The following is a 72089-nucleotide window of genomic DNA, read 5'->3' as shown; positions in this document are numbered from 1 at the left end:
CGCTGGTGGCACAGGAGCCCAACCAATAGAGTCTAAAAGAGGTCTAACGTCGGGAATAGTTCGTGTAGACGGAAATTTTTGTACGGCGGTAGGGAGTCGGGGGAGGGTGGGGGGAGTGCCACGAGAAATCATGACTAAATACGGATGAGTGTGTGGCCGGAAGTCAGTTTCGGTTACTTCTATACGTTGTTCTTGAATAACTGAAGCCTCCTACGAAAATGTATCCCAGTACAAAATTTAACTACAATACATATCCTACGAAAAGGACCTGTTCTTGATTTTTCTGTGGGACTAACAGCGTGAAGCGAGCGACAGAACGTGAATATCTCACGCATTATTTTTGAAGGCCAGGTATAGAATTACAGGCTGCATAAAACCACATCGGTAGGCGCACATAAATCACCCTGTACGCGTGCGACTGCTACGGTCGCAGGTTCGAATCCTGCATCGGGCATGGATGTGTGTGATGTCTTTAGGTTAGTTAGGTTTAAGTAGTTCTAAGTTCTAGGGGACTGATGACCACAGCAGTTGAGTCCCATAGTGCTCAGAGCCATTTGAACCATCACCCTGTACTCTGCCGTAAAGCAGCGACTCGCTTAGTAGTAACTGAATAGAACATGTAACATTAGTCTTTCAGTATTGTTGGAGAATGAGAAAACTCCAACTATATTTATTTATTCGTAGTGAATATAAAACAAAAAGGCTATTTTTCCGAAAAACATATTGCTCCCACACCCAACATACCTTCCATATAATACAGATCAAGTTGATTAATTGCTTGGAACGTTCCTAAGTTTGAACGTCTTCTATTCTCGTATGCAGCTGATAGATGAATCTTGCTCCCCATAGGTGCATGTTACATCTTCATCCATATTCTCTACAGTATCATACCTATTAGGGATTATTTCCATCTTTCTTCAATCGTCTGTTCATTTTCTTTCCAGCGTCTCCATGACGCATTATCTTAGATAAAACAAACGTTTGAAAATTTGTACTGGTGACAATTTGTATCGGCCTCCATTGTAAACGTTCAGCATCCCATGTTAATCGTATTTGGTCCGAACATTAGTGTAATTTTTTGGTATGGGTGCATGAATGTGTGATTAGCGATCTCCTTTGTACAACTGCATTTTTCAGTTTCCCTCCAGTCATCTGAAGTGTGCCAGTGCTGTACCGATAACATAGCACAAGTGATCACTCCATTTCATATCACAACGAATGGTTACAGTCAGTGCTTGCAATGAATAGACTGAATTCAGTTGTGACTCACTGATATTGTAACCACTAGATACAACGTTTTTGAGCAATTTCAAATGTGAGCGTCTATCTGAGGATGAACCATAGTTCAAAAAAGGAACGATTCTATTTATCCACAACAAATAGCTTTACTACTTACAGATAACCGTTGTTTTTCCTTTTTTTGTAAGATTTTACCATTAAGGTCGGTGTACGAGTGACCTCAAGTCCAGAAGCAAAGTACACGACAATACTTCTTGATGCTCATGTTGTCCACATGGGACTTCAGGCTTCCGTGACCGATGTCAATGAACGTTAAGAGGACTTGCCAGTGCAAAACCAGGGGAAACCTTGAAAAAAATGTGAGTTTTTAAACACTGTAACTCAAAGAATAAGATTTGTAAGCCCATATGATGCTTACCGTCTTTTAAGACGTCTTTTGGGAACGTTTTTATGTGTGAACCATAGCTTTGGCTCTGCCACTTTTTTAAAATTGTATTTTTTTTGTTGCAAGTGAAATAAACTATGGTAATTATTTATATACATCATAGTTACACATTAATCAAATTACAAACATAGTAGAAAGTTTACTTCTTTCCTGTAAGTTCTTTAAAATACACTCCTGGAAATGAAAAAAGAACACATTGACACCGGTGTGTCTGACCCACCATACTTGCTCCGGACACTGCGAGAGGGCTGTACAAGCAATGATCACACGCACGGCACAGCGGACACCCCAGGAACCGCGGTGTTGGCCGTCGAATGGTGCTAGCTGCGCAGCATTTGTGCACCGCCGCCGTCAGTGTCAGCCAGTTTGCCGTGGCATACGGAGCTCCATCGCAGTCTTTAACACTGGTAGCATGCCGCGACAGCGTGGACGTGAACCGTATGTGCAGTTGACGGACTTTGAGCGAGGGCGTATAGTAGGCATGCGGGAGGCCGGGTGGACGTACCGCCGAATTGCTCAACACGTGGGGCGTGAGGTCTCCACTGTACATCGATGTTGTCGCCTGTGGTCGGCGGAAGGTGCACTTGCCCGTCGACCTGGGACCGGACCGCAGCGACGCACAGATGCACGCCAAGACCGTAGGATCCTACGCAGTGCCGTAGGGGACCGCACCGCCACTTCCCAGCAAATTAGGGACACTGTTGCTCCTGGGGTATCGGCGAGGACCATTCGCAACCGTCTCCATCAAGCTGGGCTACGGTCCCGCACACCGTTAGGCCGTCTTCCGCTCACGCCCCAACATCGTGCAGCCCGCCTCCAGTGGTGTCGCGACAGGCGTGAATGGAGGGACGAATGGAAACGTGTCGTCTTCAGCGACGAGAGTCGCTTCTGCCTTGGTGCCAATGATGGTCGTATGCGTGTTTGGTGCCGTGCAGGTGAGCGCCACAATCAGGACTGCATACGACCGAGGCACACAGGGCCAACACCCGGCATCATGGTGTGGGGAGCGATCTCCTACACTGGCCGTACACCTCTGGTGATCGTCGAGGGGACACTGAATAATGTACGGTTCATTGAAACCGTCATCGAACCCATCGTTCTACCATTCCTAGACCGGCAAGGGAACTTGCTGTTCCAACAGGACAATGCACTTCCGCATGTATCCCGTGCCACCCAACGTGCTCTAGAAGGTGTAAGTCAACTACCCTGGCCAGCAAGATCTCCGGATCTGTCCCCCATTGAGCATGTTTGGGACTGGATGAAGCGTCGTCTCACGCGGTCTGCACGTCCAGCACGAACGCTGGTCCAACTGAGGCGCCAGGTGGAAATGGCATGGCAAGCCGTTCCACAGGACTACATACAGCATCTCTACGATCGTCTCCATGGGAGAATAGCAGCCTGCATTGCTGCTAAAGGTGGATATACACTGTACTAGTGCCGACATTGTGCATGCTCTGTTGCCTGTGTCTATGTGCCTGTGGTTCTGTCAGTGTGATCATGTGATGTATCTGACCCCAGGAATGTGTCATATAAGTTTCCCCTTCCTGGGACAATGAATTCACGGTGTTCTTATTTCAATTTTCAGGAGTGTATTATTTTTTAAAGCAGACTATTGAAAAGATGATTATCAAAAAGATTGGAAATGAATTCATGGTTTTCTTAAAAAAAAAGCGTTTTATTTTCAAAATTAAATCACAGGGGTAGTCTACTTTTCAGTTAAGCATGTTTTAAGACAGTATACGATATTGCAGCTTTCTGTCTTTAATAGTTTTTGGGAAAAGTGTACTAGAACTAATTTCGTGGAAATTCAAGGTAACGTTAAAATTTGCTTTTTCTATTAAACTTGTATGGTACCAATGCATTCCAGGTCCATATTCATGTTTTCTACTTTCTTCCTTCTCCCTTCTCTTTTCCACACTCCTTCTTCTTTTTCTTGTTTCTGTGGTGGCCTCCAACACTGATTTTTCATCTTGAAAGAATCTCCTTCGTTCAATGGCGATCAGAGCTCTAAGCATATGTAGTCCTTCAGGCGCTCCCATTAGTTCTGTAACATTATACCTTGATACTACACCGTCATTGAAACATAGAACAGCTCCTAACACACCTATTTTCAAAGAATGTAATCCTACTAGAACAGTAGTTGGTAGTTGTTAACATACATAAGAGTTGAAACTTTGATTGGTATTTTGACTTGTGCTATGTAAAAAATTCTGTAACAATATTGTGTCACTAAGATCCCTTAAATATGTTTTATAACTTTCATTATAGCAAATGGCAAGGAATGTTTATAGGCGTAGGTTTCGCCTTGAGTAACAGCCCTCTGGCAGCCATACCATGAATCACTGGCAGGAGGGTAGAGTGCATGATATGGGTTGTCACCTGTGGAAAATTTATGAAAGAATGTATCCCATACTCCTTCCCTCAAGATCATTTCTATTTTATCTTATGCTTGTCCGTAATAATACTGCAACCTGTCTATTTGTTCTTCTGTAAGCCGACCTCCTTCATTAATGCACTTACCATCAGCTAAATTCTTTCCCTTCAAAATCAACTTGAATTCCTTCGATTCTTGTGCCTAACCTTTTATGTACATGTCCACCACACTTCATGTTTTTCAGTTTTTGTGTCAGAAAAAGGTCTGCATTCGCAAACGTTTTTGTACGTTTTTGTGTGTTCATCTCCCAGGTAAGATGTATACATCACACCATTCTTCTCCACTAACCTCTGAAATATCTTCACAACACCTTCAGATTCCATCCCTCCACTATAATCACTAAAATTAATCAAACATTTATTATTTTCAGTTCCACTGGCACAGCCATGACAGTACTTGATAATACATTCCACATCACTGACTTTACCATTGCCCTAGGAGGCAGCTGTCAACAGACCATTTAGGGAGGTATGGCCTCTTCGTTGCCAGGATGCATCCAGGGCTGCAGATATACATGTATAACTGCTGTTCATCTCTACACTTTCCTAAACAACGTTTTTCATACTATCATTTGGTACTTCTTCTAAAGCCTGTAGAATAATTTTATTGTATCTGTCAAATCTTGTATGGGGAGGTATGTCCATAAGACTAGGGAAAATTTGTGCACTTCTGCACCATTTGCCTGTACGCCTCACAGCATAAGCAAGTTTAATATTTATTTTGTACTCTATCTCTGCTTAGTTCCGCCACAAGTATAACCACATTCGGTTAAACCACAAACATTACAAAAGATTCTTAATTTTGTTGTACAAACTCTTCTAGAACGTATTTCCTCCTCTACCTTCACACCACTATTGCCACATTCCTTACACTGCAAAGCTTCATTTCTTAGATCAGATAGGGCAGAGAGTTCAACAACAATACAACCTGAATTAATCGTTGGCATCTCTATATTGCCAGCATTAATACTGTCAAGCCCATTGTCCAAATATTTAAGTTTAAGCTCCGAAGCACTTGGACTAGTTGAAGCTGATTCAAGTGTTGTACAAGTTGTATTTCAGTATTAGCAGATTTAATCCGTTAGGTGAACCGATTGTCATTAAATTTACGTTGTTTAACACCAAACTTCTTAATTCTTCCCATTGCTTTCAAGTGGAATAAGAAACTCACGCACACAATAAGATACGCACCCACATAATAAGAAAGTCAGGCACACAATTACTTTACTGTAAGCAAAGTATTCCCGCCAAAACAACAGTAAACAATGACTAAATTCCATGTATAAACAAAAGAAAAGGAAACTTCCTGGCAGATTAAAACTGTGTGCCCGACCGAGACTCGAACTCGGGACCTTTGCCTTTCGCGGGCAAGTGCTCTACCAACTGAGCTACCGAAGCACGACTCACGCCCGGTACTCACAGCTTTACTTCTGCCAGTATCCGTCTCCTACCTTCCAAACTTTACAGAAGCTCTTCTGGCAAACATGCAGAACTAGCACTCCTGAAAGAAAGGATACTGTGGAGACATGGCTTAGCCACAGCCTGGGGGATGTTTCCAGAATGAGATTTTCACTCTGCAGCGGAGTGTGCGCTGATATGAAACTTCCTGGCAGATTAAAACTGTGTGCCCGACCGAGACTCGAACTCGGGACCTTTGCCTTTCGCGGGCAAGTGCTCTACCAACTGAGCTACCGAAGCACGACTCACGCCCGGTACTCACAGCTTTACTTCTGCCAGTATCCGTCTCCTACCTTCCAAACTTTACAGAAGCTCTTCTGGCAAACATGCAGAACTAGCACTCCTGAAAGAAAGGATACTGTGGAGACATGGCTTAGCCACAGCCTGGGGGATGTTTCCAGAATGAGATTTTCACTCTGCAGCGGAGTGCGCGCTGATATGAAACTTCCTGGCAGATTAAAACTGTGTGCCCGACCGAGACTCGAACTCGGGACCTTTGCGTTTCGCGGGCAAGTGCTCTACCAACTGAGCTACCAAAGCACGACTCACGCCCGGTACTGACAGCTTTCGGTAGCTCAGTTGGTAGAGCACTTGCCCGCGAAAGGCAAAGGTCCCGAGTTCGAGTCTCGGTCGGGCACACAGTTTTAATCTGCCAGGAAGTTTCATATCAGCGCACACTCCGCTGCAGAGTGAAAATCTCATTCTGGAAACATCCCCCAGGCTGTGGCTAAGCCATGTCTCCACAGTATCCTTTCTTTCAGGAGTGCTAATTCTGCATGTTTGACAGAAGAGCTTCTGTAAAGTTTGGAAGGTAGGAGACGGATACTGGCAGAAGTAAAGCTGTGAGTACCGGGCGTGAGTCGTGCTTCAGTAGCTCAGTTGGACGCAGTCGCCTTTCGGCACGCTAGCGGCACGGACGTCTTGTTTACGTCCTCGCCGCGCAGCTCGCTCGCGGAGTTGTTTACGTGATTCTGCCGTCTTAGCGCGCTATATTTCATTCGACAGAGAATGGCTTATGCCCACCGAAAATCGACACTGAGGATTAGCTTTGCACCTGAATATGCCCGACCAAAAGCACTGGAAATCGAACAGTTTATCAGAGATGAAGTCAAGATTGACTGCAACGATCTTGTTGGCATCCACCTTTCTATAGTGAGCAGTGTGGTATACGTGAAATTGGTCAACGAAGACATATGTGAAAAAATTCTAGATGCAACTCGAAGTGGTCTTAAGTTCCGTCACTCTGATGGACACATTGGTGACGTAACTGTGGAACATGTGGGACTTGGACTGCGCACGATACGTGTTTTTGAACTCCCTTTCGAGGTGCCTTCAGAGGTAGTGGTATCTGCATTCCATCCATATGGTAAAGTGATTAGCCACACAGCTGAGAAGTGGGTTCAGTTCACTACATACCCGGTTCTCAATGGAGTACGGCAGATCCGCATAGAACTAACCAAACATGTGCCGTCCTACTTATATATTGGTGGCTGCCGTGCAATTATTATTTATGATGGACAGCCGAAGACATGCTCGGGATGTGGCAAAGAAGGACACCTCCGTTCCAGCTGTCTGCAGCGTAGAATCACACAGTTACCGCCTGGGGACCTGCCGGCCACGACCGCTCCGACGTCGCTACCGCTGACGTTTGTCGAAGCTCTCCATAGCGACCCCCGACCGCGAACACCACTGGCTCCTACTACTGGTACATCGTCGTCTCCGGTACTGCCTCAGGCTGTTGCGGACGGAACGACGCCCTTGCCTCCTCCTCCCGACGTGTGCAGTGGTGAGCAATCTCAAGGACAGGGGATGGCCCTTGACTCCATGATTGTGCCTACCGATGCTTTTGTGCCTGAACATCCGGATTCCCAGGCGTCTTCGGACACTGAAGATCACGTGCGCAAGCAACGGTCGCCGAAGAGACGTCGGAAACGGCGGATCGCCCCGTCTGACACCTGCAGGACGCAGTCTCAAGACGATGAAGATCAAAATTATCAAGTTGTTCCCCCGAAGGACGAATCCGTGGTGGAAGCACCAACTTGCACTCCGTCGGACGTACAACCATCCTTGCATGCACCAGGCGCTGTACCTATGGACGTTGAACAACAGCTGAGCCAGGACAACTCTTCCACCACCGACGTGACACTGCCTTCGGACTCTGCTGGTACTCCACTGGACGCACACCATCCACGCACCCTTGCGTGGTCTGACGATGTAGCCGACGAAACACCAACTAGTGAGACAGCCGCGAATGCCGCTGCTCCAGCCCACGACTCCTAATCGACAGGGTTACAGGATGGGGATGTGCAGCCTACTGGGACAACATTCTTGTTCGCTGCTGCTCTTCGTGCCTCCATGAGCGTCCCTGTAGTCCCAATTCTACGACAAGCTTACAGGATTGGCTCCATCAATGTCAACACCACTGGCACCCCTGTCAAACTACAATTGCTCCGTGATATGTTGAGGGCGTCGGACCTAGATGTTGCCCTTTTGCAGGAAGTTCGCCTGGCGACGTTTCCTAATGTCTATGGCTATGTTTCCTACCTCACGCCGTGTGCCGACGGTGGCAGTGGGACAGCTATTCTTTTAAAGGAAGGCATTGATGTAGATGACGTGATTTACCTACCATCAGCTAGGGGTCTTGCTGTGACTTTCCACGGTGTTCGAGTCATCAATGTTTACGCTCCCTCGGGCACGGCCAAGCGACGGGAGCGGTCGCGATTCTATTCAGAACAGATCGCTCCTTTGTTTGTCGGACGCTACGACCATATTGTTCTTGGCGGCGACTTCAATTGTGTGTTATCCCAAAAGGACCAACATCCCCATTTCACCACATGCCAGGAACTCAAGCTGCTTGTGCATGAACTGAAACTCACCGATACTTGGGACCGCGTGCATGGCGATCGGCCTGGGTATACGTACGTCACCAGCCATTCAGCAAGTCGTCTTGACCGTGTCTACGTGTCCCCAGGACTCGTAACTGCCACGCTTGACGCTGAGTTATGGCCTACCGCCTTTTCCGACCATATCGCCTACATTTGCACTGTTTCGCTCCAGAGGCAGAAGGTGTGGCGCGGTCGAGGCCTGTGGAAGCTGAATGTGGCCCATCTCAAGGATCCGGAATGTAGGCAGGTCGTAGAGACGACGTGGAACAACTGTGTGAGACGCCTTCCAGCGTATCCTTCAACACTTCGGTCGTGGATCGACTGCGCCAAGCCTGCTTTACGTCGTTCTATGATGAATTACGGTCGCGATAAAATGTTATGGCACCGACATACCATGGAATACTATTTCACAATTCTCCGGGAACTCTCAAACCTTGCCCCCTCAGTTCAACGACAGGTTGAAATTCAACGTATTAAGGCGAAGATAATTTCTCTTATGCGTCACCGCCTTGAAGGCACAGTAGTACGCGCAAGATGTCACGAATGTGTACCAGGAGAGCTCCCGTCCATGCATCATGTTATCCGAGAGAAGCAGCGGTGTCGTAGAAAGTTGATCAACGCCCTCGACATGCCAGATGGTCGTCGATTGACGTCCCAGAATGACATCGTAAGAGCCTTTGTGGATCAATACAACGAGCTCTATGCAGCAGAGGACCGGAACGTGGCGGTAATGTCTGATGTCCTCCGTTCCTTGACAGATACCCTGGACGAGTCTGCTGCGGAGATTCTCACGGCGACAATTACGGCTGATGACGTCGCCGATGCTCTTCATAAGGGTGCGGCAAACAAAGCCCCAGGTCCAGATGGGTTCCCGCTGGAGTTTTACCACACATTTCATGACATCATGGGCTCACGCTGGACTGCGATGTATGAAGAACTGATGAACCCTGACTTTCCTCTCCCACCCGAATTCGTAGAAGGCTTGCTTATCCCGGTCCCCAAGCCATCGGGAGGTCGAGGAGTGGAACATTATCGGCCGCTGACCATGTTAAATTGTGACTTCAAGATTTTTACCCGGATTCTTGGCGCTCGCATTAGGCGCGTCGTCCCTCAAGTTATCTCTCTGGATCAAACGTGCTTTGGAGGTGATAGTAACATTCAGACGGCACTCAGCGATTACCGTGACGTTATAGCCCTGACCATGACATGTCGCAGTCGTGGTGCCTTAGTGACAGTGGACTTCGACCACGCCTTTGATAGAGTGAGTCATGACTTTCTCGAAAACGTACTCCGACGGATGGCCTTTCCCCACAGGTTTATACACCTCGTCTTGCGGCTTCTCCGAGGTGCCACGTCGCGGGTGCTGGTCAATGGCCGTGTGGCGGGCCCTATTAACGTCATGCGGTCGGTCCGTCAAGGATGTCCGCTGTCGATGCTGCTTTTCGCCATTGCCCTTGAGCCACTATTACACGGTTTGAGGAGCCAGTTGACAGGCATAACAATGAGGGGGACTTCTTTCATCTGCCGCGCCTATGCAGATGACTTGGTGTTCTTGGTTCTATCGGAGGATGAAGTGCGAGAGGCACTGGCGTGGATCAACCAGTACGGGGCTGCTGCGGGCAGCCGTGTGAACCTGACGAAATCTAGTGCTATGTCCGTCGGTAGAGGCCTTCCAGCTGAGAGTGTGGCACCATTGCCATTAGTGGACAAGCTCAAATGTTTGGGGATCACCTTCACGCGTGATATACAGTGTACGATTTCATTTAACTACAAACGCCTGCTTCAAGCTATCCGCACGAACGTTCGTGGCAACCTCCTGAGAGCATTGGACATGTTACAAAGGGTGGATTTTGTTAACACTCATCTAGTCTCGCGACTACCCCATTTAGCACAGATTTTACCGATGCCAAAGGCAATGGCACACAGACTTCAGGCGGCGTTCGGCTACTTTGTTAGCGCGGGTCTTATCTTCAAAGTCCGCTACGACACGCTGACACTTCCTCCTCGAGATGGCGGCCTCGGCCTTGTCAACGTCCGAGCGAGAGCAGCTGCCCTTTATGTAAGTACGATGGTTAAATCGTGGATCCGCCGCCGAAACGGGTTATCGGGAAGCCTGATTGATGAAGTGGCCCCTCCCTCTCGAGTGGCACCCGTTGCAGTAGCCCATATTTCTTCCCCTCTCTCACATATCCGGACCTTTTTCATCGAATACAGTTATGTCCATGCCGACTTGCCTAGTACCAGACCCCCTATGGCACGTGATGTTTACCGAATCATGATGAGAAATCACACTCGGAATGTTGTGGAAAGGCGATATCCTACGATCGCATGGCCCGTGGTATGGCGTTCTGTACACCATATATACCTAGACACGAGCGCACGTGCGACCTGGTATTTGGTTGTTAATGGAAAATACATGACACAACTTCGTCTACATGCCATAAAAATGACAGATTCGCCGCTGTGTCCTCGCTGTCAAACGCTTGATACGGACGAACATCGACTATTGTGTGGATCTTCTGCAGAGGTGTGGCAGCTGATTCTGAAGATCCTTGCCTTTCTTCTACGTACGGCTCCCCATGCCATTACACCGAAATCTCTTCTGTTCCCAGATGAGACATACTTCCCAAGTACGAAGACCAACGCTGTGATCTGGATAAAAGGTATCTCGATCTCTTATTTGTTCCATGAAGGTGATAAGAGTGTTCTTGATTTTTGGACATTCCTGCAAGATCGCTTTACTTTTCTCATGCACCATCCGCGATACCGTCAGTACTATGCCAACTTTTTGGGTAGTGCCTTCTTCGATCCCCCCTGCAGCTGGGGTGTCCCAGGTATGAGAAGATGACTTCAATGAGAGTGTGTAATACCAGGACTCAGTCCCATGTACCGGAAAATGCAATATTCTTCGTGAAGACGTGCCTGGAACATGCCTGACTGCCTTGGGATTCGGTATGTGTCTACCCACATGTTGGCGGGACGCGGATGCTGCTTTGTCTGTTCTGCCAAGAGGGTGTTTTCTTTAATTCCTATAATTCCCTTTCTATTCTATATGTTACTGATGGTAATTCCACATAATTTTTTTTTCGCTTGGAGGGCGTCATATGTGATATGAACAAATATATGTAAAATAAATAAATTAATTCATAAAAAAAAAGTTGGTAGAGCACTTGCCCGCGAAAGGCAAAGGTCCCGAATTCGAGTCTCGGTCGGGCACACAGTTTTAATCTGCCAGGAAGTTTCATATCAGCGCACACTCCGCTGCAGAGTGAAAATCTCATTCTGGAAACATCCCCCAGGCTGTGGCTAAGCCATGTCTCCACAGTATCCTTTCTTTCAGGAGTGCTAGTTCTGCATGTTTGCCAGAAGAGCTTCTGTAAAGTTTGGAAGGTAGGAGACGGATACTGGCAGAAGTAAAGCTGTGAGTACCGGGCGTGAGTCGTGCTTCGGTAGCTCAGTTGGTAGAGCACTTGCCCGCGAAAGGCAAAGGTCCCGAGTTCGAGTCTCGGTCGGGCACACAGTTTTAATCTGCCAGGAAGTTTCATATCAGGGCGCACTCCGCTGCAGAGTGAAAATCTCATTCTGGAAACATCCCCCAGGCTGTGGCTAAGCCATGTCTCCACAGTATCCTTTCTTTCAGGAGTGCTAGTTCTGCATGTTTGCCAGAAGAGCTTCTGTAAAGTTTGGAAGGTAGGAGACGGATACTGGCAGAAGTAAAGCTGTGAGTACCGGGCGTGAGTCGTGCTTCGGTAGCTCAGTTGGTAGAGCACTTGCCCGCGAAAGGCAAAGGTCCCGAGTTCGAGTCTCGGTCGGGCACACAGTTTTAATCTGCCAGGAAGTTTCATATCAGCGCACACTCCGCTGCAGAGTGAAAATCTCATTCTGGAAACATCCCCCAGGCTGTGGCTAAGCGATGTCTCCACAGTATCCTTTCTTTCAGGAGTGCTAGTTCTGCATGTTTGCCAGAAGAGCTTCTGTAAAGTTTGGAAGGTAGGAGACGGATACTGGCAGAAGTAAAGCTGTGAGTACCGGGCGTGAGTCGTGCTTCGGTAGCTCAGTTGGTAGAGCACTTGCCCGCGAAAGGCAAAGGTCCCGAGTTCGAGTCTCGGTCGGGCACACAGTTTTAATCTGCCAGGAAGTTTCATATCAGCGCACACTCCGCTGCAGAGTGAAAATCTCATTCTGGAAACATCCCCCAGGCTGTGGCTAAGCGATGTCTCCACAGTATCCTTTCTTTCAGGAGTGCTAGTTCTGCATGTTTGCCAGAAGAGCTTCTGTAAAGTTTGGAAGGTAGGAGACGGATACTGGCAGAAGTAAAGCTGTGAGTACCGGGCGTGAGTCGTGCTTCGGTAGCTCAGTTGGTAGAGCACTTGCCCGCGAAAGGCAAAGGTCCCGAGTTCGAGTCTCGGTCGGGCACACAGTTTTAATCTGCCAGGAAGTTTCATATCAGCGCGCACTCCGCTGCAGAGTGAAAATCTCATTCTGGAAACATCCCCCAGGCTGTGGCTAAGCGATGTCTCCACAGTATCCTTTCTTTCAGGAGTGCTAGTTCTGCATGTTTGCCAGAATAGCTTCTGTAAAGTTTGGAAGGTAGGAGACGGATACTGGCAGAAGTAAAGCTGTGAGTACCGGGCGTGAGTCGTGCTTCGGTAGCTCAGTTGGTAGAGCACTTGCCCGCGAAAGGCAAAGGTCCCGAGTTCGAGTCTCGGTCGGGCACACAGTTTTAATCTGCCAGGAAGTTTCATATCAGCGCACACTCCGCTGCAGAGTGAAAATCTCATTCTGGAAACATCCCCCAGGCTGTGGCTAAGCCATGTCTCCACAGTATCCTTTCTTTCAGGAGTGCTAGTTCTGCATGTTTGCCAGAAGAGCTTCTGTAAAGTTTGGAAGGTAGGAGACGGATACTGGCAGAAGTAAAGCTGTGAGTACCGGGCGTGAGTCGTGCTTCGGTAGCTCAGTTGGTAGAGCACTTGCCCGCGAAAGGCAAAGGTCCCGAGTTCGAGTCTCGGTCGGGCACACAGTTTTAATCTGCCAGGAAGTTTCATATCAGCGCACACTCCGCTGCAGAGTGAAAATCTCATTCTGAAAAGAAAAGGAACTTTAAAGGAACTTTCCCAAATTAGTCAAATTAAGGTACATGAAAACGAAATAAATGAGAGCAAAACTTTATTTTTAACTGAACAGATTGTGTGCAATGGGGACGACGAGGTGCGTGCAGCCACGTTTAAATTCCTCTAATTTTGCCACTTTCTTTAGTCAACTTTCCTGGAAGTAAACTTTTTTGCTGTTCAGAAAACTTCAGAGAATTTTTTAAGACGAAATTTAAAAATCAGTTTTTTGACACTTTCTCACGTACAAGTCCCCTTAAACTTTATAGGTTGTCAGACCATGTCATGTACCTCTTCAGTTTCTTCCTACACAATCAAAGTTTCTCCTCCTCTGCAGGGATCTTCTTGAGGATCTTCTGTGTACCTTATTGGCTGCACACTGTCAGCAACCAATATCACACCACGTCTCCGACAGAGTTCTGCTAATCAGGAATATAGATGATCAATTAATATAACCTTTGTTTGTTCCGCGTTTTTGCTAATGTCACATAACAACCTAGGCCTTCTCCTATCTGCATTAATCCAGCAAAGAGATATCTTGATATGTCTTACCTATTCGCCTATCTCAAATTTCATTTTTGTTACAGTATTGTTTATGTCCTCTGTTCAAGTCTGTCCCTCGATTCATTTCTTTGCTTTCTAGCTCTTCCTAGCACGCATTCTCCTCATTTTCCATAGTTAAAATTTCATCTAGGGCCACAGTGTACCTATTTGAATTTGAATTTCCCACTATCCTGATCAAGTCAAACGGAAACTTTAACTTACAAAAATATGTTCTTTAGTGTACTGACGTAGGTTTCAAGGGGTCTTAGTACAAGAGCATTGCTCCAAGAGCTCTTATTGCGTATTTGGAAACATTCTGACAAACGCTTTTTTCCAAAAACTGTAGTGCCCAGAGAAATAGATAAATCGCACTCATAGCCCCCATCTACAATTAAGGCAGTACCTGAAAGGCATTTGTGCTTTGTTAAAGCAGATTCCACTGATTTTAGCTTTACTTTTGTGATGTCATAACATTAATTATTAACTATGTTTCTGATTCGTAACTTGAGATGTAAAGATATCTAAGGAAAGAACCGCTTATGATATAAAGTCCATTAAAAGGTTTATGATTAGAGTATTTTGAGCACAAGCTATATTATTACCCGTATTCCCTTAAACTGTACTGTTTTCCCATATTATAGCGCGTTTCAGAATACTTGTATCGTTAGATTAGTAACACCAGTTCAGAGTATAGTGCAGTAATGGTCGTGATCTCCCTCACGTTAGTACCGCTCATCTTCCAGTGCGTGAGTTTCTTGCTCCTGTTACGAGACAAAATGTGTTGCTGAAATAGTACATATTCATCAGTTATTGTGAAAAAAGGCTGCCACTAGGCCCAGTAAAAACTGCCGTATGTTTCAGAAGAGTTCTATTACGAAATATTGATTCCCAGTAAAAATACTATCTGTCCAATGAAAATGAGTAATTGAATTGACAGAATCTTACTAGAAGGAATCTCAAATCTCAACAAGTAAATATATATACAGTCAAATCTAAGTGTCCATGGGTCCCACTGGACATCATGGAACCTATGTTCCATGAAGTAGAAGTACTGGCCCTCCTCAGACAGGTTCGTCGTATCTCCCAACTCCTCGATGAGTGAGCTACTCACTGGCATTCCTTATGCCTCTTACAGTGCAGCTTTGAAACAGGCCAATAGGTGACTACCTTATCCCCCTCCATATGGTAGGCTTCTCTGTCTTATACCATGCTTAATATTAAATTAGCTTTTAATACTCTAGGAGTACGTCTCTTAATTATCCTTGTATCTCTAGCTCATTATCTTGTCAATTATTAAGTGTGATCGTTCTCTGTGTGTATCATTTCAACATTCAATAACTCACGATCTTCCCACTAGGGAAGAGGGCAGCATGGCACACCTGAAGTCAGTTGAATTGTTTCTCATGGAAGGTGTTATGGGTGGGCTATCTCACACTCGACTATGGGCACCTGATCAGAAAAAACATTCAGCACGGCATCTGTCTGTCGCCGCCAGTGGTGACGTACGCCTCTTACAGGCTTCTCTCTATGATACCTGCATCGTGACAAATTCTGTCAGCATGAACGTAGAGCAATAGTTACAAGATGAAAATATGCCAATAAGTCAAATGAATTACCTGGAGGCTCAATTGGAGATATCTTCGAACTTTTGTACGATTTTCCATGTACTGTTGTTTGCTGTATCATCTTAACGAACGGAGAGTGGTTTCTACTCACTTTAATATCACGTAAAAAATTTGTATGTACAGAGGTCTAAGCTAAAAGCATGATATAAGCGTGTGTTCGGGAAATGTCCTGGGCTGTGAAGCTCCTAAAACGCCCATACAAAGTGTGTTAGTTTGAATCTGTAAACACAGTTAACAGAAAATACTGGATGACCTTTAACACACCAGTGGACGAGCGCACAACAATTTTATATTTCAGTGTCAATGTACATTGCGCACTGGAATAAAATCTACTCATCACGCTTCTAATGTCAGACAAAGATGTTAAATAAACATCCTATTCATGATCAAACCGAATCGTCTAGCTGCCAAGGGAACTGAGAAACGTACTCCTTGGATCCTGAGACAACTTTGAACTTTTGTGTGAAAATTAAATAACAAGATTAATATTACTTTGGATAGCAGGCTAGCAGAAAAGTTTACTCGAAGTAGGAATACATTTTTTTATCAATTTTCGTAGAGGAAAGTGTATCACTGAACTTTCTTGAACTCTGTTTGTGAATACCTACCACTTTCATCGCCCCAAAAGATTTTTTCAACGTATGACTGATTTCCACAACCGCGTTTTTTTAAGAATCTTCATCAGTAATGAATATTCAAGCGCTTCATGTAGTGGACAATGAATATGCTAAGCCTGAATGTCCTTCGGTGACTCTTTCTCTACTTGTACCTTTCACATCCAGGAGTATATTTGACACTAAGTATTAGTTTCAGGTAAGATTTATGAACGATAGGGAATATACGGGGTGGGGCAAATAAAACTGGCTGGACGTGAATGTATGCATGTAACCACACCACAACGGGAAGGAGCAACTGCCTATACAGCCAGCCGAACCTTGGAGCACATTTACACGAGCTTCTCGTCTTACAGAGTTGTTATCAGAGGTCCCTCTGGTCGCGGTCCTAGATGGGCACCCAGGTCACCTGATCTGTCAGTGTGCGATTACTTTATGTGAGTAGCCTTCAGGTATTAGGTGTATCGTATCGATCCTCATAGTCGTCAAGAACTGCAGCACAACATTTCCGATGAATCTGCACCAATCTCGGCAGTCCAGCTTCGATCCGCCTTCAGCAACTTGCTGACCAGGTCTCAGAAGTGCCGAGAGATGACTGGTGGGAACTTTCAACGACTGCTGTAGTCAGTTTAGTAGCGTATTTTTTTCTTATACCGTGTTTCTTTATATCCTGGAGCACTGTTCTCCGTTTCTTGAAATAGCGGTAATAAAGTTGTTAACACTATGAAAGAGTCTCGTGGCGTCATATCCATTTTCCATATAATTTGATAAATTGAGCTGTCCTCAGTGTTCCTGAAGCAGTAAAGATACACACACTGATTGTTGCGCTGGTGCTTCTCCAATACAAACCTGCGATAACCACATATTGCTCCTACACCGCAAATTTAAGATACTAAAACGATAAATTCACTTTTTTAATATTTGTGTACAGATTGCTGGATGACGGCGAACGTGTTTCGAAACTTGTATACCGTTTATACTCCTACTCTGCAGAAGAAACACAAGTAAACACGAAAATGAGTGCAGCCTGACCAAACGAGCAATCCACGCCATGAAAGCAATGTCATTTGGCTCTGAAACACAGCAAATAGAAATGCTGGACCTGAAATACATCCAGCATATTGCTTTCCTTCCAGGTAAACGTTCCTGGCGTCAATCCGCAATTACATGCACAAAATAAATGTATGATTAATTTACTGACACAAAAAATGGGAGTTTTATTAATCATCATACACTATTAATGACTTTCTACTTGTGTTACTGCTAGACACTTCCCAAAATTGGACAAAAATATATTTCAGTAAAAATGGTGTATTTTCTTGCTAATCCATCGGCGTTGTCATCTTTATGTTAAACCAGGCTGAGGAATTATTGTCATTAGGGAATACCGTGATTATCTTACAAGGCGTTTGACAGAACGCAAGAAAGTGAGCGAGCTCTTCTAAATACTAAAAACTAAGTCCTGTGCTCTGTGAGTGGTCTCTGTAATCGGTGCCATGATTTTCTGCTATCTCAATCTCCAAATCTCATTGACTTCATGGGGCAGCCCGGGGGAAATGAAGTTCCTGTGTGTATCTTTTTCCACGTACTGCCTCCTTGAGTGGATGAAATAAATGACAATCCAAGAAAGATAAATGTGAAGTATAGAGAGAAAAAGATAGATGTTTTTGTTTATTTGCTGGCTTTAATTTTTTCATCAGCATTTCTGAATAGTAGGCGCTGTTTATTATACGCTTATATTCCAAATTAATACAAAAGGAACTTTGCACATCCCAAAAAAACGGACAACATAAGTTATCCCGCTGATGCTAGAATTCTGAATTTCTTTCGGTAAAGCGAGCGGGTGTGCTTCCATTCCATGCTGTTTTGGACTCTGATTCCAAATGGTGAACCCAAATTTCATCACACGTTAAATTTCATTTAGAAAAGATTCTCCTTCCTTTTCTTAACATTCTTTCAAGTCTGCACACACTTACGGTCTTTCACTCCTTGTTGAGTTAGCTCTTCGGTAACTACTTTGCACTTGTTTGCTGTAATTGTTACTGATAACGTTATGAACTGTATCAACCCTCATAAAAATTGTTTTTGCTATATGTTCAACAGTAACACGTTGGTCTTCAAGAATAATGTCGAGAGTGGCGTTTTCAAGCTGAGGAGCTGATACTTCAGCTGACGTAAGGGATATTGTTTGTCACTCATTTAGGTACGACCGTTTTCGAACTGTTCCACTTATAAAAACTTTCGCTATTCAAACAACTTGAACCATACTGTAAAATCATCCGAGGATAGCTTTAAGCTGGTTTTTCACCTTCAAAAAACAAAAACGCCACTGAGCATTGTTTAATCAGTGTGGAAACTTCAAGCAGACACTTCATCTTAAAGTCGATATTGAGGTTGTTAACAAAACAGTCCCACAAATTTATTTATGTATAAGTTTGTTTCTATGATTACTGAATCTCACTGATAATGTTTATTATTACTTTCCTTAGTGTTTTTAAAGTATGGTTAACACAGCACATTAGTAAAATCTGCTTCGTAATAATGCCCCAGATTACGCAACATGTTTATTACGTGACTTTTCTAATACATGATAGGTCGATATATATATATATATATATATATATATATATATATATATATATATATATATATATATATATATGTTCCTCATTGACGATTTAAAATGTTATACACGCACAGACTAGCACATGTTCGTGCGCTTCTTGTTGATTAACGTTATATTCTCTTGCAAGAGAGAAACTACTACGTGAGGCATTCACGAATATTTTAAACGAAAGTTTATCAAGAACACAACGCTCTAACTTTGGCGAAAGGACTGTCTTGAAGTAGTAATGTTAAGTATCAGAAAGCAGAATGGCACTTATTGTTGCTCGTGTTACATCTCATGCCTGCAGTTTGTTTGTCAATAAGATAAATTTTCTCACAAAAGAATATTTCTAATTCACTAACTTACGCAGCGTTGCTAAAGAACATGGAGTTTCTCCATAACGCTTCAGTGGCACAGTGACACACTAACTAGTATCAGAAAGAAACATTTCTCCATAGTTCAGTAGATGGTAAAAAGGCGTAAACTGGCAAAATGTCCGCTGCTATCGATACATGAATGCGTAAGATTACAAAATAGCATAGTCGTTAGATATACAAGCACGGGCGCTTTTCATTGGCATGGAAGAAGCGAGACGATAACGTGACAAACGACGAGGTACATTCCCAGCGAAGCCGCTTTATTCTGCAGTGAAGAGCCAAAAAAACTGGTACACCTACCTAATACAGTGTAGATCTTCCGCGAGCACGCAGAAGTACCACAGCACGACGCCGTATGGACTCGACTGAAGTCTGAAGTAGTACCGGAGGGACTGACACCATGAATGCTACAGCGTTGTCCAAAAATCCGTAAGAGTACTAGAGGGTGGAGATTTCTTCAGAACACCTGGTTGCTAGGCATCCCAGATATGTTCAATGATGTTAATGTCTGGGTAGTTTTGGCGCCAGCGGAAGTGTTTAACCTCAGAAGAGCGTTCCCGCAGCCACCCTGTAGCATTTCTGGACGTGTGAGGTGTCGTATTGTCCTGCTGGAATTGCCGAAGTCCATCGGAATGCACAACGCACATGAATGGATGCAGGTGATCGGACTAAGTACGTGCCACCTGTCAATGTCGTATCTGGACATATTATGGGTGCCATATCCCTCCACCTGCACACGACCAGCATCATTACAGACCCTTCACCAGCTTGAACAGTCTCCTGCTGGCATGTAGGATCCGTGGATTCGTGAGGTTGTCTCCGTACTCGTACACGTCCATCCGCTCGATACAATTTTCAACGAGACTTTTCCGACCAGGCAACATGTTTCCAGTCATCAACAGTCTAATATCGGCGTTGAGCGGCCCAGGCGAGTCGCAAAGCTTTGTGTCGTGCAGTCATCAAGGGTACACGAGTGGGCCTTCGGCTCCGAAAGCCCATATCAATGGTGTTTCATTGAATGGTTAACACGCAGCCGCTTGTTGACGGCGCAGCATTGAAATCTGCAGAAATGTACGGAAGGGTTGCACTTCTGTCACGTTGAACTATTCTCTTCTGTCGTCGTTTGTCCCATTCTTGCAGGATCTTTTTCCAACTGCAGCGATGTCTGAGATTTGATGTTTTACCCGAATCGTGCAATACAGGGTACACTCGTGAAAGGGTAGTTCGGGAAAATCCTCACTTCATCGCTACCTTGGAGATACTGTGTCCCATCGCTTGTGCGCCGACTGTAACAACACATTCAAAGTCATTTCAATGTTGATAACCTGTCGTTGTAACAGAATAACCGATCTAACAGCTATGCCAGACGCTTGTTGTCTTTTGTAGTCGTTGCCGACCACAGCGGTGTATTCTGTCTTTCTACATATCCCTGTATTGGAATACCAGTGTCTATAACATTTTCTTTGGCGCTTCAGTGTAGATGCCAGCCTGACAGAGACGTCACTTTAGCTGGTTTCCATAAGCGTGTCATACGTAGGTGCTAATACCCAGTTGGATTCAGAGGGGCACCATCCTATGTCAGACAGGGCTTCAAAGTCGTTGCGTCAGCGACTCGTCTGTCGACACAGTAGTGGCAAACAACTGAATGCAAGAGTAGTCACCTCTTCCAAAATTACACCATGCTGTTCATGGCGTTATGGTGTTACGTGTCCTGATCAAAGCCTTATCTGTCGTCAGGTGGTTTAGTGGGCCTCTCTCGCTTGGGCAACGATCCCAAGCATTGATCGCTAAACTCCAGTAAAAGGGAAACAATTGAATGAGTCTAACAAATCCTATTGTCCATTTGAAACTAATCTAACAATGATATTTGAGCTATTGGTGATATCTGTTTTATTGACACAGAGTCATGGTCCACGACATATTTATCAACATAATATTTGTTTTCCAATGCTGGAGAGGTCATATGAGACTGTAACGGCTCAGAAAGCAGCTACATGCTCAAAGAAGCTCAGCAGACCGAACCGTTACACGGATTCTCGCAACAACTGGTTCGTGGCGTCGTCAGACCTTCTGTGCAATGTTGCGTCGCAGACCACACCCAGACCTCGCATGTGGGACCTAGCAGCCCCTTTCGCCGCGGGGTGTACGTCTCAGCCGCACACCGCTGACGTACCTCGGCAAAGCGTGTTAACACTGCTCCATCGCTGAGCTCTCGCCGATCGTCACGTACCGGCAATCTTTGTTCCTGAATGGGTCGGTGCACATTTGTTCGCAACTATTACCACCGCTCGCCATAGATGCAGTCGATTTGGAAGTGGGATCGTTCATTATAGGGATGAAGTAATACTCTGAAATATGGGACACATCACGCAACGAGTATCATGTTAGAATTAAGAAGAGAGTCGCGTGGTCTCAAATGTGTGAAATTTACTGAGAGGTTTGCTGCGAAACAGAATTAGGAGAGAAATGATATAAGTAAATATCATTGTTAAACTATTTGGAGTTTCTGTGCTAAGCAGGATATGCTTTGCTCCCTGGCGAGCCCTTTCATCTGAATGAAAAAAAGATTCGTGTGGCATCAGCGACCTGGTGCTACGCTTCTAACTTTGCGCCATTTCGGCACTTGAGTGTCCATCTTCAGTTGACAATAACTGCTGATATCTCAGGCAGTTCAGTGTAATCAATGCTGTATTTCAATGCAGCCACAAAATACGTCATTGTACACATTTCAGTAGTGGTAGGGATTGAATAGTCTTTCACGTTAGGGTATTAATTGGCACTGACCATACTGAAATGCGTTTGTCTCGCCATGGTACTTTTCCAGAATTGTCTGTAAAGTAATAAAAGAGAATTTCTTGTACCTGCTGTTAACTGAACTTCTTCATTCAGTTGATGGGATCTCATTTACTACACCATCAGCTTTCCAAGTCCGCTGGCATATATTTCAACCACCTTTATTCTGTGAATTTCGGTATGGTCTTTCGTGCAAGACTCCCCACACAGCCTTACAAACTTCCCTTACTATTTCCGACTGCATACTGATAATGCAGATCAGTTAAGTGCAGCCACTACCCAGATATCAGGAAAAGATAATTAGTTGACGTTATAGCTGCTGTTCATTCATCAAAGAACTGTACATTCATTCGGATATAACGAATTTAACTCCCTCTTCTGTGAAATCGACAAACAGTCTCACGAATGCTCATTTCAGTATGCGTGAAGTGACCGTTGGATGAGTCCAAAACCTTGTGTTGCTTTTCTTAATGCATTCATAAACGAAATAAGCAAACTCTGCCCGCTTCCCTCTCGCTACGTGCGTGCTGTTTTACTTAGAATCTAGTACTTCTGCACGATTATCGCCACCCCTGCGCTGAAAGGGTAACCGGCACCACAACATGGCTGTGAACACGCGCGGCTGTTACTCGCTCGTTTGCATCAAGACTAAAACTATGTAGTCGCGCTGACGTGTGTTATGGAAATTGTAGTCGCTAAAATTGACGCTGATTGTTTTATTTAGCACTAAGGCCCACAACTTCTCTAATTTCATTTCTTCTAATGTTCTATTTACATTATTTTTGTACTTATGTATTTCTACGGCCTCTCAGTACGTCCTAGCTTGGTAATGTTTAGACATTTATAAAACCATAGTATTACAGAATCGAGTTTGACGTTTTCTGGTTCCAGTGCATGATATGCTGTTGCCAATTTATCCGTGTTGACTAGACGACAAGTGTACTTGTCTTCTTCAAGGAAGTGCAACGTTGCTGCAAACATCTGAGGCTTCAGCTTTTTCACCTGAGTTGGTAAGCCAATCTTCTAAGGATAGCTTCACGAAAACTTCTACTAGACATCCGCAAAGAACAAAGAGGAAAGATTTTAAATGAAATGGATACAACTAATGATCCAAAAGTGTCAGAAAACGAGAAACAAGCTGCTCATTCAAACGACTTCAATTTAAAAAAATGGTTGAAATGGCTCTGAGCACTATGGGACTTAACGTCTGAGGTCATCAGTCCCCTAGAACTTAGAACTAATTAAACCTAACTAACCTAAGGACACCACACACATCCATGCCCAAGGCAGGATTCGAACCTGCGACCGAAGCGGTCACGCGGTTCCAAACTGACGCCCCTAGAACCGCACGGCCACAGCCGCTTGCTTCAATTTCAAGACAATGAACTTGAGAGCGAATAAGATGACGTTAAATGTTTCCGCCACGCGTAGACTGTTATAAAAGCAGCTGATCAGGAGAGGAAAGGGTGCAGTGCGTAAAATCTCGAAAGTGGACTCATGTTAGATGGTCGAAGACAAAAAGAAACGCTAAGATTGTACTATTTTTTAGATTCGAACTTATGTTTACTACATGCTTTTGTTACAAATTTTGGAGTATTATGTTTTTATGCTTTTAAATTATAACTTCTGTTTGATTACTTCTAGCATTATGGAATGACGGAAAAAATTGCAACACCAAAACGTCACATCACTCTGGAGCGCTGTTGCTGACCCCAACTAATATGCTCCCTACACAAACGAACAAAGTCTCAATGGTGCGTAGCTGAAGCAGGATACACGTAACAGACATCCAAGCATACAAAACAGCCTGATTTATTCGCCGCGAAATATAATGTTGCGTAATATTACCACCTTCAGCGGCTTTTTATAACTGCAAGATGACGCTTTTTGGCGCATCCATTACTGTGGCCACAGCAGTGACACTTCGACCAGCTTCGACTTGTCCAACTGTTCGTCCAAGGTCATCATCAAACATCAAATGATGTCTTTTAGTTATTTTGCCGTTCCAGAACTAATGTCATGCTAATTGTTAGCACAACACATTCGTCAAACACCGTACAGCATGAACTTTCGAATGCACACAGAGCGTTTGTCCACTGGCTTCGCAAAATCTTTTCTACTTTCGTCGCATTCAGGAGGACGGCGATTTAGTTTCCCATATGGCTATCCAGATTTAGGTTTTCAATGATTTACTTTAATCATTCCAGGCAAATGTCAGAATGGTTCCTTTGAAATGGAGAGGGCCGATTTTAATCCCGAATCCGAGCCTAATTACCCTGTAAGGAACCTTAAGAGCAGCCTCCTGAAGTTGGAGTGTATATTGTGGAGAAGCAGCGACGCAGTGGGGCCGAGTATGGCAAGCATTGGTAACCATGTGCTACGAACAAGAGGTAGTGTCGGTCTAGAGTAGCAGATGGTGCCTGTCTCCATACATCCAGAGTATACAACCACTGAAAGTGGAGAAAGGCTGACGGAAGGGTGGTTTTCGTTACGACGAGTGAAAGGTTGAATATACTGGTGACTTACGTCATTTTGTTGGGCTACCCGCTGTCATTCTCGAATTTTCCATGTATACGTTGATGAAACATGGCAAGATTTCTGTTGGACCTACAATTTATGGAGCAGTGCATTTTATGATTGAATTCTTGTTCCGTGATGCAATGCGAGGCTGTTGTTTGGCATGAATTTTGTAAAGAAGTGATTTATCTGATTAATTATGTATTAAGGAAAAGGTCCTAGTGAATGAAGTAATTTTCCTTTTGTTATGCTACTTCACGAATGAAGTAATTTTCCTTGTGTTATGGTACTTCACGAATGTTAGGGTGATTTGTCGCTGTAGATTGCGCCTGTTTTAATTGTCAGTCATGTGTTTGCTTAAGGTGTCGACCTTAGTCTCTTTGTGTCAACGAATAATCAATAGAAACAGTTTGTGCCGAAAACCTTGACCTTGTATGATTGAACGACTGCTCTAGTAACCCGGTACAACAATTTTCTAGCAAGCCGAACATAGCTTATTGACTAAACAAGTAAGACAACCAGATTAGGCCACGTTCCGATCAACATTCTGGCTGGATGATCTATTGATGATTACTGTCCGCTCCGGAGCGACGCGTGTAGCACGGTGCCGCCATGCAGTCCGCTTCACAGATACTGGCCGCCAGTCGAGAGAGCATCCAAACCGGCTCTCAGGCGTACACCGTCACAGACATCATACCCGTAAATCTCTTATCAAAACAGTTGAAATGTCAAGTGAGCTACACTGTACAAACGAACGTTGTCCCTTAATATAGTGCCTCAAAGGCTGTTGTCTGTACCATAGCTATTAATACTATAACGTCAATAGCAATGCATGATGTACAATGTTTATGAATTACTCTTACTCTTCTAGACTTCCAATGATATCCCGTTAGATGGATCTGATAAGCAGGACTGCGAATATGTTAACAGGGAAGGTTTTAATTTTTTAAACCAAAAATCTGTAGGTTGCCTTTATAGCCTTTGGCTCTCTGTATTTATCTTTCCTGAGTTAAGTTTGGGAGGCACTGTTTTTAACTGGAAACACTTTTAATGTTAGGCTTAACTGATTCCTACAACTGTAAAGTAGATCGAACATATCTGCTCCAGTTTTATAGAACCTTTAAGTGTCCATGACCTGATTCAGGGTGCTGAGTTACTCATGAGCATAGTAGACTCTTATATTTAAAGAAAAGTTTGTCGTCATGTGTCATCATTTCTGGGGCTTTCAGGATCATCTCTTGTCCAAACCTGTATTTGGAGACTAGTGGGCCTCCACATAACCACAGAAAGTTACTCCTTGCTCTTTGGAGAGACTAGTGTATCTACTAGCTATCCAGTGCACTTCGCATACGTTGTGGAATTACGTGGCTCATGTAATTGCTCTACCCATGACGTTTCAAGCCAAGAAGAGAGCAGTCACAGCTCCCATCTATAACACGACAGTCCACACCCTCCTTAACTATGACGTCATTCATATTCCAAGAAGCCGCTTCTCGTTTCTTGGAATGGTGGCGGTCCTTAAAACAAAACAGCCAATCAGATTCTAATCCTTTATAGGGAATTAAAAGGAAACAACCAATCACTGTGTACCCCCAGTTTACCCGTCTTACCAATGATTACACCACGAACTTACAGCTAAGCAGCGATAATGCCCTTACGAAGTTCGACTTTTGTACAACACTCGTATATCGGGTAAGGCACAACAGATTCTCAAATTAATTATTCTTCATATCTTGATTGTTGTATGATGCTTGTCAGTGTGTCACATTGTACTTTCCACGTGTAAAATGTGTGCAAATATATGTCAGCAAAGCAAAAAATGCAATGTTTACATCAAGTGTTACACTGTTATTTCTCTCTCTCTCTCCCTCGTTCTTTCACACACACATAAACATACATCAACCACACTGACGCTAAAGCATCTCTGCCGTGTCTAGGAGTACGTGCCTCAATATTATTTTGATGGCTAAACAGATATGGCTACAAAATGACATGCTACACAGACAAATTATGTATCCAGTTAGATATAAATCAGGTGGTGCAGGTAAACTAAACTGACATACTTTATAACCGCAGAAAACACATTTTGACTAAAATACTTTGCTAAACGGCTAAGCACAGAAGCATATCAGTCTGAATAGTTGCCAGCTACCGTAAGAATGTAACCCTCCATTGTTGGGCCTACATTTGGTGTAAGGCACAATGGACCTTCAGATTAAATATTTCAAAAAATAAATTCTTCTCCAACACTAGTCAAGTGTTACAATGGCATCTTCACATCTAAACTACGTTAATGGTGTAAAAGTTCAATCTAATGTTGTCTTATTGCTGCCTCATAAAATGTTCCGTCATCACCTAACAGTTTTACAAATTTTTCAGTACTGTTACACCTCAGCAAGTATCAATTTTGGTGTTTGAAGATAATGTTCTGCGCCAAATATTTTAAATAATGATATTTTTGGCGAATATTGCTTTCTCTTATAAATGGTTGGGACTAGTTGAGATTATGTAGACAAAAATTCTCCAATGAAGGATGCAATATCCGCTAATCGAAACTGTGGAGCCAAGGCTCTCTATAATTGAATGTCCCATACATAACTATTAAATAACCTCAACATCTGATAAAAATACATTACCTAAAAACACGACACTGACACAAAGCATAGCCAGAAGACTAACTGGTGAAACTATATTTTAAGATAGAAGAAGGTGTTTTGACGCCATTTTGTTTCATTATAATGTATCACCTAAACTATATACTTTCATAATTCGCAGCAAGGTCTTCTGCCATGTGTACATTCATCGTAACATGACCAAAGACAACAATCGAACAAGACAGTGGACGAAACATAGACAGAGACATTGGTGTAACAAGCGTAGCGTAGCATCGATATCTCGAAAATAAATTATTTTCGTCTGATTTAAAAATATTAATAGTTTACCGAGTACAACGTACAATCTACATGAAAATAGCTGGTCGTAATAGGCACGTATAACTAAAGAGCTATGATTACAAAAGAAACTTCGAAATGTGCGCAAAAAAGAAAAAAATATATATATAATTCCAAAGATGTAAGGTTTCGAGTACAAAACCCTCATGGCACTACTGCTATAAATTAATGAATTCCATAAGGTTATAAAATGAGACACATGGCTTGTGTGTTGGCGCTACGGATAAAACTTTTAGGTTGAGCAGGACTTGTTAACAACCAGAGTTAGACGACTGTATCACAATGCAAGCACAATGGACCCTCAAATTAAATATTTACACATCTAAAATATCTGTATTATTTATTTAAATACACTTAATAAACTATAGATCTTTACACGATCGTATTTTGAATCCTTATCGTGCATTAATACCGCCCATTAAATTCATAAAATGAAAAGTAATTGTTTCTGCAACATTGCAAAACACACGTGGGCACTACTGCTGACCTAACTTGTAGTTTACAGTACGCTTGTCGATGACAGTTCGCAACGTAAACAGCGTTAATCCCACGATGTTGACATATCCTACAACTTATGCTCGAAAAGGCAGTTTCAGCTAATTCACCATTCATCCACCCCGGCACGTCTTACCATGCCAGGAATGCATTTAGCGCAACAATATAATGAGAATGAATACCACCTGCAGCCGCATTCTGTTGATACATCAGTTGTTGATTTTCCAACATGGCCTCTGGGAATATGACGATGTTTCCTTCACCATAATCATCTTATTCATTCTTCATTCTTTTGACAACTTAGCCAGGGGCTGGCTGGATGGAGTAAGTTCATACTCATTTATCCAAACACTTGATTGCTGTTAGAAGTCTTAAAGTTTTCATGTGGAACTTATCACTCTGCAGTTGAGTTCTTCACAGCAGTTGTATACTTTCGGTATTAACTTCATCTTGCATTTCAAAAGGTTTTTAATCTTCTTCTGTTATAGATTGGAACCTGCACGACATTTCAAAGACATAGCGTACGGAACAGCAGCAATATATGTCCATATAGGTTAAAACGAAGGTTCTAATGCTTTGAAAGTCACTCAAACATTATGGCGACTCGGTGGTACGGTATTAATTTTATCTTGCAGTAAATACGTTTGTCATCTTATGCTAATAATGTAATTCTGTGATGTTTGACACAAACGAATAGCTGTTCCGAACTGAAGTAGCATTCTGCTAAGATAGTACCATTACACCAAATAACCATAAGTACATACTTTATCAGAGGCTCTCTTAAATCATTAAGCAACTTCCAAATAGTTCCGAATAGTCGCGAAGTGTTACAATTAAAAAAAAGACTTCCAGCTAGTTCGACAAGTCACATCATCATGTTATGAAAGATACTGTTGGGTGGGAGGCAATGATGTTCAACTGACAAGGCATGTGCCATTGGCCCCCTAGATAATATTGGGTCGTGCTAGTTGGTGATCTGATGAGGTGACTGTCATTACCATGCACATGCATTTACTTCTACTTGGCAAAATGCGACATAGACGGAGACTGAATCAAAGTGCATCCGCAGACCTCAGTATGTCAATTCGTGGCATTGACTAAGCGAACTAAGATTTCTTCCAGCACGTTGCTACATAGAAACATGATCAGTCAGCAACATCATACTTATTAAGACGTGTTTCCAAAGTGCAGTGGGTGTCACCTACTGCGGTATCAGCTAACAGGGAACATTTTGTTGGTTTCTTTCCTTCTTTAATAAAATTTTCAAAATGTGTGTGAAATTTTATAGCACTTAACTATTAAGGTCATCAGTCCTAAGCTTACACACTACTTAACCTAAATTATTCTAAGGACAAACACACACATCCATACCCGAGGGAGGACTCGAACCTCCGCCGGGACGAGCCGCACAGTCCATGACTACAGCGCGAGACCGCTCGGCTAATCCCGCGCGGCCTTATTTACTATGTTATAGTGTTGTTGCGTAAGTAAACATGATAGTGTCAGAGGGACTTCACGGAGGTGTGCATGTCACATGACAAATTACAGGCCAGTGTACAGAGGAATGAATGATGTTCAATTCACAGAGCGACTAGCGTTAAATGATAATCATTTTACAACGTAGGACATAACAGTCATTTGATAGGATAGGAAATGATAGTTTACTGTAAACTAACCACCATTCCCCAAATGGTAAACTGATCATCATCCCTGCCCCCCCTCCTCCGTTCTGCAAACGCCGGTCAGTATGACCGAACGGTTCTAGGCGCTTCAGTCTCGAACCTCGCGACCGCTACGGGCGGGGGTTCCAATCCTGCCTTGGGCATGGATGTGTGTGATGTCCTTAGGTTAGGTAGGTTTAAGTAGTTCTAAGTCCTAGGGACTGATGACGTCCAATGTTAAGTCCCATAGTGCTCAGAGCCATTTGAACCATTCGTTCTGCAAACTGGCACTTATAGCCCAAGTCGAAATGGTCTTCACACTGCAAGCTGTAAGCTGGGGCACGCACTGCGTCAGTGGGCCAATGAAACGTTGTTGTTAAAGAAAGGAGGGCAAATTAGGTTAGCTCTCTGTTAATTACAAAAAAAGATAACATGAATAAAAATTAGTGATTTATTAGTGGACTGATCTGCGCTGGTTAGTGGATTTCAGCCTTTTATTAGGAGAAGTAAATCAAACAGACAAGGTAACGGTGTCAGAGCAGGAGGATAGAACGTGCAGAACGTAATTCGCCAGGTTACCCCATCAAGTTTCTGGAATAATGAGCAGTCAGGAATTCTCAGTAGATCTGATACCTAATAGCGTGTGGTCTCTGCAAAATATCGTGTTGTTTACTGACAGAAAGTGGTGGTTGGATCATGAGACATGGAAGTATCGATGTTGTTGCATCCCCTTGGTATTAGGATATTTGTTTCTCTTCAAAGTCGGAATTTCCTTTCTCGTGCGAGACCAGTGCAGGACGTTGCGCAGTCGCTGCCCAGTGTAAGTCAGGCAAGACCAGTAGTAATTTCTTGTGTCGCCACTTTGTTCGCTAGTAACCGTCTGTCTGGGCAGCATGTTTTCACAGCCTCTCATGTTTGTTGTGTGTTCTTGGTGTCATCCTCCTGTGTATGTATGTTGTGTGTGCGACATGGACTGTTGGGCTGGTTGCTACAGGGGAGGTCCAGACAAAAGATCTTCCCTTAACTCAATATATGAATTGTTTTTATTACTGCATCGGTAGCAGGCTCGTTTTTAATCGTTTTCTTTATAAGTGTGTTTATTTTGTTTTGCATATTTAAAGTTTCTGGAAAGATAGTGGCCAGTTGTGCGAGGGGGAGTCTGTGCTGTGAGTCTTTCATTCACTCTGTCACTAGCATTTGACCAGAGTGTATAGTCAGTGGCATCTCAAGTGCAGCTAGCGCCCCTCCAAGGTGAAATGGGTTAACCCAAGATAGATGAGGGCAGTCATCGCCTCTGTTATTACAAACTACATCTAATGTGTTGTGGTGATTGCAGTGGCCAGAAAGACTCTGGACTCTGGTGCATTACCATTAATCAATGTTGGGTGGGGCTGAGCCTAGTGAAGTGGACGAGATTGGAAGTGGCAGCAGACGAACAGAAGTGACAATGACAACTTCTTCCTCTTCCAGAATCAATGAAGCTAGTAGCTGGTAACTCTGAAGGTAGCACCAGCCATGGAATGACGTACAGGCCTGGGTCACATGGGTGGGTGTGGCAGGTCGAAGTTGTGACGCTGGATCAGTCAGTTGGTAACCAACAGACAAGGAAGACACCTGCAAGCTAGTGAGCCATGGAGGTCGGATATTGGAATCACAAACGGTTGACAAGAGTTGTGGCCTAACAGTGTGAACCAAAAAAAACCTGAAGTGTGGGTGGTGTCTTTGGTGGTGGAGAGATACGACGGTGACTCCAGGAAAAATTTTAGACTTAGGTCTCAGTTTAAAATAACTCTGTGAGTGTGCTTAGTGGTCCACACCGATTTTCTGTCAGCTAGATCAAACCAAACTTGACTGAGCTATGTAGTGTGTACAGTGAGCAGAGAGAGGATTGTACCATGAGTGTTGTTTATTGTTCATACCAGGTATAAAGGTTGTTTCCATAAGAGTGTGCAAAAATCTAACAGGACATACAGAACGCTCCACTGAACAATTTGAGGGTTCAAAGAAGCTACGCTAAGGAGAGTTGGAAGTAAACCCGTCTACTTCTCGAACAGAAGGAAAAGCAATGTGTGGGTTTAGGAAAACCAACAAGCTGTAGTGGAGTAACTGTGAATATCTGGTGGGCATTGTAGGTGACAGTCTCGCTGGACCATAACTTCTATCTGGCCTTCTGAATGGCCACCTGTACTTGAGGTTTCTTTCAAAGAACTCTTCCTAGGTTGTTGGAGAACGTACCCTAGGCTGTTCGTAAGAGGATGTGGATACAACATGACGGTGCACCGCCTCATTTCAGTGACGGACGTACGCAAACATGTCAATGCTGTATTTCCTGGTCGATAGATTGGAAGGGGAGAGCCTGCGAGGTAATCTGACCCGAATCCTTATAACTATTTCCTGTGCAGATATCTAAAGTCACTGTGGATACCGAGAAGGAATAAGTTCCCAGAATTGTAGCGGCCTGTGATGCGATTCGAAACACACCAGGAATATTTGTTACGGTGCGTCAGAATCTTGTTCGCCGATGTCATGTTTGCACTGAAGTTGATGGCCGTCAGTTTCAGCATATTTTCTAATTTACAGTACAAATGGTACGTTTATTGTGTCTATGATGATATTTGCAGTTATCTGTAACAATTGTAAATAAAAAACACACAGTAATATCATTTTACTGCTATTATGGTCCGCAGCTCGTGGTCTTGCGGTAGAGTTCTCGCTTCCTGCGCACGGGGTCCCGGGTTTAATTTCCGGCGGCGTCAGGGATTTTTCTCTGCCTCGTGATGACTGGGTGTTGTGTGTTCTTCATCAACATTTCATCATCATCAAGTCTCCGAAGTGGCGTCAACTAAAAAGGACTTGTAATACTGGGGCCGAACTTCCCCGCATGGTGCCTCCCAGCCAACAATGCCATAAGATCATTTTGCCGGCCGCGGTGGTCTCGCGGTTCTAGGCGCGCAGTCCGGAACCGTGCGACTGCTACAGTCGCAGGTTCGAATCCTGCCTCGGGCATGGATCTGTGTGATGTCCTTAGGTTAGTTAGGTTTAAGTAGTTCTAAGTTCTAGGGGACTAATGACCACAGCAGTTGGGTCCCATAATGCTCAGAGCCATTTGAACCATTTGAAGATCATTTCTTTCACTGCTATTATCTCCTTAAGGTAGCTTCTCTGACCCAGGTTCCCTACCTCAAATTGTTCAATGGAGCATCCTCTACGTCCTGTTAAATTTTTGCATATTCTTATGGAAACACCCTTTATATGCCACATCGATGTCGTGAGCAGAATATCCTCGTTTGAAGCATTACACGCTGGGAACCTGCCTTTGTATTCTTAAGAAATGTAAATTTTGTATTGCGATTATTACACTGCAAGCATGACATAATGTGTGTGTGTGTGTGTGCATATGAATCCTTACTGAGATTCGTAGGCTTCATTATTAATTTCGTATGAACAGAATTTTTGCTCTTTGACAGTGCTAGTATTTACAGTAGCGAGCAGTTGGTGGATGGACTGGTTACTGGAGACTTTTCCATCCGTCTTCAGACTGATGTGGTGCAGACCGCCAAGAATTACTCTCGTGTGCCAAACTTTCCATCTCATAATAGAACTTGCAACACACTTCCTCAATCATTTGGGAGACTTTTCCATCCGTCTTCAGACTGATGTGATGCAGACCGCCAAGAATTACTCTCGTGTGCCAAACTTTCCATCTCATAACAGAACTTGCAACACACTCCCTCAATCATTTGGGAGACTTTTCCATCCGTCTTCAGACTGATGTGATGCAGACCGCCAAGAATTACTCTCGTGTGCCAAACTTTCCATCTCAGAACAGAACTTGCAAACACACTTCCTCAACCATTTGCTCTATGTATTCCAATCTCTGCCTTATTTTACAGTTTCTACTTCCTGTAGCTCCCCCTAGAAGCCTGGAAGTTATCTCTGATGCCCTACCATTCTGTGCCTTCTTCTCGTTAGTGTTTCCCACATTTTCCATTCCTCCTAATTCCTTGCCTCATCAATCCACCTAAGTTTCCACGTTCTTCTGTACTATCATGAAGTGTTTCTATGCTCTTCTGTTCTTGTTTTCGCACAGTCGGTGTTTCACTACGTTACTATTCTTTGCTTCAAACGTATGTTTGATACTATTAGATTTCTCTTAACCATGTTTGCCCTTTTTGTCAGTGATAGTCTGCTGTTTATGCCCTCCTTGCTCCGTCTATCATGGGTTATTTTGCCGCCCAGATAGCATAAACCCTTAATTTATTTTATTTCGTGATCCCAGATTCTGTTGTTACGTTTGGTTTTGTTCTAATTTCTGCTACTTTTCATTACGTTCGTCATTCTACGCTTTACTCTCAAATCATATTGTGTACTCATTAGACACTTCCTTCTGTTCAACAGATCGTATAATTCGTATTCGCTTCCACTGAGAATAGTAAATTCATGTGTGAATTTTGTCACTGATGTCCTTCCATCTTACTTTTAATTCCACTGTTTGATCTTTTTTATGTCAGTCACTATATCTTCGATCGATGGATTGATGAGTAGGGGCGGAAGACTGTATACCTGCCTTACACCCTTTTCAGTTCGAGCACTTCGTAATTGGTCTTCCATTCTTATTGCTCCCTTTTGGTTCTTGACGTGTTCTTGTTCTATAGCTTATCCATATTTTTCTCAGTATTTGGAATTCCTCGCTTGGTTTGAAATTGTCTAACGCTTTGCCCAGATCAACAAATACTTTGAACGGGCCTTGATTATTCTCTAATCTTACTTCCATTATCAACCACAACTTCAAAACGGCTTTTCCTCTGCCTTTACCTTCCCTAAATCCAAACTGGTCGTCATCTAACATGTCCTCAATTTTCTTTTACGTTCTTCTGTACATTACTCCAGTCCCCTGGAAGCATGAGCTATTAAATTGACTGTGCAGTAGCTCTTATACTTATCGGCTGTTACTGGCTACGGAATTGTGTGAATGGTATTTTTCCGAAAATGTGATGCTATATCGCCAGTCCCGTACTTTCTACACACCAACATTAATAGTCATATTGTTGGTAGTTATTCCAATGAATTTAGAAATTTACCTATTCCTTCTGTCTTGTTTGATCTTAAGTCGCCCAAAGTTCTTGTAAATTCTGATTCTGATCTAATACTGGATTCCCTGTCTCTTTCTGTTGACTCTTGTTTCTTCTTCTATCTCGTCATCAGACAAGTCTGTAGTGCGTCAACATAATAATGTTGAATCTTGTGGTTAAACGTTCTATTCTGTAGATTGTGCCGCGCCTTACTTAGAGATTAGCTGGCTATATAACTGTTTTGCCAAAGAGAATTATGAAGTGTGCTGTGTTACTTTTTACGGAACTAACTGATGCACAATTGTCTCAGGTTGTTTATTAATAAAGCTGGTTTAAGGCCGCTTGCATTGTCTATAGTAAGTAGTAGTATAGTAGATAGAAGTGACTGGAGTTGAATTGTGCGACTTATTTGACTTCAAGACGTTATTGGTACTTCTTATCTCTAATACTGGACTGTTTGAGATGTAAGAGCTGGTATTGTCTTTTATGAGGTAGAAAGACCAAGATACGGACACGTCATGTGACAAAGAAGTGGCAGGAACACGACCAGACGTTGCTTAAGCTCTGTTGTATTTCTAATTACGTATAAGTGTAAATTCTATGACCATTAATATCAGCTAGTAATCGTTTTAATTCCTCTACAAATTGTGAAACAAACTCATTCTCCGTCCACCAGAACTTTTTAACTTTGGTATGCTTTGTAATCTTGAGGATTTTATCTTTGGTTTTGTTATGCTTATTTGTTTCTTATGAGGCCGTTAATTATTAGTTTCCGTTAGGTGAACAGAACAGAAATTTCCAAAAGAAGTGTACTATTTAAAAAGTGGCATAAAGTGTTGAATGTTACACGGTAAAGTGTGTATCTTATTATTATTATTGGTTTGAAAATGTTTCAAGATTTCATATTTCAAAGAAGGAAAATAAAGAAAGAAACTAGACTTCCCTCTACTGGGTAACTGTATGAGAATTGTTTTGTATGGTCATCAGTGACCACATTCTGTGTGCACTTTGATCTTAATAAATGTTAAAAAATTTAATGTTGTCTCGACTCAGTCAATCGATCCACCATTTTCCGCTTGTCACCTAGTAAACTATAACATCATGTAACACAATCTTATAAATGCCTTTCTGTATACTGTTGTAACATTTCGAAAACTGTTATATTGAGTCTAATTAGTGCCTCTCTGGATATTGTAGGACCGTCAGTACTCGGGCGTCGCCACCATCTTGTAGGATATGTTATCATTTCATTGTACAGGACCAGCCAGCCGTTGTGGCCGAGCGGTTCTAGGCGCTTCAGTCTGGAACCCCGCGACCTCTACGGTTGCAAGTTTGAATCCTGCCTCAGGCATGGATGTGTGTGATGTACTTTGGGTAGTTAGAATTTAGTAGTTCTATGTTCTAGAGGACTCATGAACTCAGATGTTAAGTGTCATAGTGCTCAGAGCCAATTGAACCATTTGTACAGGACCTCACTGGTTGTTTCAGCACCTTTGTTTCATTGTACAATTTTGGCAGTTATTTTTGTAATTTGAGAGTTAAATTAAACCAATACAGTTCCAGTCTAAACAAACAAAATTTTCAATTTTCAAGTGACCGATGTTTGAGTGCCTGGAACTTAAACTCATAGTGCCTCGCTGAGTACATTTCAGTCATCGCAAAGTGAGGTTATTTGGGGGCTGGATACGTTAATGATTAATTAAGCATCACTCACAAATAAAGGTTGCCTTGTTTAAGGTTTCTATTTGCTACATGCGGAGTCTATCTCTTGTGCTTGTTTTAGATACTCTGCTATCGGCTGTTGAACCACGAGGCATATTGGGCGTTTGTTATTTCAAAAGGAGGCAGTTTGAGAATGAGATGAGGATAAATGGTTAGGGTATCTTGGGCTGTTCACTGCAGACAACGACGGCAAGGTATGAGCTTGCCTAACTGTTTGTGCTGAAGTGCTGACTGGTCTGCAAGAAATATTCACTTCATCGAGTGTAGTAATCCGTTCTAGGTTCAGATTTGTCACGTGCATGTTCAACTTAGTCACTGAAGCAACTGAGTTCAAGACTACATAGCACTTATCACAAGTAATAAACAGGCTTCCAGATCCAATTAAATACAGAAGAGTGTTATGCAACTGCAAGCCAAACTCAAGGAATTAGAATGGAGTGACACTTTGCTTGCCGATAAGGAAAAATAAAAAGAGGAGTAGGTGAAGGCATGACAAGGAAAAGAGGTACATCAATAATTTACTAAGTAAACATATCACATTTTGCCAGTGCTCCAGCCCATGTCTTATAACATTTTAGAATGGTAGTGTGACATTAATGTAGTACACACAGTTCGAAGCCAGCGACACCCACCGTTATTCTGTTGTTTTACCAGACTGTGACTTGAATTCGCCTTCCAAATGAGTACAATGTAGCTTCCGCAAAACTGCAAGTGATCCTCTGGGCGACAGAGTATAGAAATTGGACCAAGCACCTAAGGACACCTGCAGGGATCACATGCTCCACACCACTTTTGGCTGTCATCTTGATGTTGGGACACACACACAACTTTGGAAAATGAGATATATTTTTCATTGATCACGTGCCTGGTGATAGTACTGTTTAATAATGCAAGGCATTACATTGGGGTGGAAGCTATTCTCAATTCGTTGTAGAAATTACTGAAAAATGCTTTATAACAGAATTAAGTTTATATTTTTGTGAGAGGCCACAAGCAAATTTTGCTGGCGATAAGAACTGGCTACTGTGTCTCAAACCAACATATCGTTATGATTAGCGGCAGCAGCAACATCGGTATATATCAGATTCTCTTAGAATTTATTATAAACTCTGACAAGAGCAGATTAAATATTTAGCGTCCAAAATATGGACTTTACTACGCTGGTAATGAACTGTCGGTGATTAGAACTCACAAATAATATGAGTTTAGTTTTTGTGTAGTGGGAATGTGAAGATGTTTTGAAAGATATGTCTCATAAATGTCTGAATCAATTATAAAATGACTTCTAATTACATTTAAAATTTCTAAATATGTAAAGAAAATTGTAAATGTATCCCCCAGATAGGTGTAAAAATGCATAGAATATTAAATAAACATAAGAAGTGAACACAAGTATGCTTAAATATTTATTCCTCTTTCCGTTACATTTCAAATTTTGTGGATGTATTTTGTTTTAAGTATCCTGAAAACGCTTTGTAGACATAAACATATTTGTCATTTTGTATCTAAATTTTTTTGAAGTTATTTACTGTTATCAGCACTGGAGTGTCATATGATCATAGAAAAATGCGCCTGAACATAAAATTTAGATAGTAGTATTGGTCACCGACTAATAATGTCTTCCAAATACATTCTTGTATTGTTATTTTAAGTGCTTCAACCTAATTTACGTCTATAATATTGTCCCAAATGCCCACCACAACTATGCGCTTTGCGTATTGAAAAACAAATTTTTGTGCAAATAATCTTTATTGCCTCAATCGGAAGATGCTTGTCATTACTTTTATGTAGTCCACATAGTCTTCCATCGGTAGTTTGATGTACCCGAGGTCTTCTTCCGGTCTTTTGGCATGCCTGTGGTGTTCCTCCATATGTCTAAATTCAGATATGGATTCACCTCCTTGCTGGTCATCTGTGCTCGTATAAGATAAAATTTCAGAGGTTTAATCAGTTCAATGGCTCTTAGTTGTTATAAAATTACACAGTTGGGAACAGGAATGACAATAATTTGGAACAATACATAGAAACGTATTATTATAAGTGCTGTCTGCTTAAGTGATAGACATGTTCAGTATGCAGAAGCAACGTATTCGACGACATATATTATTGCTAAAGATTATAACGGTACAGCTGCATTCATTTTTTTTTATTCCAGAGTAAAATATTAATTTCAAATGCAAATTAGAAATAACATTAATTTCAAATTTTTGCTAGTGATGGAAAAGGTGAAAAGTTGGTAAAAATCCTATTTGTTAATGACTTGCGGAAAAAATTTCAAGTGTCATCAACTTCCAAACTACGACCCACATACGAGTTCCTGGGAATGTAGCAGCCAGAAGACATGAACATATGATAGAGGGGCATAAGAATCGGACTAACATCTTGGAGTCCACAATTCATTGTCGCCGTAGCAGTACAAGAAAGCTCTTATAAATAGATTCGTCATACTTAGTGCTGTATCCGTTTTGTAATGACCCATTTGCGACACGTTAGGACTATTGCAGTTAACATTCATATTAAAAAAATACTAATAAGAAGTTTTATTCTACGAGGCACAGTGTCTGCAGTGTTATTTACAGAATACGTGCTACTTTTTCTCAGCAGTAAAATTGTTTCCTCTCTGGAGTGAACTAATTTTAAAATATCCAAATTTTATTTACAGTAACTTCGTTATTCCCAGTTAAAGAGTGCGCTTGGCCCTGTTAGCTGGCTCTAACTGTTCCTTATTCTTCTTCTATTCCCGAAATCTGTTCATGAATCTGTCCACTGTTACCTAGTCTTTTTTTCTTGTTTTAGCTTCCTCGGCCAATGTGTAACTTGCACCTAGGTTTAGCAAGGCTTTGCGTTGTCTCATAGTATCTTCGGTTGCATTCACTCCGTGTAGGTCCTTCTTACTTCATCCACCAAAGTAGTTTTTACCTTTATTAAATGTGTCACATTAAGCAGTTTCTTTGTCAGTTTAGTGTTTTCTGTTTTGTGGATGTGACCATAGATCTTCAAGCATGTTCTGAATATTGAATCACGGAACTTACCTTGAGTTGTGTACAGTGCCATAGCTTTTATTTTGATGGATATGCCATTTATGTTAAAGGGATCATAATTTTTATACAATTATTCTCTCTTCCTTTGCTCTTTTATCGATTTCTTAATGGTCTGCTAGAGACAAACTTTCTGAGACATATAGTACTTTAGCATAACAAATATCATGCATCGCCGAAGTTTCACATAATTGCAGTGCCTCCATGTCATTATTTACGCGTCATGGAGTTTGGTGGCTCTTTCTAAATTAGCTTTACTACCCAGTCCATATGGTACTATGATTTTTCCGAGGATTTAAATTCACACACTTCCGAAATTGTCCCACATTTCATTTGTTGTGGGGATCTTCTGATACCTTGATGTACATTTTCCATCAAATGAGCCTTCACACTTCATATTTGAAGGCCTGTCTTTCAGGCTATTTCGTGTAACTTTTCTGTGACGAACTTCGTTTCCTCGCTAGTCTTAGTGAAGATAGCTTGATCGCCAGCAAATGTTAGACACTTCACTTTCTGGAACATTGTTCCAAGAACCCTGTGATCTCAGGTATAACAAGAAAATTTGCTAAAATCAGTTTTCATCACATACATATTTTATTTAAATTGGTGACTGGTTTACACGTAATGTACTTGGATCATCTTCAGAGTTTGTACGGTGAGAAAACCTGGGCTGGTTAAAAACATATAATCGAGCAGTCGATTACATCTTTTTAGCTGCTCAGTTAGCCCAGCTCCTCTCTCCATCAGGGAGTGAGAGATTCGAAGATGACCTGAGTACAATAGATCGAAATTGGTCATCAGTTTAAATAAAATACTTATGTGATTAAACCTCTTTCTAGTAAATTTTACTTCACTTTGATTCTCGATTTCTTATTCCCAATGTTTATACCCTCAAATTATTTCCTTCATTCTCTGATAACTTTGTCTAAGAAATGTTAAACAAAAGCAAGAAGAGGCCATCTCCTTGTTGAACACCTGTATGTACTTCAAAAGGAACAGACATTTCCTCCCAGAAACTTAACTTTAGATGTTGTGTCTGTGAAGGTGTGACGGATTAGCGCACTAGTTTTCCTACCTATCTGATCTTTTCTAAAGTGTCCAAAACGATTTTTCTGCCAACAAATTCATATGCGCTCTTGAACTCCACAGAGTTGACATACGTGCTGGTAGTTCGAAGTATGCTTAATTTTATCTGCAAACACCAAGTCTGTGTGCTGACACGACTACCTTTCTCATAGCCTGCCTCATATTAACCAATCAAATGAGCATTTTAAGAGAGCTTTAGATAGAACCTTATGTACATTCATGCTCAAAAATTAAGGATAATTGCAAAATGTGGTGCCGCACAACGTGGCACTACACAAAAATTGGCGCTAATAGCATAGGCACCTAGGGAACACACACGGCACAGATCTGTAAGTCCCCGGTATTGGTGATAAGTTGAGATAACCGTCCCGAAACGCACGTGCTACAAAACGCCACTGTTTCCTGCGCATGTACCCCGACATCGGTATGGGATATGATCACCATGCACACGTACAGAGGCCGCGCAACGGGTTGGAATGCTCTGGATCAGGTGGTCGAGTAGCTGGTGGGGTATAGCCACCCATTCTTGCACCAGTGACTGTCGGAGCTCCTGAAGTGTTCTAGGGGTTTGAAGACGTACAGTGATACGTCGACCGAGAGCATTTACGATGTGCTCGATGGCGTTTTGGTCTGGCGAACAGGCTGGCCATTCCCCTGATATCTTCTGTTTCAAGGTACTCTTCCACGGTGGCAGGTCGGTGGGGCCGTGCGTTATCATCCATCAGGAGGAAGATGGGACCTACTACACCCCTGAAAAGGCAGACATACTGGTGCAAAATGACGTCCCGATACACCTGACCCGTAAAAGTTCATCTGTCAAAGACATGCAGGGGTGTACGTGCACCAATCATAGTACCACCCTACACCTTCAAACCACGACCTCCATTCAGGTCCCTTTGAAAGACATTAAGGGGTTGATATGTGGTTCCTGGTTCACGCCAGATGAAAACCCTGCAAGAACCAGTGTTCAGACTATACATGGACTCGTCCGTGAACATAATCTAAGACCATTGTTCCAAAGACCATGTACTGTGTTCTTGACACCAGGCTTTACGGGATCTACTGCGACAAGGGTCAGTGGAATGCACCTTTTACGTCTCCGGGCGAATAAACCATGTCTGGTCAGTCGTCTGTAGATTGTGCGCCTGGAGACAACTGTTCCAGTGGCTGCGATAAGGTCCCGAGCAAGGCTACCTGCAGTAGGCTTCAAATGGCTCTGAGCACTATGCGACTTAACTTCTGAGGGCATCAGTCGCATAGAACTTAGAAATAATTAAACCTAACCTATGGACATGACACACCTCCATGCCCGAGGCAGGATTCGAACCTGCGACCGTAGCGGTCGCTCGGTTCCAGACAGTAGCGCCTAGAACCGCCCAGGTGCAGTACTCCGTGGCCGTCTGCGGGCACTGATGGTGAGATGTCGGTCTTCTTATATTGTACACTGTGGAAGTCCCGTACTGTAGCGTATGGACACGTTTCTTGTCTGCTGGAATTGTTGCCATGACCTTGAGATCACACTTTGTGGCACATGGAGGGCCCGTGCTTCGACCTGTTGTGTTTGACCAGTCTCCAGTCGACCTAGTATTCTACCCCTCATAACGTCATCAGTATGTGTTCTTTGAGCCATTTGCAACACACAGTCACCATTAGCACGTCTGTGAACGTCTGCACGCTTACTCGCTGCACCGTACTCTGTGATGCACCAGTACACCTCTGCATACCTGGACTGCTGCCAGCGCCACCGTGCGACGACCGTGGGTCAATTGCACCGCATGGTCATACCCCGAGGTGACTTAAACCCGCAAACCGCCCACCAGAGATATATTTCACCATGTATCAGCCTTATCCTCAATTTATGAACATTATTGTATTGTTGGTAGGAGAGATAGGCTTGTGCCTGTTGGGCTCTGTTGTACCATCTTTTTTATGCAAAGGATGTATAACAGCTTTCTTCCAGACCTCTGGAATCGTTTCAGTTCCCCACATTTCTGTTGAAAGTACATAAATTCACCTCTTACCATTTTAAACATTTCTGCTTTGCTGTCATCATCTCCTGCTGCTTTGCTATTTCTGACTCTTTAAATTTGCTCAGATGAGTAAAGTTGGAATAAAACTCAAAATTTTATGTGCCGAGAGAAGAGAGTAACTACTACTGGAGTAGAAACTCAGTTGGTTACCCGCGTAAAGCCATTATTCCAATGTAAAGCACCATTCACGACCATGTTCCATACTTAACGTACCCATACGGACTGAATCGAGAATGTATACTTCACAACACAATTAAAAGATCAGTTTTTCGAAACCCAGTGAGTGTGTCCCATTGGGACCCAGAGTATTACAGCTTGGCTCATAAGTGCCAGCAAGCCTCCTCTATAATGGTGCGAAGGCGTCGCACACTGCATTGTCATACTCGGGCTCAGCGACGCTCCAAACAGTAGTGTGTTGACACATGCCAAACCCTTATCTGATAACGTCACTGGGCTGCAACTCCACGGAATGTGATCGCACCCCTTTGTAGTGCATTGAGACCGCAATTTTTTCTCTGTTGTACGGTAGAACTTCTAGCGTGTTGTACAGGTCGGAACGATTATGGACCGTTCAAAACAAGTCAACGAAATTTGAATGGGATCCGAAGCAACAAAAGGTGCTTGTGTTTTTTCAGCCCTCTTATTTCGCGCTCCCTTGACGGCTGTTCACGGGAGGAATGGTTTGAGTGGAAGGGGAGCGTGGACAGGGGGACGACATTGATACTTGAGTGAATAAAATAGTAGTAGGTTACTCTAACACCCCCCACTCTGGTAACACACTTGATGCCACCGGCCCTTCTTTTTAAGAACTGCGTCATGCAAGCCACAGTTGTAAAGATGTATATCATTAGCGACTTCTGTGTGGGATTAGACCATCATCGGGGCCAAAAACCATCTCAGCTATGCATTTGCATATCTGAACTAACAGTAATCACATGTACAATATTCCATGATTGATACTGGCTATAAATACATAACAATATGTTCTGTTAACCTCATCAGGAGGACTGAAAGAGCATAAGCACGCTTTGCTGCTTCAGATCACATTCAAATTCCGGCGCATAGTTTGAACGTTCGCTAGTGGTTCCACTCCCTACACCAGAGCAAACATTCCGTCGCAATGGACTCCAGAGTGGTGCGGTGACATTCAGTGGAGTTGATGGGCCAAAATTTTCTTATGAAATGGTACGATCGCTCTTCCAAGCGAGGAGGGTGTCGTCAGTACCAAGAGTTGTCAAAAACTTCGCCCTTTTGCTCAGTGCAGTCAACCTTGTTGTTTTCAACAGCGTAATGTGTGGTAATCAACGGCCTATGGAAAGGAGTGGTTCTATTGACGCCTTTTATACCGTCCACTGGAGCGTTTTCGTGTAATTCTGCGCGGCACTGTGTCCGAAATGTTACCCTCGGTCACCTGTAAGAAAATAGCGTAATTTCACCGCTCGGCATTCAGAGACCGCAAAAGCACGGGGTAAAATATGCGGGCCGGCCGGTGTGACCGAGCGGTTCTAGGGGCTTCATTCTGGAACCGCGCGACCGCTAAGGTCGCAGGTTTGAACCCTGCCTCGGGCATGGATGTGTGTGATCTCCTTAGGTTGGTTAGGTTTAAGAAGTTCTATGTCTAGGGGACTGATGACCTCTGATGTTAAGTCCCATACTGCTTAGAGCCATTTGAATCATTTTTTTTTTAATGTGCGAAGAGGGGGCGTGACTACACAAAACTGCGTTATCGGGATGGTTTCTGAAAGGGAAGCTACTAGAAAGACCAATCTTTAAACTAAAACAAATAATTTGCAATAAAGTATTAACCAGTAAACTTGTAATGCTAACCTTTATCAGATTCAAGAAAGCATTTGATTCGGCGACAGAGAAACAGTAGATAAAACCACTAAGAATTTGGTGTTAAGGCAATATTTGCAAACATAATTCGTAAAAGATCATCAAATACGATAACTAAGGTGAAATTTGTGGGAAAAATCTCACAGCAATAAAAGAAAATCACAAAATTATACTAATCTTTTAGCGAAGAAGTCGAATAGGATTCAGGTCGAGTGTCTGCATTTCGTAAGTGATGTTGCAATAGTTTCAGAAAATGTAACAAGTACTTACTGCAACGCTTCATTTGTAAGGGAAGTCTATAAGGAATAGTCAATTTCAGTTGAAAAAACAAAATGCTTAAAAAATATACATAAATGCACCAAAATACACAGAAAAATAGGTAATCAAGAACGAGTTACTAAACATAAATGTTTTGAAGAACCTATTTAGCAGGCGGGGCTAGAAAGATTTGGAATAGATGAAAGAGTTAGTGAAATGGAAAGAGAATAACTGAAACGCATCACCACACTCACAAAACTAAAACATTAGATCTTAGTGATGAGGCAAGAATATTGATATGCTTATAAGTTCTTGACAATGAATTAAGCTGAACTGAACAGAGGTACTTGAAAGACGGAGAACTGGGAAAGATGTTGGTATAATATACACACTAGAGAGTCATCTATCAAAATATGCAGCAAATTGCAGAAGTAAGGACAAAGAGAGGTTATTGGGAGCTCCAATGTTAGGCGCATTATGGTCAATTAGGAAGTAGCGTTCTGGGATGAAAAGAAAGCCAATGTGCACTTGGTATGTCTGCTCGGGGCGGCCTCATCCGAGATGTGGAGGCGGCCCTGCCTGCGACTATGGAGCATACAGGGTACAGCCATCTATAAAATGTGGCTCACTTTGGCACCAACGACGTCTGTCGCGTGGGTTCCGAGGCGATCCTGGTTCTTACAGGCGGCTGGCGGAGGCGGGGAAGACTGCTGCGCTTCGCATGTTCCCACAGTTGATCTGGGTCCTTTGGTTTGGAGTCGTGTGGATGGTCTCAGCCAAAGGCTTTGGCACGTCTGTGACGGTCTTGGCTGCAGATTTCTGGAACTGCCTTGTCGGGTCGGGGATTTGTAATGCTTCCCTTGATAGGTCAGACATAAAGGAAGTAGCTACTGGGTAGCAGAGTAGTTGTTTCTGAGGATAGGGGGTTATTTGGGATACTCTCATAAGCACTCGCCAGTCGATATGCAGACATGGAAATCAGACCGTATTCGAAGTGAAGACAGCTCGACATAAAAAAAATTCAGTAAGCTGTCGAACTATGCGTAACAAAGTTCCCGAATTCACTGCCCCCAGAAAAGTTCTCAGTCTCAAATTATTCTTGGGACTGACGACTGGTTAAAACCGCAGTAAAACGCTGTGAGATATTTAGAGAGTCTACGAATGTTAGTCGAAAATACGGATTAGAAGCCTTTGGATGGGGAGTGTTCACTGCAGTAGTAGTAGTAGTTGAGGGGTTTTGGGCGCAAGACAGCAAGGTCTTCAGCGCCCGTACAGTAACATAGTGAGACGCGTGTCAAGAAAAATCCCAGGACAGGAATATAAAACGAAACAGAGAACATGGGTAACAATCGCTGAAAAACATGTGGTCACTCACACCAAAGCGTGGGATGAAGCAGAGCGTCAGCAGTAAAACATGGACAACATAGGAAGAAAATGATAGACGGAGCTAAAACAATGTAGCAGATGGAAGTGGCTGGCTGGCCGCAAGGAAAAAAGGGGAGGAGTCTTCTGAAGAAGAGAAATTTGTTAACATCGAGTATAGATTTAAGTGTCAGGAAGTCTTTTCTGAAAGTATTTGTATGGAGTGTAGCCATGTATGGAAGTGAAACATGGACGATAAATAGTATGGACAAGAAGAGAATAGAAGCTTTCGAAACCTCCAGCCTAAAAGCTTAGGCCAGAGTCCAGATACATCACAAAACTTAAAAACCCTGACACACACGTCTCGTCATTAGCTAAAACAGAAGGCAGATCCCTATCAACTTGTGCTTCTGTCCGTGCAACACGGTATAAAATGCAGTCTGTTAAAATGTGCCGGACAGAGATGTGCACATCACAAGCATCACAAAACGGAGGATCCTCCCGCCGTAATAAAAAGCTATTGTGTGAGAAGACAGTGCCCGATCCGAAGACGTGTGAGGGCCACCTCCTCCCGCCCGAGCAACCGGCAGGAGGAACGCCACGGCCGAGTGGTTGACTTTATCAACCGCAGTTTATTGGCCGTCACCGCCAGCCATTCGTCCTCCCACAACTCTATACACTTCCTGTGGAGTGCAGCGATGACTGACTGCAAGGGAATAGGACACTGGACCACATCCTGCTCTCTGCACGCCTCCTTGGCAGCCCGATCGTCCTGTTCATTGCCCCGACATGACCAGGCACCCAGCAGAAGAATACTTCTGTACCCCTCCGTTGGAGCAAGTACAGTTGGTCATGTATCAGCTGGACCATCTCCTCAGTTGGGTACAGATTCTGCAATGATTGTAAGGCACTAAGAGAATCGGAGCACAGAAGAAATCGATCACTGCAGTCGACAAAAGTATTGTATTATTGTATTTAATGACGCTGCAATTGAGTGTGGTAGTGAAGTTATACACCTGTAGATTAAAACTGAAGAAACTGCAAAAAGGTGGGAATTTAAGAAGATGGGACCTGGATAAACTAAAAGAACCAGAGGTTGTACAGAGTTTCAGGGAGAGCATTAGGGAACAATTGTCAGGAATGGGGGAAAGAAATACAGTAGAAGAAGAATGGGTAGCTTTGAGGGATGAAGTAGTGAAGGTACCAGAGGATCAAGTAGGTAAAAAGACGAGGGCTAGTAAAAATCCTTGGGTAACAGAAGAAATATTGAATGTAATTGATGAAAGGAGAGAATATAAAAATGCAATAAATGAAGCAGGCAAAAAGGAATACAAACGTCTCAAAAATGAGATCGACAAGAAGTGCAAAATGGCTAAGCACGGATGGCTAGAGGACAAATGTAAGGATGTAGAGGCTTATCTCACTAGGGGTAAGATACGCCTACAGGAAAATTAAAGAGACTTTTGGAGATAAGAGAACCACTTGTATGAACATCAAGAGCTCAGATGGAAACTGAGTTCTAAGCAAAGAAGGGAAAGCAGAAAGGTTGAAGGAGTATATAGAGGGTCTATACAAGGGCGATGTACTTGAGGACATTATTATCGAAATGGAAGAGGATGTAGATGAAGATGAAATGGGAGATACGATACTGCGTGAAGAGTTTGACAGAGCACTGAAAGACCTGAGTCGAAACAAGGCCCCCGGAGTAGACAACATACCACTGGAACTACTGACGGACTTTGGAGAGCCAGTCCTGACAAAACTCTACCATCTGCTGAGCAAGATGTATGAAACAGGCGAAATACCCTCAGACTTCAAGAAGAATATAATAATTCTAATCCCAAAGAAAGCAGGTGTTGACAGTTGTGAAAATTACCGAACAATCAGTTTAATAAGCCATAGCTGCAAAATACTAACACGAATTCTTTACAGACGAATGGAAAAACTAGTAGAAGCCGACCTCGGGGAAGATCAGTTTGGATTCCGTAGAAATATTGGAATACGTGAGGCAATACTGACCTTACGACTTAACTTGGAAGAGAGATTAAGGAAAGGCAAACCTACGTTTCTAGGATTTGTAGACTTAGAGAAAGCTTTTGATAATGTTGACTGGAATACTCTCTTTCAAATTCTAAAGGTGGCAGGGGTAAAATATAGGGAGCGAAAGCCTATTTACAATTTGTACAGGAACCAGATGGCAGTTATAAGAGTCGAGGGGCATGAAAGGGAACCAGTGGTTGGGAAGGGAGTGAGACAGGGTTGTAGCCTCTCCCCTATGTTATTCAATCTGTATATTAAGCAAGCAAGTAGGTATTAAAATCCATGGAGAAGAAATAAAAACCTTGAGGTTCGCCGATGACATTGTAATTCTGTCAGAGACAGCAAGGGACTTGGAAGAGCAGTTGAGTGGAATGAATAGTGTCTTGAGAGGAGTATATAAGATGAATATCAACAAAAGCAAAACGAGGATAATGGAATGTAGTCGAATTAAGTCGGGTGATGCTGAGGGAATTAGATTAGGAAATGAGACACTTAAAGTAGTAAAGGAGTTTTGCTATTTGGGGAGCAAAATAACTGATGATAGTCGAAGTAGAGACGATAAAAAATGTAGACTGGCAATGGCAAGGAAAGCGTTTCTGAAGAAGAGAAATTTGTTAACATCGAGTATAGATTTAAGTGTCAGGAAGTCTTTTCTGAAAGTATTTGTATGGAGTGTAGCCATGTATGGAAGTGAAACATGGACGATAAATAGTATGGACAAGAAAAGAATAGAAGCTTTCGAAATGTGGTGCTACAGAAGAATGCTGAAGATTATATGGGTAGTTCACATAACTAATGAGAAAGTATTGAATAGGATTGGGGAGAAGAGAAGTTTGTGGCACAACTTGACCAGAAGAAGGGATCGGTTGGTAGGACATGTTCTGAGGCATCAAGGGATCGCCAATCGTAGAGGAAGACCAAGAGATGAATACACGAAGGAGATTCAGAAGGATGTAGGCTGCAGTAGGTACTGAGAGATGAAGATGCTTGCACAGGATACAGTAGCATGGAGAGCTGCATCAAACCAGTCTCGGGACTGAAGACCACAACAACAACAGTGAACTTTACCGACCCCCGACTCCGCTGTGACAGGCCTACAGCCATTCAAAGAAAGCCTTTGGTCAGTTTTGCGTAAGTACTCAGATCATGCAGTACTACATGGTGGTGACTTTAACCTAGCGAGCACAGACTGGAACGTGTATGGGTTCATTGGAGGTGGTACAGATGGACAGTCTTGTGAAATATGTTAGAACACGTTTTCCGAAAGCTGTCTTGTGCAGTTGGTTCGGCAGCCCGCACGCAGTGGTAGTACATTGGACCTTGTAGTTACCAAAAGGCCGGACCTTATCGATGGTGTCGGTATAGAGACGGGGATTAGTGATCATGATTTCGTCAAAGCAACTATAGTTATGAAAGTTAATAAAACAGTCAAGAGGACTGGGAGAATGTTTCTGCTAGGAATTGCAGAGAAGCAGTTGTTAGCATCTCACTTAGACAATGATCTGCAGTCATCTAGTTCCAGAATGATGGACATAGAGGATCTAAGGGCAAATATCAAACAAATTGAAACTCGTGCTCTGGACAGGTACGTGCCTAATAAAGGGATTAAGAACGGTAAAGATCCACAGTGGTTTAATAACGAAAATCGGAAAATGCTGAAGAAGCAAAGGGTGTTGCTCTTTCGGTTCAAAAGAGGACGAGCAAACGACGACAAGCAAAGACTGGTATCGATTCCTACGTCTGTAAAAAGATGTATGCGCAATGCATTCAACAGCTACCAACGTCACACCTTGCCTGAAGATCTGGCGGAGAACCAGAATAAAATCTAATCCTACCTAAAATCGCTAAGCTAGTCTAAGACTTCCATCCAGTCACCAGTTGACCAGTCTGGTTTGGCAGTAGAAGATAGTGAAATGAAGGTCGAAGTTTTAAATTTCACAATTAAGAAACTGTTCATGCAGGAGAATCTTACAGACGTACCGACGGTTGACCAACGCGCAACGTCCCGTGTGGATGACATACGAGCATCAGTAAGCATCACTGGAGAAGAGAAACAGCTGAAAGAGTTGAACACAAATAAGTCGCCAGGTCCGAATGGAATCCTAAGTCGATTTTACAAAGTGTACTCTATGTCATTGGCATCTTACTTAGTTTGCATTTATCGCGAAACTCTCGACCAGTGCAGAGTGCCAAGCGATAGGAAAAAGGCGCAGGTGACTCCTGTATGTAATAAGGGTAAGGAAAAGACTCTAAAATTACAGATCAATTTTCTTAGTACCTGTTTGCTGCGTAATTCTAGATTCTGAGTGCGAATATATAAATTTCGTAGAGAACGAAAGGCTCATGTCCATGTATGAGCACGGCTTTAGAAAGTATCGCTCGTGTGAAACCAAGTTTGCTCTTTTCTCACGTATTATACTGCGAACTATGGATAAGGGGCAACATGCAGATTCCATATGTCTAAATTTCCGAAAAGCTTTCGACACGGTATCCCACTGCAGACTATTGACGAAGGCACGTTCATACGGAACAGGCTGCCAGACATGTGACTGGCTGGAAGTTTTCTTAGTACTAATAGAGCTCAATATGATGTCCTCCATGGCGAGTGTTTATGGGAGGCTGGAGTTAACACCTGGAGTGGCCTAAGGAAATGTGTGGTATCGTTGCTATTTTCTATATACGTAAATGATTTGGCAGACAGGATGGGCAACAATCTGCAGCTATTCGCTAATGATACTCTGGTGTAGAGGGAGGTGTCGAAGATAAGTGACTGTAGGTTGACATAACATAATCTAAACTAAATTTCTAGTTAGCGTGGAGAATGGCAGCTGATTCTTACTTACAAAAATGTAAGTTAATGCGGATGAGTTGGAAAAACGAGCCCGTCAGTTTCGGATACAGCATTAGCAGTGTCCTGCTTCACACTTTCACGTCGTTTAAATATTTAGGTGCAACGTTGCGAACCGATGTGGAATGGAACAAGCATGTGAGGATTGTCGTAGGGAAGGTGAATATTCCACTTCGGTTTATTGGGAGAATTTTAGGATAATGTAGTTAATCTGTGAAGTAGACCACATATAGGACTACCGTTGAGTACTGCTCGATCATCTGGAATATGCAGCAGGTCGGATTAAAACAACATATCGAAGCAATTCAAAGGTGAGCTGCTAAATATATCACCGGTAGGTTCGAACAGCATGAAGCGTTACGGATATCCTTTTGGAGCCCAAGGGGGAATGCCTGGAGGGAAGAAGACATCAATTACGAAGAATATTATTGACATAATTTAGAGAACCGGCATTTGAATCTGATTGCCGAATGATCCTACTGCGGCTAACATGCATTTAGCCGAAGTACAACGAAGAAAAGATATGGAAAATTAGGGCTCATAACGATGCAACAGACAGTCGTTTTTCCCTCGATCTATCTGTTAGTGGGACAGGAAAGGAAACAACTAGTAGTAATATAGGATACCCTCCGCCAAGCACCGTACGGTGGCTTGCGGAATGTGTACGTAGTTGTAGATGTTAATACCCTTTGGAAATCTCTATGAAATGAATGAGAATAAGCGGGGAAACAAAAACTCGCGTATTTCTGCAAAAAATGGTCTAATACAGCAATGATATTTTGCAGAGAGTACTCATCGGTACTGGCCTTTTACTTAGTTTGCATTTATCGCGAATCTTTCGCCCAGCGTTAAGTCGCAAGCGACTGTAAAATAAGGCACGATTGACTCGTATATGTGAGAGGGGTAAAAGAACGGACCCAAAAAGTTACAGACCAGTATGCTTAAAATCAGTTTACTGCAGAGCTCTTGGGTATGTTCTAAGTTGGCATATATCAAATTTCCTTGAAACTGAAAAGTATCTGTCCATAAAACAGCACAGACGTAAAAAGTATAGCTTGTACTGCGAAACTCAGTCTGACATATTCTAGGGCTATATCCTGCAAACCTCTGATGAAGGGCATCGGGGCTGTTCCCGATTCCTATATTTCCGGAAAATCATTTGACACATGGCCCCACTGCAGACTGTTAGCAAACATCCGAGCATAAGGAATAGGTTCACAGATTTGTAAGTGGCTCGATGCTTTCTCTGGTAAGAGAGAGACGGACGGGGATTGTTCATCAGAGACAACAGTATCGTCAGCAGTGCCACAGGACAGTGTGATAGGAGCGCCCTTGTTCTTTATATATATAAATGATCTGACTGAAAGGGTGAGCAGCAACCTGCGATTGTTTGCTGGTGATGCTGTAGTGTACGGGTAAGCGTAGCCGTCTTTGTCTTTAAGGAGATAACAGTATAACTCAGAATGTCCCTTAGGTTTGAAGAAGTGCAGGTTGCTCTAAGTGTAGAAAAATGTCAGGTACAGCAAATGAGTGGGAATGTTCGAATTAGGTATTGGTGGTGTGCTGCTTGTCACAGTCAAGACGATTAAAGTAATGTTGTAAAGCTATGTATTACGTACATAAGGAAATAAGTACAAAGAAGTGATATAAAAACATCAGAGATTGCAGGAAGAAAGTATTTTAAAAACAAAATCCTAATTTAGAGTGGTTTCAAGACACATAAATAAAACGTTAAGATAAATTGGGATCTACACCTGCATCCATATGAATACTCCGCTAATCACACTTACGTGCCTGGCAGGGGGAGGAAAGAAAAGGCAACTTTTGAAGAAGGAAAAAACAGAGGAGAAAGAATAATCCAGTGGGCCAACGTGAAGATAAAAAAATCATTTAACTAAAAAACAGGGTGAAACTACTTACGGTGATCTCCAAAATGGCTCATGGAGGACCGTCTCTCGTATCTCCCGTCTATGTCAACATTATCCTTTCGCGTCGATAAATGGCTAGAAACGTCCTGGCTATGGCTGGAAAACGTACAGAAAGGAAGAGTGAATCAACATGGCCTTTTATCGATAACTGGAACTGACAAGCTACGTGATTTCGGCAAATAGAGGAGTGAAGTATTGTCTGTTGGCTTCTATCTCGAGTTTACGGCTGACGTTTGTTTACAGATTTTCTGACCTTTCGCCAGCACTAGTATCTGGTATTATCAAAGGTTTACCCTTAACTTCTGGTAGCGGACTTAAGTCGAGCCACCAGCCGGATATTATACGTACCTGTCGCAACAAAGCCTGGAGGACTTTCCCCGGTTACTGCCGCTGTTGTTGTTCTTTTGATAACTGCAACGGTCATATTCTGCAGAATGGAATTCTAAGATCCGTTTGCCTTGAGGTTTTCTTGCTTCTTGTTGCCAGTATAGGAACGTTTGAGAATTTCTATGACTTCCCTGAACAATGAGCAGAGAAAAGAGTTCAGACGCTGGTGCGACAGGTTCATATAATGTCCAGTTGCGAACTCGACCCCAGTCAGCCACCAACAATGGACACTTCATGGAAATGGTTAAACAAATGTTGGCCGAAAATCCCGAGAAAGAATATAACAGTCAATATTTCAAAAAGTGGTCACGAAAACCTCAACATCTTTATGAAGAGAAATACACTCCTGGAAATTGAAATAAGAACACCGTGAATTCATTGTCCCAGGAAGGGGAAACTTTATTGACACATTCGTGGGGTCAGATACATCACATGATCACACTGACAGAACCACAGGCACATAGACACAGGCAACAGAGCATGCATAATGACGGCACTAGTACAGTGTATATCCACCTTTCACAGCAATGCAGGCTGCTGTCCTCACATGGAGACGATCGTAGAGATGCTGGATGTAGTCCTGTGGAACGGCTTGCCATGCCATTTCCACCTGGCGCCTCAGTTGGACCAGCGTTCGTGCTGGACGTGCAGACCGCGTGAGACGACGCTTCATCCAGTCCCAAACATGCTCAATGGGGGACAGATCCAGAGATCTTGCGGGCCAGGGTAGTTAACTTACACCTTCTAGAGCACGTTGGGTGGCACGGGATACATGCGGACGTGCATTGTCCTGTTGGAACAGCAAGTTCCCTTGCCGGTCTAGGAATGGTAGAACGATGGGTTCGATGACGGTTTGGATGTACCGTGCACTATTCAGTGTCGCCTCGACGATCACCAGAGGTGTACGGACAGTGTAGGAGATCGCTCCCCACACCATGATGCCGGGTGTTGGCCCTGTGTGCCTCGGTCGTATGCAGTCCTGATTGTGGCGCTCACCTGCACGGCGCCAAACACGCATACGATCATCATTGGCACCAAGGCAGAAGCGACTCTCATCGCTGAAGACGACACGTCTCCATTCGTCCCTCCATTCACGCCTGTCGCGACACAACTGGAGGCGGGCTGCACGATGTTGGGGCGTGAGCGGAAGACGGCCTAACGGTGTGAGGGACCGTAGCCCAGCTTCATGGAGACGGTTGCGAATGGTCCTCGCCGCTACCCCAGGAGCAACAGTGTCCCTAATTTGCTGGGAAGTGGCGGTGCGGTCCCCTACGGCACTGCGTAGGATCCTACGGTCTTGGCGTGCATCCGTGCGTCGCTGCGGTCCGGTCCCAGGTCGACGGGCACGTGCACCTTCCGCCGACCACTGGCGATAACATCGATGTACTGTGGAGACCTCACGCCCCACGTGTTGAGCAATTCGACGGTACGTCCACCCGGCCTACCGCATGCCCACTATACGCCCTCGCTCAAAGTCCGTCAACTGCGCATACGGTTCACGTCCACGCTGTCGCGGCATGCTACCAGTGTTAAAGACTGCGATGGAGCTCCGTATGCCACGGCAAACTGGCTGACACTGACTGCGGCGGTGCACAAATGCTGCGCAGCTAGCGCCATTCGACGGCCTACACCGCGGTTCCTGGTGTGTCCGCTGTGCCGTGCGTGTGTTCATTGCTTGTACAGCCCTCTCGCAGTGTCCGGAGCAAGTATGGTGGGTCTGACACACCGGTGTCAATGTGTTCTTTTTTCCATTTCCAGGAGTGTATTATAGCAACAGCTAACAGTTCAGGACGGTCGTGGACCGGTAGTTAAAGTAACTGCCCTACCCGCCACTGTGAGTGCCGCTTTCGTGTCCAGAGTCCTCTGCGTCCACCACGACGACGCTGGGCCAGTCGCAGACGCTGAGTGCCGCGTTCCAGACCAGCCCGTCGTCGCAGTGCTTGTGATACGCGACCCCGCGGTCGCACTGCCAGAAGGCAGATCCGTCCGCGTCATCCGGGAGGTACTGAGGCGCGGCCGAGCCCGGCGGGGGACACTTAGGGGGGCGTCCAGCCGCCGACGACGCCAGCATAAGCAGTGTTACCAGTTCCGTCAAACCTGGGAAAAGCTCATGTTGACTACCGTCATTTGCAAATCATGTTTCTCACAGTTCACATTTCCTTCGCTTTTACCGCTTGTTTTTTACATGTTTAGCGGTAGTCACAGTATATGTTTATCCACTGATCCAGTAAACAGCGAAATGCAAAGAGCGCGTATTGCATCTAAGAAATTCTTACTGTTCACATGTTTTGTCAGTTTGGATGCGCAGAGTAGGAAGAATACTAACAGATTTTTTTGTGGTTTACTTACAACAACAACAAAAACAGAGCATTATTCCGAAATCACATTACCTGCAGAATTTTTTCTCTAGAAGGGCTGATATAATCTGTAATTCCTCAAGACGGAAAAAATAGAAGGTTATTGAAACAATTGCCTTTATTTATCGATATTACTTTTAAGTAAATAACTTCTTTATGTTTTTTAAGCCAGTTCCGTGGTGTGGAACTCTTGCTGTGCTCATGGCTTCTATTTAGGCCCTGCAGTCTTGAAATGTGTTGAAATAGTTATATATTTTTAAACAATAGTACAATATACACATCGCTGGCAACTAGAGCGAAAAAATGCCACACATTTCACTATGTGCAATACTTCTCTTAACACGGAAGCAGTTATCTTTGTAAGTGATAGTGTACTGTGGCGATGATAGTCATGGAAGTACTTAGCTCCCTACATCATCTGAACGTCCGCCCCGTTTGCTGAGTGGTTAGCGTGACAGATTGCCGTCCTACGGGCCCGGGTTCGATTCCCGGCTGAGTCGGAGATTTACTCCGCTCAGGGACTAAGTGTCGTGTTGTCTTTATCATCATTTCATCCCCATCCGGCGCCCAGGTCGCCCAATGTGGCGCCGAATGTAATACGACCTGCCACCAAGGCGGCCGGACCTGCCGCGCAAGGGGCCTCCCGGCCAATGAAGCCAAATTGTCATTTACATTTCCATCATCTGAACGACTTGTTGAAGCGAAATGATGTGAAACAAGTCAGTTTACTGAATATTTGCACGTAACTATTTTTTCAAATTAATGAACATATTATTTTTTAAGCCCTACTCGTGCAGTTGATCTTAAAGCCTTTTTTTCCAGACTAACAGTTGTTAAACTGAATAGAAAGAAATGTTCCGATGAAATGAGTTTAGTTTAGTTTTAAAACATACTTTCCTACCTTCTAGGCATTTATGTTATTGGGAAAATGATCAGAGTCAGCCTTAATAATGGGCAATGCAGGATTGTTTTCTAGTATTGTAGATATGGACATCACTATTCCTCTCTGTGATGGATTTCTTTCACAGAATTTCGCTAGCGAATACATACACCTACTGCAAATCTGAGAGTAAAATGTCTAATTCCTTCAAGAAGGAGTTACTAGATGCCTGTGGGTCAACACTAGCTGTTATTCTCACTACTCGTTCTTGTATAGTCAGCACTTTCTAAATGATGAGTAACACAATACAATTATACTTTAACATATTTTTAGTGGAAAAAGCTCAAAATATACTAGAAGGTTGATTCGTTTGTTTCCCAGGCTACCAACTATACATAGAGCAAAAGTTGTTGAACATTGAGCAGCTCTGTACTATACACCGTAGATTTCTAGTTCCCATTAGTATGTAACCTAAAAATTGAAGCATTTTGCCCTGTTTTCTATTTATTATTGATGTGCTATCATAACTTCTGGTACGACTGTATTTATTGGACAAAACTGTTTCCTTAAAATAGTGGCAGAGTTCATTTTCAGAGTATCACTCAATGATTATTTAAAAACATCATTTCAAATTCTTCTACAACTTTCTCTATAGTAGGATTCATTATAACTCCAGTAGTATCTGCAAAAATTACGAGTTGTTCTTGATGAACGTGAAGTGGCAGCTTATCCATTCGCATAAGGATTACGAATGGGTCTAAATTTCAACCCTGTGAATAAGTTCAGTATTTTCACCTATATATGATGTCACAAGATGAAATTAAGTCAAAACAAAAAAAATTATATAAAAATTACCTGTAAGTGGTATACACCATTTTGGAGATTATATTTAATGTTGGAAAAATGTACACTTGAAATTAATGATTTAAAGAGCAGTCATATTTTCAGTGGTGCCTCCTTTTACGTTCACCCCAGAATTACATGCGAATATGTTTTAGCTTCCAGATAATGTGTGAGAAATTCTTGTTTACTTTGTACCTGTCTTTATTGTAAATGTGTGATATTTTCAAAGACGGATTTATAGTGTAGTGGGTGTCAAAAGAGACAAAGTTATAATCAAGTGTAAAATTACAAGTTAATCGACTGAAGCTATGCCAATTTCGTTTGAAATTCTGAACGTGATCCCTTTACAGGAAAAGGTCATACTCTTCGACAACGAAATTCTTATTGAATTCGAGATAAGTTCAATATAATTTATTTTAGTCGACTCACTGCCATGACTGTTCAGCCTTCTTACGATGATAAGTAGTACAACGCTATAATCTCTACAGTTTTATATAAAAAAGTATTTCGCTCCTGACAGGTACAATTATTATTCCATTTAAATTTCTTTTAATTTTAGAGATAGTTTTGACGGGAGTTGTACAGGTCCTGGTAGACACTCCACAATACTATCTACCCTTTAATCAGAACATCAGACTCCACGGATATCACTCCACTTTGGAATGAATGACGTACAAAACTGGGAACCGTAGCTCACACCCAAGTATTGCAGTACAAAAGAATGAATGGCAAAATCATTTTACAGTTCATAAAGACTGTTTTATTTTAGGAACAAATAAATTGCCACAGCTAATATAGATAATTCACAAGTGTTCTAATTACCAGGCATAAACTGTAGAGTATCTTAACAGTCAGTGTCAAATATTTAACTCTGGAGAAAATGATGTGGATCTCAGAAATCTTTAACGATATTTCGTAGGCAAAGGGTATGTGACGAGCAAGAATATGTGAGACTCATGTCACAAAGGTGCCACACAATAAATACTGCTTCATCACAGATTTATATAATGTGACGGTGACCATGCATAACAAAAACTGAATGGGGCCCAAATTAGCATAAGGACGACAGTGCGTGTAGCCTTTAGCCAAATCGAAAGTAAAGTTGTGTCAAATGATCTGACCAAGAATCCTACGTAGTTTCAATATAATGTACAGTAAGTAAGCCAATCGAATCATCTATTCAGTCACTTAGCGACTGAAACGTTAGAACACAGAAGGGATGCCAGAATGCTGATTTCTGTCTTACGAAATTGCCACTGTGCTTTCCAGTCATCACACTAATGTGGAATTGCTATACATGGAGGAAGGTTATCGCAGAACAGAATGTGAACTAAAATCTCTCAACAGCGGAAAGACATCTGGAGCTTTTGAGATACGTGTAAAATTCTGCAGCGATTATGCCAAAGAACTTGCTTTCCTTCTAACACCAGTTTCTAGTAGCTCACTGGAGCAGCGAAGGATTCCAGATTGATTGAAGATAGTGCAGGTCATTTATGTCCTCCAGAAAATCCGTAGTAGATTAAGATATAAGTTTAATCCTTTATCAAAGAGGTCAGTCTATTGCAGAATTGTAGAACACGTCTAATGCTGTCGCAACGATCTCTCTAGAGAATGACGATATCCTCTATTAAAATCAATATAGACGCTACAAAGAGATCATTTGCGGAACTCAGATCTCTCTGTTCGTCTCTTCGATCCGGAGTGGTGTCCATGACAGATCGATGGAAGGAAGCGGGGAGGGAGAGAGATACTGATATTGCCATTACCATAACCGAACTGCACCCTTATGGTGCCAACTCGTCTCGCCCAATTGTGCTAAGCATTTTACAGCCAAATATATTATCACCAAATTTCTGATTAATTAAATCACCCAATTTACAAGCTGTACTTTTTCCTTTTTACTTCAGACAACACTTTCAGGAAAGACTTCCTATCTTTTAGATGTACATTCGATGTTAACAAATTTTTCTTCTTCAGAAACGCTTTTCTTGCCATTTCCGGTATATTTCTTTCGTCCTCTTTGCTTCGGTCATCATCAGTTATTTTGCGCCCAAATAGCGAAATACAGCTGCAGTTATTTTGCTGCCCCAATAACAAAACTCGTCTACTACTTTAAGTGTTTCTTTTTCAAACCTAATTCCGTTACCACCACCCGGTCTAATTCTACTGTATTCTATTATTCTTGTTTTACTTTTTTTGATGTTCATCTCATACCCCTTTTCATTTTTTAAAGACAAAGTCCATTCCGTACAACTGCTCTCTCAAATCCTTTGTCATGTCTGACAGACTTACAATGTCTTCGGCAAACATGAAAGTTTTTATTTCTTTCTCTCCAACGTTAATTCCTTCTCCAAAGTTTTCTTCTGTTTCCTTCACTGCTTGTTCGATGTACAGGTTGAATAACATCGGTGACAGGCTAAGAACCAGTCTCACTCATTTCTCAATCATTGCTTCCCCTTCATGCCTATCGACTCTTATAGCTGCGGTCTGGTTTCTGTATAAGTTGTAAATAGCCTTTCAATAGCTGTATTTTACACCTGCTACATTCAGAAATTCAGAGAGTGTTTTACAGTCAACATTGTCAAAAGCTGTCTCTAAGCATACAAATGCTATAAACGTAGATTTGTCTTTCCTGAACCTACCTTGTAAGAGAAGTCGTAGGGTCTGTATTGCCTCGCGGTTCCCTACGTTACCTCGGAATCCAAACTGATCTTCGAGGAGGTTACCTTCTTTCAGTTTTTCCCTTCTTCTGTAATCAATTCGTGTTAGTATTTTCCAGCCATGACTTATTATATTGATAGTGCTGTAATTTTCACACGTGTCAGCAACTGCTTATCTCTAACGATACGTACATCTACATCTACATGACTACCCTGCAATTCACATTTAAGTGCTTGGCAGAGGGTTCATCGAACCACAATCATACTATCTCTCTACTATTCCACTCCCGAACAGCGAGCGGGAAAAACGAACACCTAAACCTTTCTGTTCGTGTTCTGATTTCTCTTATTTTATTTTGATGATCATTCCTACCTATGTAGGTTGGGATCAACAAAATATTTTCGCATTCGGAAGAGAAAGTTGGTGACTGAAATTTCGTAAAAAGGACTTGCCGCGACGAAAAACGTCTATGCTGTAATGACTTCCATCCCAACTCGTGTATCATATCTGCCACACTCTCTCCCCTATAACGCGATAATACAAAACGAGCTGCCCTTTTTTGCACCCTTTCGATGTCCTCCGTCAATCCCACCTGGTAAGGATCCCACACCGCGCAGAAATATTCTAACAGAGGACGAACGAGTGTAGTGTAAGCTGTCTCTTTAGTGGACTTGTTGCATCTTCTAAGTGTCCTGCCAATGAAACGCAACCTTTGGCTCGCCTTCCCGACAATATTATCTATGTGGTCCTTCCAACTGAAGTTGTTCGTAATTTTAACACCCAGGTACTTAGTTGAATTGACAGCCTTGAGAATTGTACTATTTATCGAGTAATCGAATTCCAACGGATTTCTTTTAGAACTCATGTGGATCATCTCACACTTTTCGTTATTTAGCGTCAACTGCCACCTGACACACCATACAGCAATCTTTTCTAAAAGCTTTGCAGCTGATACTGGTCTTCGGATGACCTTACTAGACGGTAAATTACAGCATCATCTGCGAACAGTCTAAGAGAACTGCTCAGATTGTCACCCAGGTCATTTATATAGATCAGGAACAGTAGAGGTCCCAGGACGCTTCTCTGGGGAACACCTGATATCACTTCAGTTTTACTCGATGATTTGCCGTCTATTACTACGAACTGCGACCTTCCTGAGAGGAAATCACGAATCCAGTCGCACAACTGAGACGATACCACATAGCTCCGCAGCTTGATTAGAAGTCGCTTGTGAGGAACGGTGTCAAAAGCTTTCCGGAAATCTAGAAATACGGAATCAACTTGAGATCCCCTGTCGATAGTGGCCATTACTTCGTGCGAATAAAGAGCTAGCTGCGTTGCACAAGAGCGATGTTTTCTGAAGCCATGCTGATTACGTGTCAATAGATCGTTCCCTTCGAGGTGATTCATAATGTTTGAATACAGTATATGCTCCAAAACCCTACTGCAAACCGACGTCAATGATATAGGTCTGTAGTTAAATGGATTACTCCTACTACCCTTCTTGAACACTGGTGCGACCGGCGCAATTTTCCAATCTGTAGGTACAGATCTATCGGTGAGCGAGCGGTTGTATATGAGTGCTAAGTAGATATTTTGCTATTATTGCTGCCGTTAGATTGTGAATGAACTAACAATGCTGCGGTGGGAAACGAAATATGTTTAAATCTGCTATGGTGGCGGATTATTTTTATTTTACTTTTCCCCTTTTTTCTCCAAAAATTAAAGAAGTTGCCTTAAGGTTTTCCTTTACTAACTTCGTCATCATAAGCAAGTAAATGATCGCACTTGTTCAGGATTCATCAAAATCTCGTCACCATAAGCAAGTAAATGATCGCACCGCACTTGTGTTCAGGATTCATTGTATTTCTTAAAAACCTAGGCTTCATGCTAAAATAAGCGTTCAAATGTAACGACTAGTTTCAAATTCTTAGAGGGTTATTGCTTCTGTTGTACCTATAGGGTAGATAAGTGGAATGTTTACTGTCTTACCTTTCATGGTTGACACATTTTTACTTCGTCAAACACAGGAATCCTCATCAACAAGGCTATCAGTGACGTAAGTGACAGACTCCTCTACATGTCAAACTTCATAGTTTTGTATGTTGCCCGCTCAGTGTGTTCTGGCACTGTGTGAGCGTCGCCGTGCGCTCTAGTCCTCATGTCAGCCTCCTGTGTTTACTGTTCCCAGTGTCACAGATAAAGCACGTGAACTGTACGTGTTTACACCATTTCAGTTTTCCCGGAGAAATAAATGGCTATCTTTCCGTTGCAGGCAATTTCTAAAGCCGAAGTCATGTATGGCGTAAAGCATCTTGAGCCTGCAGCTATACATGTGCAACTTTATTTCTCGCTTACTACAAGCTTCATCACTGAAGGAGAAGCTGTACACTGAAAAATTAAAACGGCGTTAACACCAAATAGGGTGTAGGGCGGACTTCATCTTAACATTTGTTTCTTTGAAGTATGTTGTACCTATAGGGTAGATTTGCTGATTTGCTGATAATCTCATTCTGATTTTCCGCTGTACATTTCTTCCTGCAGTGATGATACTTGTAATAAGTGAAACTGGTTGAGAAATAAAGTTTGACATGTACAGTCGAAGGCTCAAGACGCTACACTTCAGATATCTGATGACCGTAATCACTTAACATTATGAGGTTAGACGTAGTGTACCCTACGCGTGAAAGTACAATGATCCACCATCTAAACACAAGTTGCTCTTATTATTTGTAAGATGTGATGACTCACCAACATCTGAATTGATGGCAGTAAAGCTGTGAAACAACAGAAAATGTGTTCATATACTGCACCGATGTGACGGTCTACCTGTACTGGCAAAAACTATCAGAAGATCAGAGCAAAAACGAAAACTAATATGTTGAGATCTTAATTCACTCTGATATCATACGAACGGTGAAAAACACTTACATACGTCGCTTACATAAGGAATTTGTCTTCAGTTCTTGCACATTTGACTATTTAAAGGTCCACAACTGTTTAATGTTTGTGTGCTTCTCCGAAATACCCTGACGGAAATGGTAAATCTTACACCATGAAGCATCAGACCGCGTAAATAGTCTACCACTGCATTCTTGAAAGGTGAAAGGCCACAAACAGCAAAGTAGTGCCATGCCTTTAAGTAGCCTACCGGTAACAAGTGAGATCAGCTTCACTGTTGCAGTTTTCTCATGCAGGTCAAGAGTCAGATTGATATAGCTGTAATGTTTGTTACCCTCACTATGTACTCTCAGCTCACAAAAATTTATTGTATTTCAAATGGTTCAAATGGCTCTGAGCACTATGGGACTTAACTCTGGAGGTCATCAGTCCCCTAAAACTTAGAACTACTTAAACCTAACGAACCTAAGGACATGACACACATCCATGCCCGAGGCAGGTTCGAACCTGCGACGGTAACGGTCGCGCGGTTCCAGGCTGTAGCGCCTAGAACAGCTCGGCCACCCTGGCCGGCTATTGTATTTCAAATGATCAGTATGAATAGGGTACCGAATAGAAATATTGCTTTTTTCACACTTGTATTATTCCAAAGCCAGCATGTGAATTCCCAGAATTTACATAAAGATCAAATTACAAAAAACCATCAAATGAAATACATGGAGACAGAGATGTGCAGAGATTCACGGCTGGCCCGCCGAAAAAATCAAGACTGTCCTCTGTGGCGGCTCTCCACCAATTTTCCGAGCGTACAGAGTACCTCGGCCGAACTGCGCAGACCGTCCTCTACGGTCGACATCCAGCGAACGCCACGAAAATCTCTCCTCTCTTCACGACACCAAATCCACCTGTAATGGCCAAAAAATGGCCCCTACAATGGTCAAGTGGCCCACCCATATTGGGCCAATGAAGTGTTATATTCCCGCGCCAGAACTCCCGCCTAGACGCAGCATAGCGTTATTTCTCCAACATGTAAGTTTGCCCGCAAAATTAATGCCATTCCCCACTGTACTAGGCACCAGAGAAACACGCGTGCATTCCATGACTGCGGCGGACAATGCCCTCCTTCCCAGAACAAACCTGAAGCTTGGCGCCCATGTGTCGGTTGGGTACCTGAGGTGGACGATACGCATCTGGGATGCAGACCACTGGCCATTGACCTGATGAGCAGGCCGACCTCGTGGGTTCACTTTATGGCGAGAGGCCACCTCCTGCGCTCATCGTTAGTCACACTTTTATAGGACCCGGGATGCTTCTCTAGAAGAGCCTGTGTCTGTTTCATTGACTTTTGCCCCTCTCGCCAAGTTCCCCTACCGTCCTCGCCGACACAAAGAATACAGCGCCACAACTACTATTGCTAGCGGCAAAGCAAACTCTGTTTTTCGCTCTCGTGTCTACAATTACTCGTTCTCATGGCTTACTATATAGCTGAGATGGTTGCATCGCCTCTGCATAGACTATGTAATTAACCAGAGATAAAAAACTGTGTGCCTAAAGGGTCGCCATCTTCCACTACTTCTCACAGGTAGACTTGTTTTCGCTTAGGAAATTTCACACTTAGATTGCAGTAGTGAGACACAGAAAAGGGATGAAAATGAAATTGCAGAGCTATTTTTGTTCGTTTTAACGAAAAGGGGAAAATGTTGGGGATGCGTTGCCAGTTATCTGATTCTACTACTATCTGAATATAACCCAGCAGACATATATACACAAGGAGATCAATCCACTCATCACTATCACATTTATTCTAAGAGTACATGGGCAGAAGACCATGTGGGAATCGGCAATTAATTAATTCATCGACTTAACAATGAAAATTAACATGGGAACACAAACCATTCCAGCGAGGTAAAACTCACCCACTCATTGATGATGATATATGGTCTGCGAGGCGCTCAGCTGCGAGGTCATCAGGGCCTGTACAAAGCCCGAATCTTCACACAGACCAATTTAGCCACTTTCATGAACGATGGCAATCGAAACCGGGGCCCCGTGAACCAGAGGCAGCAAACCCACTTACTGCGGTCAATACTATGATTATTCCAGTACAAACGGACGTATTTCATATACAAAAGCACTGGACCCCTTTGAAAATGATCTACATGAAAAATCCAAATCAGTACAAAATTTATCCTTGACTGAAGATCCTCTCAAACCAAATACTTTACACAGAGGCATTACTGAAACTCCATTCACCACACACACTCACATATAAATATCTTGTGATGAAATAACAAAGAATAGGTTACCAAACAACGTAAAGACTAGTGAATATTACATGTGAACAATATCTGTCACTAAATTGCATATGAGAAGGAAAGCATAGATGCGATAGATAAAGAACAAGATTTACGTAAGAGAGAAGAGAACATAGCTACATTGTAATTAAAACCGTCTATTCGAAAAATTGACACTCGTCGATAGCTGTCAGATCAATACCCCAGCCACTGAAATAAATGTTAGTAACACACGCGGCAACCAACCCCCTTGAAATGTAAGGCGAGTGTGATGCTTCTAAATGATCTTTTTCAAATAATATAAAGAACATAATATACAAAAATTTCTCTAAGATTACAGATAATTGAATGCTTAACAATTGTTAAAGAGATTCTATACAATTTGTTTCGGCGTAGTTGAGGAGAATATTATTTATATAAAGCAAATGTGAAAAAATGTAATGCAATAGTGTGGTGAAAATAAGTTTCAGTTTGCAGAGGAACGTGTTATACTGTATTTGGATGTGTAATATAGTGTAAGTAGCTTGTTGGTTGATAATAGCCTCTTTCCACCCATTTCAGGCGAGACGGTCTCGGTAGAACCCTGAGCTGTTCTCATCTGAAATGGTTTGTTTTTATGTTTTTATGGTTGTAAATTGGTTAGTAGGTTCACTGATACTTGAGTGCAGTATTCCTTAAATAGCTTAATGCATTACATTTTCAGTTTTATACATAATTAACACAGAAAATACATTTGATGTATAAAATTCATTGATTGAAGCTTTACATAAAGAAGAGAATATACTTCTGTCTACACATAATGAGACAAATAAACATTACTGCTTGTGCACAGTATACTTTAAACAATCTGCAATATGTCTTTGGGGAGGAGGAGCCTCGGAATGAAAGTTGTTAGAACCTTCTCCTCCTAAGTGACGTTACCTTATTGCTGGACTCTTAGTGTGTGGTGTCGGTGTTTCTTTTATGATTGTAGCTGCCTGTTGTGTTCAAATGGTTCAAATGGCTCTGAGCACTATGCGACTTAACGTCTGAGGTCATCAGTCGCCTAGAACTTAGAACTAATTAAACCTAACGAACCTAAGGACATCACACACATCCATACCCGAGGCAGGATTCGAACCTGCGAACGTAGCGTTGGCTCGGTTCCAGACTACAGCGGCTAGAACCGCACTGCCACTCCGGCCGGCTGCCTGTTGTGTTGTTTGTCTCCATGTTACGGCATGCAGTGTCATGAGTTGTTGTTTCGGCTCGGTTACACGTTTATGCTTTCTGAGTCACGTTCGCTTAGTGTGTTAGTTTATTCCTCGGTTTCGGAATATGTGGTCGTGGTTGTGTCCTCGAATGTTGTTTGCTGTGTTATTCGTGGTTATCTACGCCTCTGTCCATATGGTTTTTGGACCTTGTATTCTTCATGCAGTGCCGGCCACTGTAGCCAAGCGGTTGTAGACGTTTCATTCTGGAACCGCTGTGCAGTAACGGTCGCAGGTTCGAATCCTGCTTCTGGCAAGGATGTATGAGATGTCTTTAGGTTAGTTAGGTTTAAGTAGTTCTAAGTTCTAGGCGACTGATGACCTCAGATGTTAAGCCCCATAGTGCTCAGAGCCATTTGCACCATTTCAATCTTCATGTAGTATGTTCTATACAATATCGGCTACGCTATTTAATGTGTTCCAGTCATCGGGATTACTTATTACTCCGGCGATGTCACTGTCCTTGTGCATAGATCTCATGTATGCTAGTGTGTTGCATAGCAGGGTTACATATTTTGGTGTCCCATTTTCTCCGCAAATGCATATTTCATTGTTATTCCCATGCGGTTGAAGTGCACCGGGTTCGGTCCAAGGCCTTTCTGGTCTACATGTTTTAGTTGTAATCTTTCGCGTACGTCAGGAAAGAAAGATTGTACTCGGTGACCCTCGTAGGATGCTTCCCACTCTCTCTGCCATGTTTGAATCCGCCAATGTTTCATTTGTGTCTCGTTTACAATGCTGGTTCCCGTAATTTTGGTGACTTTATCGAGCCAGTCCCGCTTAGGCCAGTAAGGTGCATCTCTGTAACGTATTGTTATGTCTATGGAGCAGGTCCCCATCACAACGCAAAGTGCTTCTAATGATATCGTGTTGAAGGCTCCGCTCATTCTGAGGAGTACACTATGTTGACCTCGTCTTGCAATTGTCTTGTTAGTCTGTTTGATCATTCTGTGAGCCCAACAGGCGCAGCATGCGATGGATTCAAATATCGCAATGTGATAGGTCTTTATCTTAGTAGGTAATTTTTACTGAGTTGTGTTGAGTCTTGCTAGTTTGTGCATAATTTTCGAGGCATTATCAATTGTCAGTTGACGCGATTGTTACAAGTCTGTTTCTCGTCAAGGTGCAGTCCAAGACAAAGTGTGCCTTGCCTCCTCTATGTTTTAGTATAGTCTAATTATAGAATTGGGTTCCTCTGTAGTGTCCCGCTGAGCAGTAAATACACAGTTTCGATGGGCGCTATCTTTAGTTTATTTTTTCGCATCAGTTGTTCATTTTCTGAAGAAGCTGCGTGCCTTTTATCTCTAGTGCTGTTGTTGAGTTGGCTGACACCACTACGAGCAGGTCATCTGCATACGCCACCTCACCTCTTAGCCTGTCATCATCGTCCAGGGTGTTCAGCAAGGGCTCGACTGCATTATAGCAATATATTTGCCCGCAGATCGAGCCCTGTGGACATCCCTGTGTTATTCTCTTCAGAACATTTCGTGTACCAGTCCTCCACTCCGCCATTCTGCCGAAGAAGCTGTTGTAGAAAGAAGATGATTCCTGCATTTCCCTTAACGTGGCGAAGAGGGACGGCGACCAAAGGTTTTCAAAAGCTCCAGCTGTGTCGATTAGCATGGCACACACGTATTTGTTACTGATGCTCTTTGTAAATGTCAGTGCTCGGTTTACGGCATCTTCTAATTATCTACCTTTCCTGAAGCCGAATTGATGGGGTGTTAGGCCGAGGAGGCATCTGTGCGACTGCAAGCGGTCATGCAGGGGACATTCCTGCACCTGGGCAAGAGTGTTTAAGAGGCAAATCGGTCGGTACGTTCCGAGGTCTGTTGGCGTTTTGATAACGTTGAGAATGAGCCTTTTTCTTTCTGAGTGGCGTGCAATGTATTTTATTTTGTCTGACAAAGTTTCTGTATCATATTGAACGTACATAGACGATATGAGCCGTACCTCCTACTAGCTAGGGCATAACCACCGATGGCAAGCCAACATACATTAGCAATTTTTCAGAGCTTTGGAATTCTGCTCGTTAGTTGTGCCTCGTTGATCATCTTAGTAGGAAAAGGTGTAATTTGTGTTTCTGTTTGTTTTGATGTTTTTGAAAATATTTTGTCTGGGCCGAGTGCTTTTCGGTTTCTGATCCTGATGATAGCGTATTGTAAGAATGGTACGCTTACACTGATATATGGTTACCTTATCCCCTCTCTTACGTCAGTGTGGGGTCGCTCGTTTTGTGAGGGTCGTCAGCTGGGAGAAGCCCATTCTGAAGATATTCTGCTGTGCTTCTCCATCCTCTGATCATTGTGCCGTCAGCTTGTTTTGGCGTTGACAAACTGTCAGTGTCCTAATACGTTCTGTTTCTGTCTTGAATGTTTGTCCCAGATGTCATTCTGCAGTTGGTTTTGACGAAATTGGTCCAGTAGTCTAGCTTTGTTGTCTGTAGGTTTCTGTTGAGCATCACGGTACAGGTCGAGTACTATCTGCCTTTCTGGAGCTGTCTATGCTTGTGGTAGTAGTTTCTTTTGTTCTAAGATCCTTCCGTAATCTTGACAGTTCTGTCGACCACATACTGCCTTGACAATGTGTAGTGACGTCTCAACAATGTCTCTAACTTTTTGCCAGTCGGTCCAACCTATGAATAGATGCTGCTGTTAATGGTCCAAGTTACGTGTATTGATATATGTCTCTGGTTATGACGACTGCCTTGAGGTTTCTGTGTGTGGCCCCATCTAATACCCTCCACGTGTTGACTAGTGGAAGAGGTTTTGCGATCCAAAGAGAAAGATCTATTTTACGTACGCCATCAACGTCTCCGCGGTATGTAGGTGGCTGTCCCTCCCTATTCAGTATGAAGAGGTTGCATTCATTTACGACGTCAAGCACCAGGTCCTCTCTCGTCAGATCTATCTGAGCTCCACAAGGGTGATTTTGGGTTGATATCGGTTATAATGAGCTGTCTTTTTTCTTTCTGAGTGGCGTGCAATGTCTTTTATTTTATCTAACAAAGGTTCTGTATCGTATTGAGCTTATATAGGCGACATGAGCTCTAACTCCTACTAGCTACGGCGTAACCACCTATGACAAGCTAACATACATCCACTAGCGATGACATCGGCAAGGCCCTGGATATCAGCGACGCTGACAGGACATACCAGCTGCTATTAAAGCCGACCAACAGGCTACAACAGGGAAACCGCCCACTGACGCACAAACAAACCGCCAAAATTACCCTACTCTGTGAGTCTGAGACTTAACGGACACAAAACGGTGATGAACCCAACTGTTACAGGTATTCTGACGCTGACCGAGAAATCAACACCGGCACCCAACGGCAGCTGCCAAATAACACCATCGCACAACGATAAAGGTATCGACTTGCATGTTACCACTACTAACAAAGCCTGCTATTGCATGACCTGTCACAGGTAACAAAAAAACCGCTACTGCTCTTACTACCCAACCCAACTATCGCAGACGTTTTTTTCCCTAGGATCTTGCCTTGACATTTTTTTTCTCTGCCCTTCAAATCGCGATCCTTCGTTCAACTTTTGACCCAGTCTGTCTACAAATGAGCGGGTGTTAATGGTTAACCTTAACCAGACCTACGGAAACAACGCAGTACCCACATCCTGTGAGACCTCACCTTAGCGAAAACTAACCGTTACTCAGAGATGGCTGTACCTTCTGTGTTGGCCATCATGCCGGTGTGGGCGCGGAGGGGCTCCACCTCTATTTAAAAAAAAAAATCGTCCTCTGCATCAGTTATTTCTGCTGTGGGGATGTGTTCAGAGCAAAACTGGGTAAACTGAGTGATCTGTGTTACTGTGAGGATTTTATTAACTAGTATTATCGCGGTTTTCGCGTTTAGTATTCTTGCTATTTTGATATAATGTAAGGGAATCCCTGCATTCTTCCCACCTCGCAGAAAGGGTTCCTGAAAGCGGGTGATGTCTGCTTTGGTTTCGTCTAAGAGCCTACCTAGTTCCAGGTTTACTAGGGTAATACCTGACAATTTTGTTGTATTAACTTCACAAGGGGTATCTGGTGAAGGGAAAACACTTGGGTGTGGTTTCTTTAAAATCCAGAAACACACGTTCATGTGCCCTCACGAAGTCCTTGTATACTTGCCCTAGGTTTAGGCCCTCGCCCCTTCGTTCAGAGGCCTCCTCTAGAAGTTTACATAGTTTTTTGGGGTTCGTTGGGAGAGTTTCAACTCTTTGGATCATCCTGTCAAATTGTTCTGTAGATGGGAAGCAGAAACTAGTCAACATTAGAACTTGTCGGTGCTCCGTGCTCGCCTTAACGATGAAAGTGGTGATGACGCATACCTCGCCGCCCTTACGCGCACCAGCCCATCTCCCGTCGTCTTAGCCGCAGATAAGGATATGGCGGTGAGCTGGTGTGGCACGTGGCTGCGGACGTCTGTCAGTAGGTCAGCAAGGCAGCTCCCCGGCCATCCCCCCCCCCCCCCCCCAGGAGGGCCGCTTGTTGCAAAAGCCTGTGGTTGTCACCGCACCTGTGTCCAGTGAGATGAGTGCCTCACTCCGCTCTCCAGGAAATCAGTCGCGTGTTAACTTCTCATGTCGCCAAACTCCTGGGCGCCACCTGGACAAATTTTTTGCATGCCCCATAAGCGATCGGTGTCTTCCAACTTACGTACCTAACATAGATGATTACATGTCGAATACTGGCAACTAAATTTCTTAAGGGACAATCAAATACATACTTCTCTGATTTAACATATTTCTAGCTAAACATAGTATTAAAGTAGTGCACATGTGAAAGCTTTACATCATACAAATAACAATACCAAAAGTATAATGTTTCGTGGGATTAACTGTGTTCGTATCAGTCTCCGATAATCGGTTAGCCCCAACTACTCTATCTGCTAGCCTAATATAGGTGAAACCGACCCCAATCTCACATACAAATAGCCTACACATGATCGTTGAAGCATTATTGCCTTCACCATGAATAAAGGAATGTAGTTCCTCTGACCATTAAGCATGGCAACAGCCTGACATGCACAAAATTAGCTAAACGTAATACTAGCTGGGATGGGAACTACGCACGTTTGCCACCTGTCCACCAACTCATCCTTGTCTTCCTTGCGCAAGCCCAGATGATTATTGCCTAGGCCCTCCTGCGGGCAAGGTATGGCATACAAAAAAAATTGTAAATCCTCATGTCATAATTGTCCTGGAAGGGTCTGGTCAACATTCCATCCCTACCTCTTATCCTTCAGCGTATAATTACCGACAAAGGTGGATGTATTATGTCCCTTGGGCTGATTGTCCTGTGACTACATCATTCCCATTTAAGTGCCCATTTGCATACAAGATGACAGTTTCTTCATGATGGTTTCTCCCTTTTCCTTTTTTATCCTCTGAAACTCACCAAGCTGCGTTAACCAAATACTTCACATTTCTAATTCATAATTCAATAAGATAAAGTGATCGGAAATCACATGCATAATGGTGTTCATTTGTGCGATGCAGTAAATGTTACTCCGTGCTCCTCTAAAGGGAACCAAACCGTCGT

The 72089-nt window shown here is 43.0% G+C and overlaps 1 protein-coding gene across 1 annotated transcript; it reads right to left on the bottom strand.

The window, feature by feature from the left end:
* Nucleotides 1–37939: 37939 nt before the first annotated feature.
* Nucleotides 37940–62232, bottom strand: LOC126355223 (uncharacterized). Its single transcript, XM_050005482.1, has 4 exons — nt 62093–62232; nt 55186–55456; nt 52965–53068; nt 37940–38458 (listed from the first exon to the last, which is right to left on the bottom strand). Exons 1-4 carry the CDS (start codon nt 62097–62099, stop codon nt 38295–38297), a joined length of 546 nt encoding a protein of 181 aa, XP_049861439.1. The 5' UTR covers nt 62100–62232; the 3' UTR covers nt 37940–38294.
* Between the last annotated feature and the right edge of the window lie 9857 nt (nt 62233–72089).

This window comes from Schistocerca gregaria, chromosome 3, assembly GCF_023897955.1.
Source record: "Schistocerca gregaria isolate iqSchGreg1 chromosome 3, iqSchGreg1.2, whole genome shotgun sequence".
Lineage (NCBI taxonomy): Eukaryota > Metazoa > Arthropoda > Insecta > Orthoptera > Acrididae > Schistocerca > Schistocerca gregaria.
The sequence above is the reverse complement of the archived record's forward strand: the minus strand, read 5'-3'. Positions and strand labels throughout refer to the sequence as shown.

Bases quoted from the DNA above. Each gene is read 5' to 3' on its own strand.
- LOC126355223 (XM_050005482.1), bottom strand. The intron at 53,069-55,185 runs GTAGGGCAGTTA...TACGTTTTCCAG, and splicing joins AGCGGCACTCACAGTGGCGG to CCATAGCCAGGACGTTTCTA. The intron at 38,459-52,964 runs GTAAGTAGTTTC...ATACGAGCACAG, and splicing joins GAGCCATTTTGGAGATCACC to ATGACCAGCAAGGAGGTGAA.